Raw genomic sequence first — 72089 nt, forward strand, 5'->3', positions numbered from 1 at the left:
GACAATCAAGATCCCGTCTAGCTAAGTTATGCCAGAGGGCTGGAGAGTTATTCTTGAGGCAAAAGTGTAAAGCTATAGAGTATAGCCAACTAAAAGCAAACTGCTTCTGGTGGTCCTTATGAATAGGTTCTGAGAAAAAGGCATTTGTTTGATTTGAAGACAAAGTGTTTCCCTTGGTGGAGTTGTCTCTGCAGAGCACTGAAAGTGGAGACACTTAACTGTCCAGGGACCTTCGATACAAGTTCTGGCTATGAGGTGCTCAAGAGTAGCTAGCCTTACAGTGGAAGTGGTGGGCTCTCTGGAAATGCAGGATTTCCTCTAGCACAGTTGATGCCACTTCTGCTACTAGCAAGTCCCTGGGTTGGCCACCTCAGCAGTGGTGAAGGGAACGCAGTCCTCCCTCTGCTACGCTTGTCCATCCTGACAGCATGGTGGAGAGGCAGCAGGAACCGTGTATACAGCAGGAGGTAGCATGGTGTTCCTCTCTAAGTGGTGGTGCACATCCAGGGGCAGGACTATGGCCATTCCACTTAGCCCTACTTGGGTGTGCATGCTGGCAGAGCCATAGTTGGAGCTGGTGCTTTCTTCTGCTTTTGACTCCTTCAGTTGCAGTGTGTGCCAAGAAACAGGAGACAATGGGAGCTACAAAACCAGTCAAGGCTCCTCAGCCACCCAAGAGCAGAGAAGCAGTGGAAACCATGTTTCTCCTACCCTGTCAGTTAGACACCTGAGTGAGGCAAAGAGGGAGGGTGACAGCCGCAGTAAGAACTGTGGTGTTCTCTGCTCCTTCTGTGGTAGTGCCCTTCCAGGAGAGGGCTCTGGCTAATGCTGAGGAAAACTGCATTGGAGTAAGCTGTGGTGGCACATGCCTTTAATCCTAGTGATCAGGAGATAGGGGTAGGTAAATCTCCAAGAGTTCAAAGCCAGCCTAGTCTATATTAAGCCAGTCCTTGGACAGTCTGGGCTAAATAGAGAATCAAAACCCAAACCCTAATCCAAAATAAACATTAGAAAGCAAAAAACAACAACAAAGTCCAAAACAAAACCCAAAATAATAGCTTGGGAACACCCTCCCTCTCCATAGCTATGCACACCTATCAGGGCAACAGCTGAAGCTACTGGATTGTTCAACTCTTTCTTAGCAGGCACCTGTGGGCTGCTGGGAGCATAGTGAACCTTCTCTGTGATAGGCAGGCACAGCGAGCAGACACCTGTCTTCAGTCCTAACACAGGCCAGTTGTACACACTGCTAACCATGTCCTTGGTCTCAGATGACAAATGCCCTAATCTCCCAATTTGTACATTCTGCTGTACCAAGCTGGAGTCACAAGAAGCTAACCCAAGCCAGTAATATCTCTAGTTTAGGAGAGGCTCTGGCCTCTTGACCAGTCTAAAATAGTTCATTTCCAAAGATGGCTTCTGTCTGCAGCACCCTAGGTACACATTATAAGATGTGAGCACCCCTTCCAAAGGCAAGTTCCTCAGTTTCCTTCTTACTGATTGCAGAGTTCTCACACCCACCGCAAATGATGCATTGCACACACTTGTTTTGTACAAGTGTTCCTAGGGTTACCATCCACACAGAATTGAACCTGGGTCCTCTGAAGACCAGCCAGTGCTCTTAATCTCTGAGCCTTCTCTCCAGCCCAGACATTAAGTTTTTAAGTGGCTTATTTTACAATATTTAACTGGTATCAGAAAACTCCAAGAAAGAAAACAAGAATCATTCTTTTCAAACATTAAGATGAGAAGCTGTATAATTCTGGATGCTTTATTCTCCAAGAATATAAACCACAAAACTGAATAGCAATGGGAAACAACCATAGAGTCCTGAGAATCATATTCAACATTTAACCCTTTCAAAGTCACTAGCTCTAACAATTAGGTTTAAATGGAAGTGCCTTAATTTTGTATTCACAAAATAAGCTACAACATATCATACGAGTTTTGCTGTGTTCATGTAAATATTTCTAATGCAACTTGATTCTTTTGTCTTTTCAAAGGAGCTATTTTAGATCACTATTAAACTGTAGTGGTTTCCCCATGAAGCCTAATAGGCTGTATCCCTGTGTTGGGTATGGAAGGCACTGACTTCAAGGAAATTATCATCTAACCATGTGCTTTATATAACCTCTGGCAATTAGAAAATATTAAAGTGCTTGAAAAGTAGTCTACAATTATGTTCACAGAGGACTTGCAATCTATACATGTGTCAACAAAGATATTTTAAAATTAGAGTAGAATATGCATTGTTAAAATAGTCAGATTTGCATTGTTGAAGCTTATCTTAAACATTGCATAGTTCTGTATTCACCATGTCTGACTTTGCATTGCATCTGCAACACAGGAAGCTCTAAGATGGTCTACTCGTCTACCTTCTAAAGTAAAGTAAATCTAGAGAGCATGGCTCTGCTAATCACCACACTTAACAAGTCTCCTATAAGTCAACATTCCTTCCATGTCATATTACCATCTACTCTCTGTACCAAGTTGATCTGTGTGGCTCTGAGTCTCTAAAGATGAGCGGTGTTCATCAACTGCAGCATATCATGGAAAGCATGAAAAGTCATCTGAACTAGCTTTTTTGAATCAGTCTCCGGACATGACCTCCAGGCCGAACATGCCACCACAAACCTGTGAAATACAATACATGAAAGGTTATGCCATAGGTTTCTAGTTATGATGCTGGATGTTCCATCTGGCTGCTCACAGATAAAATATGAATTCTTGATTGTGGTGTCTGCACCATGACTAAGTCTGAATATCAGGTGAAAGCCTGGAGATTTAGTTAAAAGCTGAGCCGTCTGGCTACTTGTGCTATGTGCGTCTGTTCAACTTTATTCCAGGGGGAGAGCAGCCTTATATACACTTACAGCACAGTGGAGAAACCCCAAATGTAAGAGCTTGTGGGCAAGGCTGGGGCTGTAAGCTAGGACTAGAAAACAGGATGACCTGTGGTTATTGACTGACAAGCAACTCACAAAGACCCCGTGGGAGCTGGGGCCCAACATTTAATGAGGTTAGGTATATGTAACCTGACATAACTGAAGTCAGAGCAACGGTTATGGACCACAAACAACCTCTTGAGCAGGAGGTTATGTTTAAACACATCCAACCAACTAAACAACAGCCTACCAACCAACCAACCACTGCCAACCAACCATCAACACCTATCACCAACCAACCAACCACCAACACAACCAACCAACCACCCACCCACTCACCCACCCATCCACCCAACAACCAACCAAAGAAACAAACAAAACCCCACAAGAATTTTCTTCCTAAAAGTTGCAACTAAAATGGGCTACAGTATGAGCGCATGTCATTATTTGTAATAAAATATGACCTGTATAGAACTTGACAAGCATTGTAAAAAGAAGAGAAAAATGGGGATAGATAAGAAACAGAGAAAATATATTTCTACAAGAGCAAGAGAGGTCTCTTGACCTTCCAACATCTCCTACTAGATCCCTCTAATAGCACAATTCCAGATACGGACAGTGAGAAAAGGGGGCCCCCTGGAGCTGCGGTCCACGTTGCTACCAAAGACTACATGGAAGCCCAGGGTCTGGACTACAGCCTGTGGCCTTGTTGGAGTTGGAGAGCCATGTTGCAGCTGGGGTCATGTAAATCTGGGTGGCCTGCTGCCACCAGGGGCCATGGTGTTGTCCTGGCCTGTGCTGCTACCAAGAGCCATGTCTGAGTCCATGGCCCTACAGTAGCCATTGTCTGAGTTGACATCCGAGGCTCCTATTGCCACCAAGGACTTTATGTACAGGTTTCAAAGATGATGGCACGGTTACTGAAAACCCTGAAATACCATTCTGCATAAAGGTGCCCAGAGTGACCTTACAAGTATCTCAAAAGCAGAGTAGAGAAATATCAATACATGTTAAACACCCAGGGGCAAAGTGGCTACTCCTGTAGCAAATAACAGATCATATGAGTAAAATCATAGTAAAGACAAATACTAAAATCATAAATGCATTACACTTCCTACTGTACCCTAAGAATAAAGGGGAGTAAGCTCACCTGTCATCTCTGATATGGTAGAAAAATCCATATCCATTGTGTACCATGGGAACCACGACTCCCTGGACTCGTAAGTAACCAACCAGACTTGTTGAGAGGATAAAATTCCCGCCTCCTCCACTGTGGGGCACAAAGAAAAGATGTCCATTAGATGTAGGTGCTGCGTTCCTTCTCACACCAGAGAGAAGCCAGTGGTGCACATGATGGCCCGCTCCCCACATTACCTTCTGGAGAAAAGTGGGTCCTCAAACAGCTCTGGGACAGGCAGACCTTCCTCTTTTGCTATGAGCAAAAGACCTAGAAGGTGACGGTCAAACCCTGCAATGAAATCCCAAACCTGAACTCAGAAAAAGCTTTCTAATCACAGAATTTTCAAACAGAACAATTCAAGCTTGAGTACCTTTTCCATTTGAACATTCTTTCATCATCTTATTATGCTTCTCAAAAGCTTGTAACATCTTTTGGTGCCGTTCCAGAAGCTGTGTCCAGAGTGAGAAGAGTAATTTTCAGTACAAACCAGTAAGTCAAATCAATAACAAACTGTAAAACCCAAATAAATCCCAGCACTCCGGAGGCAGAGGCAGGCAGATCTCTATGAGTTCGAGGCCAGCCTGGTCTCCAGAGCGAGTGCCAAGATAGGCTCCAAAGCTACACAGAGAAATCCTGTCTCGAAAAACCAAAAAAACAAAAACAAAGAGCAGCAAAAGAAGACTGCTGTCATCGTGTTAGAATCTGGGTGAAGAAAAAGATTCAGAAGTGTGATGTGGGCTCCTGCCTTTCCTTAATTCTACTGTTTTTCCTCCCCCGAAAGCCTTGGTTTTCTATTTTCTTCTTTCCTGAAACTGGAAAGAGTAGTGCTGAACACTGCTTTGAGACACTTGTAATATTAACAAACAAGCAAAAAGTGGAATTTTAAAACTAAAGCATAACTAAAAAGGCAAACTAACGTGATTATGACTTCAAATTAAAATGGCAGAATTTCAAACGAACAGGGAAAGAAACACACTGTTGTGTAAATACTTGACAAGATTCAAAATAAAACACACATGACCAGTTCTGGTCCTAGTGACTTCAAACAAAATCTAGACATTCAGCTGCGTGACAAAAAGCCCCCTTGTGAAGGTCTTTGGAGAGCTCTACATCGGGGTGACGTGGTCTAAAGGTAGAGCAGAGTGCTGAACAACTCAGTACTGAAGACGCCTGGCTTAGAAAACGATACAAGGGGCTTCTTTTCAGGTCTGCTGCCTAATGCTCCTGGCATACTTCAGTGGCAAATTAACACTTTGCAAACTTTAGGTAAAAGGCCTTAAAGAGTTTCGATGATCCAGGGGAACAGAAGCAAAGAAGTGTTCACAGGCCCATTCTGTGAGTTTTCTTCCCAATACTCACACTGGTAGAGGGATTCTGCATGGACTGGCACCAGCTGATTGCCTCCACTGTACATGAGCGAACAGTCTCTGTCCGGCCATGGTAAAAGTATCTTGTCATAGCTGTTTCATAGCAGCAACCAGGGCTAAAATAATTTTAAGAGTACCATAAGAAAATGTTCTGATGTCATCAGAAATAGTCACATAGTAAAGCAACTTTCTGGTCAAACTAAGTCTACAAATCAGTCTAGAATCGAGACTTTCAACAGAAGCTGTTTTCAAAACCAAAGAGCAAGAAGACAGTCTGATAACATAGGCTATTTTTAAAAGGCTCGGTATGCTTCATAGACTGTGGCAGGCATTCTCTGAGAAGCCCCTCTTGCTATCCTTGCTTTTGCACATTCTAAATGTGTGGGTTGGAGTTCATGACTTCCATTTAATGCAGAGACAACAGCAAAAGTAAAGGGCTGCTAAGTTACAAAGAGTTCTTTTTACTTCCTTGCTCTGAAAAAAGCCAATTACCATGGTGGGAACTGCCCTATGGAGTGGACTAGGCAGTTAAAAATTGGAGACATTTCTCTAGACAGCACTCAGGGAGTAGCTGAGTTTTGCTGGTAAATTTGTGAATGATCTTGGATGTAGACCCTCCTTCAGGAGAGCGGACAGATGAACATGCGGCCCTGGATAATACTCTGACCACACGCTCATAAGACATGCACCAGCTAAACTGTGTTGTGTTTTAGTCACCTATGGAAATCCTATGATACAACAAACGCTTGTGTTCTAAGTCAGTATGGTTTCAGTAATTTACTACATAGAATACATACAGAGTTGGCTGTTGAAAGATGAGAACTCAGTGTTTCCCCAACTGCTGAATGACATATAGTTTTAGATACAAAGGGCTCTTCCTTTGCTGGAAGTTAGTTATAACCTATGACGATCAAGTTCAGTGAGAATGGGAAATCTGAATGACGACACCACTGGAATTCAACAGCACAAAGATAACTTCTCTTTTTAAAAAGAGAGGGAGGGGATTGAGAGTGGATATTATCAAGATACATTGTTGATATATGTGAAATTGTCAAAGAATAAACAAAAGTGTTTTATTTAAAAAAAATACAAAGTGGTAGGATAGCTCCACCTATAATCTCAGGTACTAGGAAGGCTGAGGCTGGAGGACCACTGAATCTAGGAGTTTGAGATCAGCCTGGATAGCGAGCGAAGCAAGACTTTGTCAAAAGTAAAAGAAAAAAAAGAAAGTGAGGAGAATTTAAAAAAAAGAGTAAAGTAATAAAAAAGGATCTAAGCAATAATTATCAAAGGCTATATTCAGGAAGCTAGGCATGGCATGCCTACAGACATAATACTCAGGAGGCTAAAACAACACTAGACTAACATATTCAACACAGCAAAATCCCATTTTCATATAATCAAAAATAGATTCAGGAAGGAATGCTTATGGTGGGTCTTGGGTGACATGGAACTGAAACAGAAGGCCAAAATCATAAATAAATTAGTTACTTGTCATCAAAACAATTGTGGTTAGCTAGTCCAACAAACAATAAACAAAAGAACTGATTCCCATCGATTCTCTGTCTTTCCCTACTAGTTTACAGATAATGCAGGAGATAGAGGACCACACTAGAGGACACTGGGGATCCAGAAAACTACACAAAATAAACAGAAATGACCCAGTTCCTTTGTTAGATAAAATGCAACAGGAAAGAGACAGGGAAGGAATTCTTAGCCTTAAGGATTTAAAGACAGATGAGTCCAGCGTAGCAAGTAGAGGAGCTCAAGTGGAATGCCTGCCATTTCTAATGCTGGATGTGACGAACTAATTTGCAGCAAGACAGTCTTTCATAAGCTGGAAGCTAAGAAAAGTTGGGTTTTATTTTTTTCAAAAAAGGCTGCTCAAGGCTTTGTAAAATTGTCAAGAAAACCAGGACTTACAGGCCAAGATGTGGAGAGAATATAAAAATAGCTTGTTAGACAAGTTGTTTAATGCCGCTTTCCTCTGCCCAAGGAATCTGATACTAAGATTCATGAACAGAAAGACTGCAGAATAAACAGGAAGTTACTGGGAAGGGAAAGAAACTGTACAGGGCTTTCAGCAGTATTACTGGAAGGTAAAAAAATACTAGCATTCAGGGCTACAAGGAGTCAGGATGGGAGTGGCCAAAACCACAAATAGGCCCATCCACTCATCTTAGTCGATAATGAAAAGCATTTGACAAAAGTATATATTCATTCACAATCAAAACACAATAAACCAGGAACTGAAGGCCAGTTCCTCAACATAAGGGCCTCTATGAAAATCCAGCTAACACAAGGAAGATAGAATGTCTACTTCTCCACCGCATTCCCACCACAGCACCACAAGAAAGAAGAACACCCAAGGAAATGAAAAACACTTGTGGCAGATCAGCTGACTTCCTATTAAAAAAGCACAGTGTCTTCCACAGTGCCAGGGAAACTTGATATCCACTGAGAAAGGCATGAAATTGGACCCTGTGAGTTAACTTTATATACTAATTTCCTTGGAAGAACACATGGCCAGAAGGTGAAGGTGTTTCCAGATGACATTAGCATTTGTATCAGTAGGCAATAAAGATAAGAAAAAGTTTGCCCTCACCCTGTGGGTGGGCATCATCTAATCTACTGAGAATCTGAATAGAAAAAAAAAAAAATCAGAGGACAGGAAAAAAAGCAATCACCGAATGAGCTGGAGTATTCACCTTTTCCTACCCTCTGACACTGAAGGTCCTCAGGCCTTCAGAACTGAACAGGGACTTAGGCCATGTGTCATTTGCTCCACTCCTCAGAGTCTGTACTCACAATGAGTCACAGCACTCCAGTTTGCAGAGCAGATCACAGGGGACTTTGCTGCCTCTGTTACCTTAAAGTTAATTTCCATAACAAACTCCTGCCTTAAACACCCCCAAACACAAAATAGGTTGATTCTATGAAGCATCCTAACATAGACCCTTTCCTTACACAAGACATAAAAATGATAACAGCAAGAACTAACAGTTATAAAGAAGAAAATGGGAAAATCTCTACTGCTTTGGATTTGGTTGATTTCATTGATAAGCAGCAAAAAAAAAAAAGAAAAAAGAAAAAAGAAAATACATCGGATCTCATCAAAATGTACTGTGTGGGTCAAAGGATACTGTGAATAGTGCAAATGACATCCCACAGAACAGGAGCTAATGTTCACAAGCCATTATTGTGTACACAATTTCATAAGGTAAAGCCTTCCTGGAGAGTAGATCCTTCAAAGTGACAAAGAATCAATGGGAAAACCTACACAACTGTCAGAGAATAAACTCTAATACACTGATGGGACTCCTGAAAGACCTCAGAAGAGGTACTTTCGTAGAAGGAGACCCGCACCCAGGAATCAGCGAAACCACGAACTCTGGATGCAAGAGCAAGAGGGTTTATTGATGGCGCCGGGCACCCGGGGACTTAGCTTTTTGTTAGGCTAAGCCCTGAGCCCCGGAAGGGGAGTCCTTTTATAGGGGAAAAAGGCACCGTAATAGTCAGGCGAAATGGCCTTTATCTTTTGCCGGTCCAGATGGCTGACCTTGGGACGGAGCGATCCGGCGGGGGCCGGGGCCTTGCGCGGCGGCGGGGAAGTGCCGGCAGCTGTGGGGATCAAGGGTCGGGGGGTGCAGGGGAGGATGTATTCCCTACGCGCTCCGCCAGCTGCACGCTCCACCAGCTGCACGCGGGGAAACTTAAAAGAGAAAGCTAAGGGCGGGGGTCTTTCACTCCAAAGAAAGAAAAGGTGAGGAAATCCACTGTGGAGTTAGGAAAGCAATGGCCATGTAAAATATATAGCCTGTGAAGTCAAGATATGGAAAAGGAGAACAAATGCTTTACCGTCCATGAAGTCTGTAATATGCGAGCTGAAGTGCAAGCTGAATAAAGGTGTCAGGGTGCAACGCCTCCTTCTTGGTGACCTTTTTGCCAAAAGATGTGAACGTATATGCTGCGATCTGTAGATCAGATGCCTAACAAAGCCAAACAGGAGAAGTGAAAAATCACTGGAAGGCAAGAGTTCAAAGGGGATCAAATCATTACTTGCATTAATCACCAGACATAAAGAATTAAATGTATGAAGGTTATGATTTTAAAATGTTTTATGAAGCCATGCTTGGCTAATAGCCACATTTTCATAAATGGCAGCTAACAGAGAAAACACCACTAATCTAAAAGAAAAACGAAGAACCTACCCCTTTGAGGTGTTGGGCTTTGGCTTGGTAGATGTCATTTAGTACTTTCTCATCCACAGTGAAAACCAGCTCCTCAGGGAGTGGTATATCCCGGACTTTCTCCGAGCCCTGAAAATAGAGGATTTTGAATATATCTGTGAAGTGAGCAGAAAAGGGTGATGGACTGGTTCTGACATACCTTCCACCTTCCTTCAGTCTCCAAGACTCTCTCATCAACATAATGGGCAATGTTCACCATAACCATCGCATCAAAGGGAGCATGCTAAAATGAAAACAGATTTTGAGTAGTTTGTGTCAAACTGAAATCTGACCTAGCATTTCTTATTTTCTTAATTTTTAATGGATACGATATGCCCAACTTCCAGTACCTGACTTCTTAATGTTCAGATGATAGAATTTTCCTACAAAATAAAAACTGCTTATTTTTCAAGACCAGGAAAAAAAATGAACAGGTGTTTAAAACTGAAAGCACATAGTACGGCTCTTAAAGTTTGGGCTATATAACTGTAAACAAAATTCAGAGAGGTTACTGGGAGTCTGAGCAGGTTCATCCTGTGTCATATGAAAATACTCTGAAATTATAAAAACTGTAACAATCAGGAAAGGACACCAGACTAAGGCAATTGAGCATGGACATCTCTAGCTAAGAAAGGAGCACTAAGTAAGAACTAGAAAGCAGTGCCACCATGCAGGGACCTACCAGAATGCCTAGATATTGCAGAAATAACTTGCAATGTTAAGCAATGTAGGAAAGATGGGTTGTATTACCGTTATCACCTATTTATCAATAATCCATCTACTTCTGGGATAACAGCTAATTCACTATTCCTTATGCTACCACCATATCCCTCTGTGTTAAGTTGAAGGAGACTGACTCTACCCAGGAGGGTCCACGGTTAGACAGTGGCCTAGGCCAGGCTGATGAGAGCACACTTGATTCCCAAGAACATGTGTTTCACACCAGCCAATAATAACCAATGAGAACTATTTCAGGACTTTTTCTGGAGCTGTTGAAACAAGTTGCCTATTTCCACTGGAGTCAAACAGCTAAGAGAACTGCAATGACCCAAAAGCTGCAAATATAATAATCACAGTGGGCAGTCTGAACACAGCTCCAACTGCAAAACTGAGGAAATATTTTTATAATGGAAATATCTGGGCAATCTATGTCTCCATTACCCATTTTTAAGACTATAACAATGACAACATCTCTTTAAACTAATGCCAGATAAAACTTCAATAAACGAAACTGAATGAATGATTAATAAAACCATTAACAAGATTAGGGCTGTAGCTCAGTGTAGACTGCTTGCCTAACATGTATACAAAACCACCTGTTCAACCTTCACATCCCTAAAACAAAGCCCACTGCAGGCCCGAGGCTTGCTCAGGGTCTTGTTTGGTTTCATTTCCTTGGTTTACAGATTTCCTGAATGGAAGACAGAGGTGGTCAAGTCCATGGGAAAAGATAAAAGAGAAACAAGGAAACCAGTTTTTACAATGGTAAAATGGTAGCTATTTCTAGACATTTTACTGTTCACAGTCTAGTGTCCCAAAGAGCTGTCATTTTAGGAAAGTAGTTATGAAGTCCTTTCCCTATGCATAGAGCACCTACATAATACCAAATGGTATCTTTCAAATAAGGGTATGAATTTCAGCAAGAAAATGCATTTTTAATAATTGCTTTTTCTTTTCCTTTTGAGATTACATTGCTATTACATCACTTCCTCCTTCCAAGTCCTCCCATATACCCCTCCCTTGCTCTCTTTGAAATTCATGGCCTTGTTTCTCATGATGGTTGTTATATGCATATGTGCATGTGTATATACATATATTTCTAAATATAACCTGCTCAATCTGTGTAATGTTACTTATATGTTTGATGGATAACCATTTGGTACTGGACAATCAACTGGTGTGCTCTTCCCTGGGGACAGCTATTTGATAATAGGTTTTAAGGTATCACATTTCAAAAAAAATTACATTCAAAATCCTTTTTGCATGCTCCCAACTGTTAGCCTACAGCACAAGAAAAACTTGATCTATGTTCTGCTTTCACTGAAAAGTCGGTCCTAAACCTTTTATTATAGTGACATAAAACTAAAAAAAGTATTTATTTACACTACCTACACATAATACAATACATAAGTTAACTTAAGAAATTAAGGGGGAGGGGATAGCACCCTGGTAACAACATACTTACATCACAACAGCAGCCAAATAATCCATTAGCAAAGGAAATCAAATTGTAGGATTTGTCACCCCATCGTACTGCTGGATCTCCAGCAAGAAGCATTTCGAAGATCTAAAATACATTTTATTTTTCCAAATTAAAAGTGTTTTGACATTGATTTGCAAGTAGACTCAAGAATACATATCATTTCATTTCTTATTTTTAAGTCAACCCAATTTAATAAAATGGCAGTTCTATTAAGATTCAACAGATAATAATTATGGGTCTGGTCTCACATATTTTTTAAATCTCAAGTTATGAAAATCTAACCAGAAAATAGAATCTTAATACATTATTCAATAATGTTCCCAGAATATCCAATAGTTAAAAGCAGAAGTGGTTTGAGACTTAGGTAGTATAAGAAGCCTAGTAAGTTCAGAGTAAAATGTCTTAACAATTCACATGCCACTAAGACAACCTTTCTCAAACTGTTGATTTTGCCACACTAATGAGTCATGAAACAATTAACAGCAGAAGTAATACTCCTTATAAACATTAAAACAGAATAGAAATAGTAGAGTACATGAAAGACAGTAAAAGTAATTACTGTATTATGAAATTTCAATTGTGTGTGTGTGTGTGTGTGTGTGTGTGTGTGTGTGTGTGTGTATTTAACTATAGTGGGCTACAATCTGTTACCAAGTATAGATCATGGCTTGAACAACACTGAATTATTCCTTAAAAGGTATTTCAGCAATTTCTTCCCCCTAAAATAAAAATTTTAATCCTGGACTTGTTCCCCTATAATTTAACACTGATGAATGTATTATGAAATAACAAATTCTTCCAGAAGACTTTAGGATTATGGTTGACTATTTTCTTAGGAGCATTAAAAGCATTATCCAGGCTTGGGAAATAAAAAATATAAACAAGCCACATTTATACTTAAACTCGATTAAACAGTCAGTGTGTTCAATAAAACTGAATGAATGATCAATTACTTGCAAGGATGATAGAATTCTTAAGGTGGAACCCACCCCAAATGTCGCATGTACACTGGTGTGGGTTACAGGTAAAGTCTTACATCACCTTTGGAAAGACAAGTTAATTGCCTTAGTATTCCATGCAAATACTTTATGTGATTGATGGAAAAGGTTAGAAAACACTGACATGAATGCAAATAATAGTCACACTTCTTTAAACAAGGCGCAAGATACATCTAAACAAACTAAAACGTCAAGTATTAACAGAGCTCTATTCACTATGTATGAGATTCAATTTAGTGCATAATGTAGTTCATAGCTAAGAAAAATTTCAAGACCCTGATTAAAAATAAAATCTCATGTTCACCAGATAATAAGAGTCCTCCAGAAAATTGTGTAGAAAGATAACAGAGCAAGAAAGTTACCTCAGAATAATCTTCTGAGGTTACATGTGGGCTGGTGTCTTCCATGGAATACACAAATAAACTGGTTTGAATTTTTTCTAGTAAAGTCAAGTTCTCTGGATCAAGACCAATCAGATATTCCCTAGCCTAAAAGGCAGGAAGATGATTAAATATTACAATTTAAATACAACACATCGAGAAAGTATCAAGAGTTCATCAAAGAAAGTCTGTTTAAGAACAGTATAAGACTGCAATTAACACAGAGACAACTGGACCATGTGCAGAGAGTGCTCAGCACTGAATGTGATGTCTCTGTCACACGTCCCGTCAAGGCTCAGGGGCCTATGAATGAGAGCTACAGCTGATGGATGATTTAAGGAAACAGCGTTTTCCAGACACAAACATATGAACTCACGGAGACTGTGATAGCAGGCACAAGACCTGCACAAGCTCAAGCCAGACAAAATCCCAACAGGGTGAAGGAGAAGTGGGCACAAAGTCCCACCCCTAACCAATCAGCTGTTTGCAAAAGATAGCTGCTGGTGGGAGAGGGAAAAACAGTTTTTACACTCCATGTAGGCCTCATGATCAGAAAGAGCTGGCAAACACAAATCTGACTCTGGGTTTTTAGTGCCTTTTTTCATTTGCTTTTGTTTTTAAGAGAGAAAAAACATGACGTTGGGTGGGTAGAACTGGGAGGAACTGTGTGATAAAAATATACTATTTAAAATTCTCAAAGAATAAAAACAAAAAATAATTACCCTTGAACATGGATGTCAATGAGGAGGCCCCTGCACTCTAGGGGGCTCCTGGTGGTGGATTAGTTTTTTTCCCTGGTGTAAGAAGGGACTTTGAGAGCCCATCCCACATGAAGGGATGCACTCTTGCCCTGGACACATGGGGAAGGGCCCAGGCCCAGCCCAGGATGATGTGGTGGACTTTGTGGAGCCCCTGTGAAGGGTCCTACCCTGCCTGGGGAGTGGAGGGTGGATGGGGTGGGGGGTAGGTCGGGGTGGGGTAGGAGGGGTGTGGGTGAGGGGAGGGAGAGGGAGAAGGGATTGACATGTGAAGCAAGCTTGTTCCTAATTTGAACTAATAAAAAAATAAATATTTTTTAAAAAATTAGCATATGAAAAGACGACTAAAATAAATCACCTTTGCCCATCGAGTTCGCTCCTCACTAGTTAATGCTGCTACACCGGCTCCCACAGGTTCACTTGAGCATTTCTTGTAGATATATGTCAGTTGTCTTATGGAAGATTTAAAAAAAGCATACTCAGAAACGGCATGGACAGGACACATAGCAGTTACAGATATCTTTATAAACACACACACACAAATATGTATGTAAAATGACTATATATTCTATTTGCACAAAAAGTATATTGGACAATAATTTATATTTAAAAATAAGCTTAGATGATATCATTTAAACTTTGAAAACATGGGCATTTCCAGGGTACAGATAAATAAATATGTTCTCTATGGGAGAACCTGAAAAAGTATTTGGTAGTTAATCTTACAGCTATTATATATCTAACTAAAAATTGTATACACATATATAAAAACCAGAGAATTTACTGTGTGCTCAATTCTTATTTTTGCTTTACCAAGAAACAGAAGTACTATGTAATCAATTTTAAATGCTTTCATAATTATCATTGTATTAATGCTGATATCTTAAGAAGTTAGCTATGTGTGGAGGCCCATGCCCTGTAATCCAAGCACTTCAGAAGGCAGGGCAGCATAGACCACACCTCAGGGGAGGGGGGGGAAGGGGAGGAGAGAGAGAGAGGAAAGGGGAGGGGGAGAGAGAGAGGAAAGGGGAGGGGGAGAGAGAGAGGGAGAGGGAGGGGGAGAGAGAGAGGGAGAGGGAAGAGGGAGGGAGAGAGAGAAAGGAAGAGGGGGCACTAAAGACTCTACTGGATGAGGATAAAATGTTCCATCTTTCTTTAAACATATAGTAGGTAAATAATAGGGTTTACATATGAAGAAATTTTCATTAGTCCAAATTTTACAGATCTTTCAGTTTTCACCCTCTTCCTCACAGTACATACCAAGAAGCTACAACTGAAAAATATTGAGGGATTTAAAAGATTATTGTATCTTAATAAATGGTCAATAAATACCACGGGTAACATCTTTTATTTGTGATATCATTCAAAAATGGCGGGCAGTTTCCTCTGTTTATTTGTTTCCAACACTGATGGAAAAATACTTTCCTTGCAACGAAAGTTTCTCTGTATTTTCTCCTTCCTTCCTTCCTTTTTTGTTTGTTTTTGAAGACAGGGCTTCTTGCTCTGTAGACTGGGCTGGCCTTGAACTCAGAGATCAACTTGCCTCTGCCTCTCTGCACCACCATCTCCTGGCTTTCAGGCTTTCAGCTTTATTTTCAAACTAATGGTATTCTATGAGCACACGAGGATTTCTTCAGTTTACCTTGCCTCTTTTCCTGCTTACTTTAGAGGGGAAAATGTAAAGAATACAAAAATAGAGCTTATGTGACAAAGTTTAATAAGCTGGATTGCATTCAAATTAAGGACTAGTTATCAAAAAAATTGCTCTCATAGAGCAGAACATATAAATCCAACAAAGAGCTCTTGTGTAGAGAACTATAACATCCATATACCAGTTAGGATGCTTGTTAGTGGAACTGTGCTGAGCACCTGTCCTTATCTACTGAAGTTGAATGAAACACATCCCATGACTCACCAAATCCTCTCGAGTACAACCTAGATATCGACGTCTTGTTAAAGGGGTTTCCCAGTAACCTATTTCATTACTCTATTTTGAATTATGTGGTGATATATATTATATGGGTATTTAATGATACTCTGGGTGTATTTTTCTATTTGTTGGTACTATTTATTAAAAGTAAATCATTTAAGGATCTGGGAGGTAACTCAACGTGTGCTTACTGTGTAAGCATGAGGGTCTGAGCTGAATCCCCAGCATCCATGTGTAAAGCTAGGCATGGTAACACTTGCCTGTAACCCCAGGCCTGGGGTTACAGTGTGTGTGTGGGGGGGAGTAGATCCCTGAAGCTTACTGGCCAGCCAATCTAGTTAAACACAGAGCACCAGGTTCAGTAAGGGACCCTCTCTCAAGAAAGACTATGAAGAATCATGGAAGACACCTGTCTTCAACCTCTGGCCTACCCACACACACACATACACACAAAGGCATGAGTCCATGCTTCTATAGACACACATTTAATATATGCACATATATAAATTTTAAAAAGCCATTTGAATTACACACATATATATATATACAACTCAACATTTATAAAAATCATTTAGGAAATTCAAAGTAATTAGAGAGGACTATTGTTAATTTATGAGACAAGACATTGAATGTGTTATGGTAGTATGTATATATTTTACTTATATTTTAGAGAGCCATACTAAAATATTTACACTCAAAGAATTTAGTGTAAACTACTAAACATTTACACAGAGTGTCTGAGATTTGTTTCAAACTCCCCATGGGGAACTTTTAGAGACACCAAAAACAACTAGATGGAACCAGACAGAGACCATGAGAGGGCGTAGAGAAGGCAGGAGGAGACAAAACATTACCTGTGATGTGAAAAGGAGGCTACTGAGAGTGAGAAGACCAAGGGAGAAAGGAAATGAAGGAAGAAGACTGGGACAGAGAAACAAAAACAAATTTTGCTTGAAAAATGTCATAATGAAACCCTTCTTTATAAGCCAGTGGAAGTTAATGTGTAGTTGAAAACATGATTCTATCCATAATGGAAGTCAGGAGCTGATGTCTTCATCTTGTGATTGAGTGTCTTTATGTCTTGAAGCTTTCTGTAGTACTGTTAATGGCACATATATATATATATATATATATTATATATATATATGCATGTATGTATATATATATGTATTAATATTATATATATATATATAAAATGCAAATTTACTACAATTGATCTGGAAGGATGGAGCACACTAAACCAGTGACAGTAGTTACTGGAGTAGGGAGATGGGATCAGTAACATATGTAATGTTTCCCTTTCTTCCAACTAGAACATATACATATATATCTATAAAATTGAAAAATTAAAAGTGGCTATTTTTAAGAACAGCAAGTATCAAACTCTTACTTTATAACTTACATCATTTTACTGAAAGGCAATTCTGAACACTTTTTTGTTTTTTAACCCAAGCAAGAGCTTGAGACCTAAGGATCTCCAATAAAGAATCTTGTCAGATACTCCCAGTGGGTTAGGAGCTAGCTAAGGCCAGGATGATCTTGAATACCTCAACCTCTGATTCCCCTGCTGGAATGACAGGCCTGTGTGCCAGACTGAGTAAACTGGACATGGTGTCAAACTGTCTCTTAAGAATCTGTGTTTAACCCACAGACAAATGCTACTCTAAGTCTTGATCAGAGAGGCTTCTTTGCTTCGGATGGCAGTGAATACAGACCCAGGGCTTGCTAGTATGTTAAGAATAAATGATGGTTGAGGGCTCAGCCCTAAACAAGACATTTCTACTACTCCCTGTAAGGCTCATGGAAAGTGGAGGAAGGAGTAAATGAACAAATGTAAAAGCTGGAAGGCAAGGAGAAGGGCCACAAGATGCCATCTGCTAACTGCAAAAGAGCCACCATTTCAGCCCTTAACTTACAGCATCTGTGATTGTAGGCCTACCAACAGGCAGCCTCTAATGGGTGAGGGACTCAGGAGCCCTACCCTTTATTACTGAACTACTGCTGCAGTGTTTTAAATAAGAATGCTCCCTGCCACCTGACAATGCACTGACCCTCTGACACTGGAAGCCTCCAATTAAATGTTTTCTCCAACAAGTTACCTTAGACGCAGCGTCTTTTTGCAGCAACAGAATAGTAAGGAACGAAGACAAATGACTTCTGACAGGTTCTCAGAGAAGGAAAGCTGGTGTTGTACCCACTGCTGAGCCCAGACAACCCTGGTCAAACTCAGTGAGTGACAACAACAGAAAATGTCATGAGTATGGACGAGAGTTGTATGGGAAGGAGAGTCGCCAGGGAGGTAAGAATAATAAGAATACATTCTACACATGTAGAGGACACTGTCAGAGGACAAAAGTAATTAATTAGTTAAGAATGCATAATTCCTTTAAAGGGTAGTTTAAAAACCTGAGAAGCTCTGGTGGGGTGATCAAACATCCTTCATGCACTACATCAAAGACGAAAGCTCTGCCTCGACACAGCACGGCAATGTGGGTTGGACAATGCCCTTCACTCTCTGGAGAAGACAAAGAAAACGTTAAGACTCAGTAAAGCTGTACTCAGCCAACAGAATATAATCCCTCTAATAGTTCTTCATTGTGTGTGTGTGTGCCCTCGCGCTCGCAAGTACATAATATAAAGCGTATCTGGACAAAGTTCTCAGGGAGGACAGTAGATGAGGAGAATCTGTAATGAACATGAAGCTATGCTCAGATAAGAGTAAATTCTGGTGTGCTACTCCTCAGCAAGGTCACCAGACATGACCGTGAACTGCATATTTGAAAACACCAGAAGAAAGGACCTGCCATAAAGAAATGACAGATGTTTAAGGAAACAGGAATGTTTAACTTGACTTCACAATGTAGACATGCATGAACATCACATGATAGTTCATAAAATGTACAATATACAACTTTTATGTTTATATTTATTCATTAGAAAACAAAATTGAAGAAAACTTCAAGGCTATAGTTATAGCTTACTATGCTCAAGACCAAGTGTGATCCCTATAACCACAAGGAAGAAATCGCAAGTTGACAGAATTTTAGTTTCCATGACATATAAATACATATTCTTGAAATTTGTCCATGTGAATTTTGAGAACTCCTTAAGTTGCAAGTATTTGTGTACCGTAAGAAATATCATTGTACTATAAGAATTTTTAAGTTTTAGTTAAGAGATAGGAATGGGAAGGTGATCTGAGGAACCCTGGAAGAACCACTTGAGAGAGGAAGTTTTTTTTTTTTTCTGAGATTATTTTAATGTCAATTTTTCATCAGATAATTTAATTGCTCACTACAGCTTACCACCGTGAACCATGCAAATCTCTCCCTTAATTGCAAAGTGAAGGAGGATGGACCACTGGGCTGGGAGTATTTAGTACTTGAGTGGGGGATAGTTTAACTGCAGCACTATCTAACAACAATTCCTCAATGGCCATTTTCATTAGAGAAAATCATTATATGCCTGAGTGTCAGGGGAAGAAGTTTCCCAGTCCCTGTTCCTTGTCTCCAAGACAGGAAGTCAAAGAGATGAAAGACAAGACACACAGTGCCACTGGAACAAAGTTAGTAGTTGGAATTTATTCACTGCTTTACATGATAAATTGCTTTCGCATGATTTTGTGACATCTATTCGTCCACCATGAGGAAAGACCATCTTTTGGTAACCCCATTACTTCCTCTTACACCCTACTTCCTTAGTACCAAGGAGATAAATTTTCTAGCTCCTTGGGATATTTCCAAGTCATTTCTTCTCTCTGACCCCTTCAGATATCTCCAGACCCTTTCGTGTTTACCACAGATAGGCTTTATTACCATCATCTACTGACAGCCTTTCCAAAACTTATGGCTTGAAAAGAAAAAGAAACCCAACACCACCTCAATCGATAAAACGTTGGGAGAATGTATGACACAAGGGTGGGACCTCAAACTGAACTTCTGGGGATATGTGAAAAAAGATCTGAACAGAATGAGAGAATGAGCCATGGAAATTCTGCAGAGAGAGTACCAGGCAGAGGGACCAATAACTGTAAAGGACAAAAGGGAACCAGTTTGCTTACTGCAAAAAACTCAGTGAAGCTTCAGCAGAAGTCCGCCTGAGGCTATACATTTGTGACACGGGAAGGAAGCTCAGTGTTTAGTACAATGGAAAGGAAGTTAACAGATGGTTTTACAGAGTACAAGGGTAATATGATTATGAGCAGTATTTCAAGAAGGCCCTCCAGGGGCTGTGTGAACGGCTCAGTGGAGAAAAAAGATAACATAACCATGTAAGTTATTAGGTAATCAAAGTGGTTTGAATGAGAACAACCTAATGGAGGCATTAGGTCAGTTGGTTTGTTGTTTTTGAGATAGGGTTCCATTACACAACCCAGGCTTGCCTTGAACTCCCAATCCCAGTCTCAGTCTCCAGGGTACTAGATGACAGGCCTGCATCATCATGATTTGCAGGGATGATGGCTTTCCTGACACTTTCAGGGAAAAAAAAACAAAACAAAACATTTTTTTTTCTTTTAGTGTGACAGATAACAGATTGGAACAACCTACTAAAGCAAGAAAATGGGTAACGCAGTGGAGAAAGACAGGGTGATGAACAAACCAAAAGAAGGGGATCTACACACAGCAGCAGCATCCTGCAGACCGGAAAACGCCCCGTCAGAGTTGGTTCTGAAGTCCATTTTGTCTGTGGTACTCTGGGGTTGTGCTTAGGGTCTCACATGTGCTGTCAGGCTGTTTACCACTGAGCTACACTCCAGCTTCTTGTTCATCTACTTTGAAAAAAGGAACATGAATGCACTATAGTGTACTACAAGGAAGCAGGTTAGGCTGAAAAAAATATCACATGACTTGCAACAATATAGCTTGATGATCTTAGGGGCTTGAAGGATGAATCTGAAGTATGATTCTCTATGATAAATGAAGGTGTAGCTGTGTTCTTTCCAAAGGCTCTACAGAGGCTATTTCCTTTCTCAGCTCAGGGATCCCCTTCTTCATCTTCAATGCCATCGAGGGAACATCGCAACCTGTCTGTGCTGCCATCTTTGTTTTTCTAAGAACCTGTGTGATTAGTTCAGCATAACCTCATCTCCAAGGCAACTGACTGATAACCCTAACTCTTCCTTGCAAGGCACAGGGACGTGGCATCTCTAGATTATTCTTCTCCAAGCTGCTGGTCAACTTGAGATTAAAGATCAGATTTTTCTGTATTTGTGAGGCAGAAAGCAAGAAGCAGTCCTGTCTTTGAGCGAAAGAATAAATTGACAATTATAGCAAGATGTTACGGATCCACACGAGAGGGAAGAGCATAGCTGTACAGAACAGTAAGGCCATGGGATTGTACATCACAACGTGAACACGAAAACAGCCAAAACAGCCAAAACTGACGATGTGGGTATTCCAAAAGAGATCCAAGTGAGAATGGAAACCGCAGCATTTGGGGTGGCGAGCTGTGAGTTTTAGGATCTGGGACATGTCTGTAGGAAAAAGGCTTTACTGGGAAGTAGAAATTAAGTTCTACTTTAGGAAATGCGAAGGTAACATACAATTAGGAGCTAAAGTCATCAAGTATATTACTGAGCTAGTAATGGAAGAAAGACACTTTCACATGCAGTTTCTAATAAATTTATGAAAACCCAATTAGAAATCATAGCAAAACTCCCCAAATCCCAATGCTTTAAAAAAAACCAAAAAGTTACCTACATCCTACATTTTTACTTACCAGTCCTAAAATGATTCATAATCGAATCTCTAGCAATTCCTGGAATCTTGCAGGTAGAAAACAACATTCGGAACTGGTTCATGTCCAGAGGAGTATTTCCAGATTTATGTACAGGCAACTTTTCTCTATTAAAAAAGTATTTGATCAAAAAGTCTTTGTTAAAACTCACCATCAAGTCAACACAACTATTATCATTCCTCCCCTGAATAACTGAGTTAGGCTGATAGTATTCCCTTATTTCCTACACAGGCAAGCCCAAGCTCAGCCCCTGCCAGGGCCCTTAGTGCCCTCACTTTCATGACTCAGCCCCTGCCAGGGCCCTTAGTGCCCTCACTTTCATGGCTCAGCCCCTGCCAGGGCCCTTAGTGCCCTCACCTTCATGGCTCATCCCCTGCCAGGGCCCTTAGTACTTTACCTTCTTAGCAGCTGCCAGTAGTTCAAGTTGTGCCAAAGAATTATACTTCCTCTTTCTAACTGAGTGCCTTCCATTGCAGGCCAGCAGTGTTCAAAATGGGGACTTGGGCCCACAAAGTTCACATACAGCTGTGATGGAATACGCACATCCAGGTAGGCGACATTAAGCCACCACTCTTCCAGCTAAAAGAAATCACGAACATTGTTTTTCAAAATATTTGAATATGTAACTGCTAATAGATAAAGAATGAATGCTATATTTGTTCCTTTTTCTTCCATGTTCAAAACCACATTTTAAGTCATCATAGATAATGAAAAACCCTACTATAACAATGTCCTTCCATCTCACTGTTGGAACTATGAACTCCTGAATATTACTTGGTTTAACTACACTATCAACAAGGTATTATGTGACTCCTGGAGTATAACAGACATTCGCTGAAACCTCGCTTAATGCTAAGAGTTATGAAGTCATTTATAATGTTCCTTTGCCAAAGATAAACTAAAATTCTAGTTAGAAATGCAAGACCCTTCGCTGTACTTCAAAATAATTTATACTGTTCTCTAATAGTCCTTTTTTTGTGTCCCTTCTCACAGCAAATAACTGAATTCCTTACCTAAATAAGTAGATACTAGATCTCACCTGAATTTTTTTGTTTTTTAAATGATGGTACAAACTGTAGATGGTAACCCAGAAGAAGACCAGAGTAAAATGAATACAAGCAGAGCAAGAACTTCTTTACCTCTACCCCCATTTTAGTTAAAATCTCCCCATGACTCAAAATTGAGAACAAAGGAATCTGGAAGTGGGAACTGTTACTTTTTCGTAAGGATCAATGTCTCATGGGAAAAACAATAACAACAACAACAACAACAACAACAAAAAAACACTTTTCACTTTAAAATTGTAAGTTACCATCATTAGTTTTCAATTAAGGCCATATTTTTTAATTATGAAAAATCATTCTCTAATTCTTATACTGAAAAGTAATTGAACTAAAGGAGAAGATTGCTGCTGGCAAATGGAGATTTCTCCCCTTCAGTCTATCTACCTGAACTACAGAATATGTCCAGCTAGTTCCCACTTCCCCATGCCCTGTTTAAATACATTTATGAGACCTATAATACAACTACTCTGGTGTCTAGGGCTTTTTGTCAGGCTACAGTGACATGGAAAGCTGTTTCTAACAAACACAGTCTATGGATTACCTGCATGAGAACCACACGGACTGGAGAGGATACGGCTCAGTGGGAGAGAGCCTGCCCAGCATGTCTAATTCTATATCCTATGACCAATATTGGCCAAAACACACACCACAGAGAGGAATTAAAATAAGGGTTTCTTGGCTTCACTGTGGACTTACTGAGTCAACAATTACTGATTCCAGGAAACCTGCATTTTAACACACTCTCAGGTAAGACAAAAACTTACTTATAAAATAAATGCTCTCCAGTGATGTAAATCATTCTTTTGTGACCATAATGACAATGACTCCAAGCATTTTATACAATAATTTAAACATGAAAGCTATCTATATTTTAAATTCTCCTTCAAATATTGTTTCTAATTATAAGTATATAAAATAAATACCCAGTTTCTTTTTCCTTTAGCCCTTTCAAGTAATTTCTGATGCAATTTCTCACCAACTCCATTTTCAAACTTTTGAACTATTTCTTCAGTTTTCTTATATTCTTCTTCATTTGCAAATGGTTTTACTATAAAAAAGTAATTATTTAGACATAAGTGCTCCCATATCACTTCAATCATTTTATACAAATATAAACATCACTAGCACACACTAAGGTTTTAGTTTGCAACATGAAAACTGCAGTGCAAGTACTATTTTTCAAAAATAAATAAAACAATAGATATTATATAGTATGGTCACAATATTCTGAAATTATCCCCCAAATATTCTAGATAGTAAAAGAGTTGAGGTTTCCACTAAGCTATTATGCAGTAAAAAGTAAGTCCTATTTAACCACAGATAAGGGAAATTAAAGACTTTTTGATTGACATTTAAATTAGAATCTTGACCCCTACATAGGCAATGTAATATGTATTTAGGGTGCCTAAAATAAATATTTTTCTACTAAGGGGGGAAAAAGAGAAGGAAGAAAGGAAAGAAAAAGGAAAACAAGAAAACCATCCAATTTTCCCTAGTACATGAAAATCAATTGTTCTGAAATTTTTCTCTCTTTAAAATCTATCGAGCACAATGTAAAATCCTTTTTAAAATAGTTGTACTTGGAAAGAATAAGTGAGAACTCAAAAAAGTCAATAATTTGTGAATTTTTAAAAAAAGTTAGTATTCCCAGATGAAAGTAGACTTAAAAAAGAAGAAAATGAGAAAGGAGAAGGAGGAAGGTGGTATTTGAAAAGCAAAACAAAAGAGGGCTGAGGTGATAGCTAAACTAATGAAGTACTTACCTTTTTAGCAAGAGGACCTGGGTTTGACTTCCAGAACCCACGTTAAAAACAAACAAATAAAAAGGATGGAGCACAGGCACAACATCCAAAACAATAGTTAAAAAATAAAAAGGGGCAGCACACACTCAAGCACACTCACACTCACACACTCACACATGTATACAACACACACACCCCTGCTTCCAGTTCATCCAGTGGAAACAAACATATTTCTCTCCACCCCTTCTAGAAACCCACCCATGTAACAGTAAAGTGACTTTAAAGGAGTGCAGGGGCACCCGGAGGTTGAGAGCTGTTCTTCCGGGGGTCCTGGGTTCAATTCCCATCACCCACATGGCAGCTCACGACCTTCTATTGGGATCTAATGCTCTCTTCTGGTGTGCAGACAGTAACATAATATACATAAAAAATAAATCTAAAAACATAATAAAGGGAATGAGATCTATAGGGGGGAGAGAGAAATAGGCAGGCAGGCAGGCAGATAGACAGACAGATCAGGGGTGGGCAGGCAGACAGACAACTACAGACAAACTAAGCTAACACTTCACAAATCCAGTAAAGCAGGTGAGTCAGATACAGTGGCAAATCTACAGAGCCCCAGCCACTAGAGAAGCCGAGGCAGGAGAAGTTCAAGGCCAGCCTGAACAACATCCTGGGACCCTGTTAAAACAAACTAACAAACAAAAATAAACTGGAGAAAATGATGACTGGTTTTGTAAAATAGAGAAAATAAGTATGTAAAGCCTGAATAATAAAAGGTAAAAGAAAATACAAGAAATGTTAAGTGTAAGTCAAGTAACAAGTCAATTCTGACAGCAGATTCCTAGGTTCAAGAATTCAAGGCACAAGGTACCTTCATCGACAAAGGGAAATTGAAGGATGAAACAAGACTGCTACAAGGTATTTTACCAAAAAGAGAGACAACCACCCCATCCACACAACTTTTTCTTAATGCTAGGAAAAAAACCTGTTGAAACATGAATCAGATAAAAACAAGACACCTGGATTATGGCCCACACTAAAAACATGGTATTATACTGAAAATACGCATCTTGTATATTGAAGTATTATTCATAAAATCCAGGAAATGGAAATAACTTAAGTATCTGCCAACTGATGAATAGAAAAAGAAAGTGCTACACACACACTGAAAAGTTATTCATTCAGCCATTTACAGAGTGTAAAATACTGATATTACAACAGAGACAACCCTGCAATGCTAAGTGAACAAAGCCTAGAGGGAGGCGGAAGGAGGAGGTGGACGGTTGATGGGTCAGTACCAAATGAAAAGAAACAAGGAGTTCTGGAGTGCTCCTACAGACAGTCATCATATACCCGGTGCTCTTACACACAGTCATCATATACCCAGTGCTCCTACACACAGTCATCACATACCCAGTGCTCGTACACACAGTCATCACATACCCAGTGCTCCTACACACAGTCATCATATACCCAGTGCTCCTACACACAGTCATCATATACCCAGTGCTCCTACACACAGTCATCATATACCCAGTGCTCCTACAGAGTCATCATATACCCAGTGCTCCTACAGACATCATATACTGAGTATCTCGGAAAGCAAGATTTTGAATGTTTTCAACATAATGAAACAATGCTTGAAGAGACAGATGTTACACTTACTTTAAACAGCACACAATATACATATATTGAAGTCAGATAGTGCCTAGCTAATATGTATATATGTTTGTTTCTAGGCAACAGGTTGAACTTAGTTTAAATTTTAAAAGTTACATTACAACCTGAACAACTAGTCATACTCAGTTTTCTTTCCATCCCAAACTGACAGTTCAAGAAAAGAGTACCGAATTCAGGTGTGTAGTAATGAAATTACTATGTCTGTGGCCTACACTAAACAGGAAGATCCAGTAGTGACCAATTCCAATCCAGAGTTCCCAGTGATATTTTCAGAATCCCAATCTTAAATGTGGATGGGCAGCTGTTGTGGAGCCCTATCCTTGGGGTATAACATTAACATGGCCATACCACTTCAGTCAGAGCGCTGTGTCTACATTGATGAAACCTTCACAAGATTTGGTCTATGGTCCTCCTTCACAGAGTTTGGCTAAGGTGCACCAGGCTCTCATGTGACATTTTAGCCTCTTCCCTTCATGCCCCACCCACACAATTGTAGAAGGAAATGCTGCAGTTATAGAAAGTGGAAGGTTTACTATAGCAGGTAGGGACTTCAGCTATCTGGCTTTCAGGTGGGGGTAGGATTTTTCAAAGATGTAACCATTTTGAAGTCACTGATACTCCTGTAAGTAAGCCTAATAAACTCCTTGACTTACCAAATTGGACTCAGGTAGAATAATTCCTTTGGTCTGTTGCTGGGGGCCTTATCTGGGGTTAATACACAATTGTTCCTGTCTCCTTGGAAAAGTTAGCACATTTGGCGCTCAAACAGAGACAGACACAACAGAAGTAAAGCTGACTTAGGGCACAGTTGTAACGGGTGAGGGAACGGACTAACGCTGACGGTAGAGGAGCTGCATGGGCAATTCAGACTTAGCAAGCTTCTCCATTGATGGAGTGGTGTGGCGCCTTGCTGTGGTAGCAACTGAATTATCCCTGCTCTGGGTGATGGATATACCTGCAAGTGAGGCTACCTGTCTCCCAGGAAAGAACTGTGTACAGAAGGGAAGTATAACAAAGAGAAGACAACAAAAAACAAAATAGAAAAACATGCAGGTAGCACCCTCCATGACAGTCTCCGAATGGCAAATCAACCAGATGAACACGGGAATGAGATGAAGGCACTGGTTCATGAGTGAAAAGGGGGGGGGGGAGGTAAGAACATGACTGCTCCCTGGTTTTAGCATCAGATGAATTAAAAAGAAATTTTAAAAAGGAAAGGACATGACTGCTCCTAGGAGAAGGTTTATTGTAGATATGAGGGAGAGCACAGTCAGAGGCAGAGACATCTGGGAGAGTCCAGAGTGGACATAACCAGACTGAGGAAGGCCATGTGAGGAGAGGGAGGAAGGGACAGGGGAGAGATAAACCAAGAGGCCAGGAAAGCAAATGGGCAAAGAAAGGAGCCATAAAAGGACCAGTGCAGCAAAATGGCTGGATTACAGAGGTAAGGGCGGGGTCTGCCAGCAAGGAGGGCCCTGTAACAGGTAGAGACTGAGGGATGCAGGGAGAAGCTGGCAACCAGCATCCACTTGGATATGTTAAACAGGAATCTCAGCCATTTGTTCCAGGGTTCAGACCTAACAGCTCCCTATATTTTTGATGGCAGGAGGCACATAAGGAAAAGTACACATTAGATCTGGCTGTTCTAAGTATCCTCTCCTGACATCCAAAATCCTGGAACTCACTGACAAACTGAAGAGTGGTGAAGAAGAAAATGACGTGGAGAAGATAGCAATGGGACTAAACGTGAGAGAGGCAGTGTGTGACACAGAGTTTACTGAGACAGACAGGAAGCAGTTAAGAAGCAGGGCCCTTGGGGTTGGTGTGGGGTTTTGCTGCTTTGTTAAGCCTGATGGTGAATCATGATCTTTATATGGCAAGAATCTAGTTGTTCTGAGTGAATTAGTGTGGAATATAAATTGGAGTTATAAAGTTCGAAAAAGGAAATTTAAAAAAGAAAGAAACAGAAAAGGGGACCTGTCTGGGTCACTCAAATGAAGTGAGGGACACAGGGATAAAGGGCCAGGAAAAGGTGCAATCAAAATGAAGACCGCATGAGGAAAACATGTAGGGACCTATTGTTTTGCTCTATAAGCAATATATATAATATATAGAATACACATGGCAGACAAGAATGTGGAAGCGGTGCTAGAAGCTAAAAGTTTTTAAGTGGGAATGGGTATGGGGTGAGGGAGAAGGAGGGTACATTAGCCAAAACTAAGGATTTGTAAAACCTCACTAATTTGTAACTAATCAAAAATCCATTAAAGCTGAACAAAAGTGCCGTACATTAGTGAACAATGCTGTTCTCTTCATTTGCTCTTTGTTTTTGAAGGTGTCAGGTACCTTGAATTCTTAAGCCTCGGTCATTAAATGAAAATCTCAGTGCTAGGGATGGGTTCGCTTCCTATGAGTTCAGAGAGGTCCCCAAAACAATGTAGGTATTGCCATTGTTCTTTGTTGCTCACAATTACTGATCAGTGGTTCTCAACCTGTGGGTCACAACCCCTTTAGGGTCAAACAACCATTTTATAGGGTTCACAAATCAGATATTCTACATATCAAATATTTACATTATAATTTTTAACAGTAGAAAAATTACAGCTATGATGTAGCAACAAAAATATGGTTGGGGGTCACCACAACATGAGGAACTGTATTAAAAAGTCACAGCACTAGGAAGGTTGAGAACTACTGGAGTAGATGATAAGACCTTATTGCTAACGACATCACACACTTTGGTTGCACGACACAGAGGAATCAAAGAACTGACCATAAATCTCTCTTACTGTTGGCTAGCTTACATACTGCTAGAAGGTACCATGTCCTCTGATAGGACATAAACGACATCAATAGTATATCCAGTGCTGGACTCTGCATGCTACACCACCAACCTGTAAGGCAACAAAGGCAAGACTGTTTATGGGGGTGACAACCACTCTCTTTACAGGATTTGAGGCCTGTTCCTCAGGAAAAAAATCCATGCCTCCTCCTGAAAACAGAATCAAACCCCACCAACAGAGAAATCATAAGCCTCAGCAAACAGACCCTATTGTGTCAAAGTGCCTTCCAAATATATTCATAGATTTGTGCTGCTCCCAACCCTGGTCAGAGAAGCTTCTTACTGCAATGAGCAATAGTTAATGCAGAGACTCCAGACTATTCAAAGACCTCTACAAGACCAAGAGAGTTAATCCAGCATGGGGTGAGGAGGGATTCCCACGGCTTCCCCCCAGTTTTGGAGCTGAAGGGTGCTGATGGAAAGGTACATTACTTTCAGAGGTGGAGCATCTCGTTGGCTTCCCAGGCCCCATTGGATGACTGACACTCATGCAGGCAGCACTAATTGGAATCTGTGGGTTAGTTAATAATTGCAAAGGTAGATGACTTTAGGAGGAAAATGTGATGGGATATGCTATGATCTTTAGTAGGAGGGATCCCCAAATCAGAATGGCACCATGTTTCCCTAAAGAACAAACAAGGCCTTCGGAATTCTTAAAGCACACCCAACTCAGAACTCAACATTCAGCTAAAGAATCAAGTCTAAATATTTAGCCCTTTTTTGCTCTCTCAAATATTCTTTTGTAGGCATTTACAAGAGGGAGCAACATAAGAAAGCAGACAAGAAAGAGAAAACACAATAGAGAAGTAAAGAGAGCTGCCAGGATGCTGGCAAATGAAATGTCCTGCATAACAGATGTGTAGTGAGCTCAAGGAAGTCTATCCTCATTAGGAAAAGGGGGGAGAGAAATAAGGAAGAAGGAGGGGGGAAAAGAGGAGGGAGGGAGAGGGGGAAGGAGAAGGGGAAAGATAGGGGGAAGGAGAAGAGGGAAGGAGAAGGGAAGGAGAGGGGAAAGAGGGGGTAAGGAGAGGGAGAAAGGGGAGAGAGAGAGGAGGAAAGAGACCTCCACAAAGCACATTTTTTAAGAGGAAATAAAACTGACTCAATATTTTGTGTCTCACTGTATACAAGGATGATCATCTATTCAAGGGTTTAGGAATAAATTATGAATATAAAGGAAAAAATAAGCAACGAAAAAGAAGGTGGAAGTGCAACAAATAGGTACCAAAGTCAAAAGAGGTTCTCAACCTGTGGGGCGTCAAACGACCCTGTCACAGGGGTCACCTAAGAACATTGGAAAATACAGATATTTGCATTGCAGTTCATAACAGTAGAAAATTACAGTTATAAAGCAGCAATGAAAACAATTTTATGGCTGGGGTCACCACGACATGAGAAACTGTATTAAGGGATTGCAGCATTAGGAAGTTGAGAACTGCTGCTCTCAACCCTGAGTGGCCAGTTGAATTAAGGTAACTCTTTAGAGTTATTAAAATCAGGTGGCTGCTGATTTCATACAGGTGTGATGAGAATTAGAGGGAAATGGGGACATGAAGGATTGTGCATATGCTCAGACAGGCATTAGGGAGCAAACCACACAACTATTTTAAGGAATTAATTCACAATATCTAAAACTGCAAGATCCAAGATATATAAAATTAGCTCAAATATGGTGATAGCAAAAGAAACGAGAAATATTTCAAAATCTTTGCCCTAAGTGGGGTTGTATAAGCAGGTGGACACAAAGGACTAAAATTTAACCTGCAGGCCTATTAATTCCATTGACTTTTCAAACTATGGAAAAAAAAAAAAAACTTTTAAAAAGCTCTGCATAGCTGGGCGGTAGTGGCACACTCGGGAGGCAGAGGCAGGTGGATCTCAGTGAGTTACAGACCAGCCTGATCTACAAGAGCTACAGTTCCGGGACAACCTCCAAAGCCACAGAGAAAACAAAAAAAAGAAAAAACAAAAACAAAAACAAAAAAAAGCTCTGCATATTTTAAGGATGAACCTAGCGGCATCTACAACCCTCATCAACATCACTTCCATGTTATTAACAATATTAATCTGCACTAGAAGATTATGAACATACCTGATTCAAGGTATTTTTTTAATGATTCCTTAAGTGAAGGAACAGGCAATGACGGAAGAGAACCCTGGTACTGAAATGTTCGTTCTTCAATTGATTTTGCCAATTGATTCTCCATGATATAATCACAGTAGAAAAACTGAATAAAAGAAGAGGAACAGCAGTCACAACTTCAATCTCACAAATCTTTGTAAACTTGTCTGACAAAGAACACCAACTTTGAAATTAAGATTGTAAACATACTAGGAATCAAAGTGTCAGGGAGATCAGTAGCTATCATCATCAAACACCTGGCAGTGCAGTGTGCTCCAGGAAACATTCTTACGACCTAACATTCATGCTACTTTACATATGAAAACAAAAATCTCAGACTTAGTCATCTGTTTGAGAGGTCATCATTGGTACCCGAATGCAGATCTGTTGTTATAATCTCCCCTTCTACAAGGAAACATCACAGGGCATTAGGGAACTTGCAGAGAGTCTTTCTGGGTGGGTAGAATTGGATGTGTAGAAAAAGGTTACGGTTTGAAAAGCAATGCAGAGGTGAGAGAGAATGGGTCATAGAATATTATAGACTGTAAATATTCATGTGACAAGCTGATGTAACTTAAAACCGGGCAGATGGCATGGGACCTAATCAATTGGCTTTGAGTAGCACTAACCAACCTTAAATACTTTCTACATTTGTGATAATTGTCATGAAAATCAAACTAACCCCATATATGAATAGGGTATATTGGTATTAAATAAAAAGATTTCTGAAAGAATCATTTATAAATTCCATATAAAAACAGTAACTAAGATAACAGTACTGAATGAAAACTCCTATTTTAAAACAGAAAGTTAAACAAAATATTCTGCTTTGTGCTATAAAAGCTAGTAATATCAGAAACAAAGGCATGGCAGATTATTTTGGCTAATACCTTAGGACCTTAAAGTTCAGCCTCTTCTTTTTTAATGGTTACACTTACACCCCATTTGAATATTGATAAACAGCTGTGGAGTTACTAGTTCTTGGTTCTAAATATAGATTCAGCCACTTTCTAACCATTTGCTTCTAAACAAGTGACTGGAAAAAATGGGAGCTTTTTATTTAATGGTTGTGGGCTACCACACACACTTGTGAAAGTCAAAGAAAACTTGCAGGTGTTTGTTCTTGTCTACCTCATAGGTCCCAAAGATCACACTTGGGTTAGCTGGGTTGGCTGCAGGTGCCATTATCTAACAATGCATCTCACTGGACCTCAAGATTTGTTTTATTTATTATTTATTTATTTATTTATTTATTTATTTATTTATTTTTCAGACAGAATCTCACTGTGTACCCCTGGCAGGCCTGGAATATGTAAATCAGACTTGCCTGAATTCACACAGATCTGCCTGCCTCCGACTCCCTGGTGCTGGGATTAAGGTGTTTTTCACCAATACCCACCCAACTCTAGGCAAGTAACTAATAGAATTTCTTTATCTTTGAATGTTTAACCATATAGTCATTAGATTTTTTTAATGTCCTAAAAACCATGCCATAAAGACAACTCATCCTGAAACAACTATATTATGGACTAGCGTAGGCAGAGCTGTATGATGACCCCAACTCCTACCTTCCCTTTTCAGTCACCAGAGCTTGTCATTTTGATAGAAGATCGCTACTCCTGTGGTTGCAACTGGGTTTTATCTATTTAAAAAATGAGCTTAAATAGGCAGCACCTGACTGAATCATTTGAATCCTTGGGATAGAGATGCTTGCTGACATATTAAGGACCTCAGAGACAAACAGTGCTGACAGGAATGGGAACCTGAATCCTACTGCAAGTAAGCAGGAATTAAATTCTGCCAATTCGAATGAACCTGGAAAAGGATTCTCCCCCTAAAACCTCAGAAAACAACTCATAGCAGAAACCCTGATCTCTCTCCTTTTGAGATTCTACCCAGGGTAAACAGCTAAACTCACTCAGATCTACAGAATCTGAGTTCAATTAACAACTTGGCTTGTTGTGACAGCAACAGGAAACTAACAAGCAATGGCAAGCCGAACTTTACGCTCCTTGCCACTTAATAGATTCCACAAAGCCGAGAACAAGAGCACTAATTTTATGACCACTGTGGTGCTTAACCCTACCCACGCCCGCAACCGGTGATGATAGGTTAAGTTAAAGGATTCCAATAACATTAAGAACTCGATTACAATGGATTTAACTGCAGGGAAAGCAAGGTGATGTGACCCACAGAAGCAGAAAAGAGAACCAGGAAGAGTAACTAAACAGAGTGTCACCTACCAGTAAACCAAGATGAAAATGTTCAGGACTGCCAGGAGCTTGAACAATTCTGATTTGAAACCACGGGGACCTGGACAAGGCTGGTGATTGTAGGAAAGAAGAAATGCGCTCAAGTTAAGATCAGGAAGCGGGGAAGAGCAGTGAAAGAAGCTGGAGAAACAGAGAGTGGTCATCACTGTAGAACTAGCTCCCTTCCAGGCACCCTGTTAGATGGACCCAAGGGGCGCCGGGCACCTTCTGGTGCCTGCAGCTAGGCTGAAGCAGGAGCAGGAGCAGAAAGCAAAGTTCAGAAACTGCCCCCCACCGACCACTTCCAAAGGCGGATGAAGACAAGTGGGGGGAAATCATGAAACAAGCAAAACCAACCAACCGATCAAGCGCCCGGACACGCTAGCTGGCGCAACTGGGGGACACCCCAAACCCGAAGGGCGAGACGCTAGGGGACGCCACACCCACGCCAGACCCGGGTGCCTCTGCGGCGCAGGCCGGGTGCACTCTGCTCGGCTCTGTGCTGCTCCAGTGCCCCTCGACCCCTCGCCGCCAGGGTAGGGGAAGGGGAAGGAGGAGGAGGAGAGCGCGCCTCCTGCACGCGAGCCCTAACCTTCGTACCTCCTCTGGCCTTCCGCGATCTGCCGCCAGTCGAGCCGGCCTGCCAGCCCCGCCAAGCCCCGCCAAGCCCTGCCAAGCCCTGAAGGCCGACTAGGACGGAAAGCCGCGAGGGTCCCGCCCTGAGCACGTCGCGGGACGGGATTGGACGGAAACCGCGAGGTTCCAACCCGCGCTGGGAGGGGTGGGCTGCGGAGGCTCGCTGCCCCGGAGCTGGCCCCGCCCGCCCCGCCCCGCCCCGTCCCGCCCCGCCCGCTTCCCAGGCTCGGGCTGCGTTCCTGGCTGCAGACCCCGAGACGGGAGCCCAAAGTCTGGGTAGCGCTCTGCGGTCCCTGCGAATGCTGCGGGAGCTTGCCCTCAGTCCAGAGAGATGTAGGAGGCCCCACCCACGCACGGACACCACCCTGTGGATGAGTAAAGAAGCCCACCGCTCAGCCTGGGGTTCACCCTACCTCTTTGCGCCTCGGCGGCTGTGTTCCTTTCTCTTCTCACGCCCAGCCGCCCCTCCTGCTTGCGAGTGCAAGGCTCTTTTGCATGGCCCAAGCAATTTACACTAGAGTTTTAAAGAGGCTTTTTTTTTTCTTTTTCTTTTCTTTTCTTTTTTTTTTTTTTCCTTTTGTCTACACTGTGTGCTGGCAAGAGAGTAACAGTCGTGCAGATCCGGTTTGGTCTCTGCCTTCCAGACTGAGATTTTGCCAACTCCCAGCCAGCCCTCTGCTGCAAACCCTTGGAGTCTCCAGGAATGTGCACTCTTCAGTCTTGGGGCTGGTCTGGAGTTTTTACCCGTCCAAGATGTAGCATTTTTAATCCAGAGTGTAGCGGGGCAAGACTAGAGGAAGACTATGAGGTTAATTTAGTCTCAAGGGCCAATGCATTTTCATTTACCTCCTGAAATAAATTGTTTCAACTTTAATCTTATATACACTGTTCATTTCTTCCACGGTTTGATTTTCATGAAAGGAAAAAATATTTTACACGCTGTGGCCTACTTATCCAATTGAAATGAATTGAAAATTGAAATGAATTGAAAAAAATCATTTCAATTAATACATTAAAGGCTGCAGTCTGTCTTTCCGAATTCCTTTTGATAGTAAAGTCTGCCCTGAACTGAGTTGAGGCCTTGTGTCATTGAAAGATTTGGTGTAAATAGTCTTTAAGTTTTCTACAGAATTACTAATGTGATTTATGCCTGTGCAGCTTGCTGGAAGTGTTATGTAATCAAGCTAAGCCATCTAAGTTTGCAAAAGTGATTGTGTGATTAATCACTTTTTCTCCTTACGGTTGTGTTACATTCTGGGTAATGTTAAATTTTACTTACAAGATAGAATTCTTAAACTGATGGAGCTTCTCAGAAACCTTCATTGCACTTTTTTTAGTAAAATAATTCATCTCTTTAAAAGTTTATGTATATTGAATGTTTGCTGGTGACAAAGAATTTAGGATCACTCACCTTCTCTATAAAAATCATTCATTTGTAGCACTATGTAGCTCTTTCTCATTATACCATACATTTTAAAGATCTTTATAGACAAATCTGAATACAGTTGACTACAGAAATTATAAGAATATTCTAAATTCTCATTTCTATCTCCATAGCTAGCTTACTGATAAGATTTGTGAATTTAATGGAGTGTATGGGATAGATCTCTACCCTAAAGTTATATAAAATGAGCAAGTTGATGGAACACAGACTGAAAGGAAAAGTATCAGCTCAGGAACTCCATGGCCGAAGGATTGATTTATTTGCCCCAGAGGGACAAAGGGCAGGGACTAAGAGACAAACACAAGATATATACAACAAGGCAGAAGGGGAAGGGAACAAGGGAAAGGGGTGTTATTTCTCCTGGAGGGACAAAGGACTGTCTCTGGAAAGAGAGGAAACAGACTTGGCACATGGGAAAATGGTGGTTTATAAAGGGGGGGAGGTGTTTAATTTTAATTAGGCATGTTAATTAGGTGAGCCAAAGGGAGATTTTGATTGCTGGACATTGGTAGTCAACCTCAGGAGGAAGTGATCAAATAAGTGGGCTAGCTTTAGGAATGTAATCTAAGGGTTATAGCAAGGCTGAGGGAATGGGGAGAAGGTCAGGGCCTGTCAGAGCCATGCTCATGATACTTAAGCTGGCCAGAGTCCCTTCACTTATATTTTCTAACTTTTAATGGGGGGAGGTAGCATACACATGGTTGTTTTGAGAAACAGCCACAGCAAACTAAAGTATGCTAGATGAAAATAGATGATGTTAAAAACTAACTGTGCCTCCTCAAGGGGCCCTCCAAAATTACCATCCCTAACAAGAGCATGTGCACACTGTTTCACACAGATGGGCTCACGTTAGCACTAGTGATGGATGTTGATTGCCATTAATGATATTTATGTGAAAGTCTGCCACCCAAATCCTAGGGCAAGTATTAGCTTAACTGTGATCTTTTCATATCTCAGACAAGTTCCTTGCTGCTAAACTGAGCATTTAAATTTTTCCAGATGTATTGAGATGTAATTTACATACCAAAAATCACCCCTTTAAAGTGTATAAATAAATAATTTAACATATTTACAACTATGTAGTTTGTATTAATTTGCCATCTGCTCCTGTGATAAAACACAGAGCAATGCTGTTCGACTAGGATCCATGGAGCAACCACATGGCGATAAAATAGAAGCAAATTGTCCTTTGATGGGAGGTCTCTCCTGTTCTGTCTGCTCAGTCTCAAAGCTGCAAACATGAATAGATGTTGTATTTATCTTATCAGGAGCTTGCAGATCCTAGCCTGAGGATGAGCATGAGTTTCTCAGCTCACCTGAGGTTTTATTAACTCTTAACAATCCAACTTGAGGAAGAAGAGGCTGATTTGCCTCACACTTCCACATCACAATCTGTAAGAAAAGCCAAAGCTGAAACTGAAGGGGAAAGAAACTGTGGAAGAATGCTACTACTCACTGGCTCCCTCAGACTGCTTTCTTAACTCAGGACTACCTCCCAGAAAGCTGTATGACATCAGTCAGGAAAATGCCCCACAGACATGTCCACAGGCTAATCTGATGGAGGCAATTCCTCAGCTGAGGGTCCTTCTTCCCAGATGACTCTGGTTTGTGTCAAGTTGGCAAAACTAGCCAGCACACAGTCATAATGTAATTTTTAGAACATTTTGTCATTCCCCCAAAGAAATACCATTAGCAGTCGCTCAGTATCCAACCCTATCCGCGACTTTCCCAACTATGTAGCCAGCAATGTACTTTCTGTCACTGTAGATTTACCTAATCCAGGCACTTTGAATGAGCTGAATCATACATTATTTGACCTTTTGTAGCTGGAATTCATTTACTTACATTCTTCTGATGCATCTATGGTTTTTGCTTATAACAGCATTTCTTTATTTTACCAGGCCAAATAATACCACATTGTATGGATGGATATACCATATTTTGTTTATCCATTCATCAGGCAAATGTTACCACCTTTTTGATTTTCTGTGTATGTGTTTGTGTGTTTTCATGTGTGTGTGTTGGGAGGGGTGCATGTGTCTTATATGTGTGCGAGAACAACCTTAGAGTGTTCCTTGGGTGCCATCTACCCTTTTCTCTTCTTTTTTAGATAGGTTCACTTTCTGGCCAGGAACTCCACACATAGGCAAGGCTAGAAAGCCCCAGTGATCTTCCTGTCTCCACTTGCTTCTCCAGCCCAGTTACAAGTGTGTACCACTACACCTGTCTTTTTAAAACTGGGTTCTGGGGTTCAAACTCGGATACTCATGATTGCAATCCAAGCTTTTTTTTGATTAAACTATCTTGCTAACATTTTACTTTTTGAGATAAGGTCTCATATAGCCCAGGCTTGCCTTGAACTGACAAAGCAGTTGAAGATGTCTTGGAACCTTTGGGCCCTGCTGTCTCTGCTTCCCAAGTGCTGTACCACCATGCCAACTTTCCTTTTGATTTTTAAAAATAATCCCACCATACACATGCAAGTCTTATGTGAATATATGTTTTCAGTGACCATTGGTATATCTTAAGAGTAGAATTGTGTTATATTAATCCTATATATTTAACACTTTTAGAAAGTGTCAAGCTGCTTGGCGAAGTGTCTGTAACATTTTAGATGTCTGCCAACAATTTTACATCTCCTTAATTACAGTAAAGTAATGATACTATTTGGTGCTGGCACATTCATTGCCACCGGCCTAGTGAGTGCAGTTCATAGGTTTTATTTGTTAGTGTAAACACTAACATTGTTGGTTATATGTTCAAGTGCTTACTAGCCATTCATACATCTTTTCTAAAGAAATGTCTCTTCTGATCCTTCACCTCCTATTGTTGAATACAAATTTTGTGCAGGACTACCCTCTGAGCCATACTGCTATGGTCTTCAGAACTTCTATTGGGTCTTCTTGAAAACCTCATCATAAGCCGGGCATTGGTGGCGCACACCTTTAGTCCCAGCACTCGTGAGGCAGAGGCAGGCAGATCTCTGTGAGTTTGAGGCCAGCCTGGTCTCCAGAGCGAGTGCCAGGATAGGCTCCAAAGCTACACAGAGAAACCCTGTCTCGAAAATCCAAAAAAGAAAAAAAAGAAAAAAAAAAAAAAAGTAAAAAGAAAACCTCATCATAGCTGGGCTTGTTGACTGCTGACATTCCCTCAGGAGGGTAATGTGACCCTTTTCTTAGTGTCCAGTCATATCTGGTAACAAGTTATGTGCAGTTCTGTCCAAACTGTACATGGCCTCGGAGAAGGGATACTGGGTATAGGTGGGGAAGGACAGAGGAAGCAGTTCCATCTCCATGGTGGTGGGGGAATTATTTTCCATACTGATTGCAGACTGTTCAGTGTGACTGCTCTCTGGTCACCTATGCTCCCACCCAGAACCCCACACTCATTGCTCTGTAAATAAGTCTAATAAATTTATTGGTTCCCCCAGATGAACAAAAGTCTATCTATTGGAACCTTAGGAGAAAGGGCAAATGTATATGTCTCCTCCAGTGAAGGAATTTAAACAACACTGCTCTTTCTTTAAATATTCTGGATACAGAATTCCCTTCTAAGGTAAATGATTTGCAAATATTTTTCTTCCACTACTTGAGCCACCTTTTCACTTTTTTTGTAATGTCTGTGGTGGTTTGAATAAGAATAATAATATTTGAATGTTTGGTCCGCAGTTGGTGGAACTGTTTGGGAAGGGTTAGGAGATGTGGTCTGTTGGAGCAGGTATGTCACTGGGGGCAGGCTGAGGTTTCAAAAGACTCAACCCCCTCCCTCCCACACATCACCTTGTATTTGTGGATCAAGAGATGAGCTCTCAGTTACTGCTCCAGTACCGTGTCTGCCTACCTGCTGCCAAGCCTCCCGTCATAATGGTCATGGATTATAACCCTCTGAAACTATGAGCCTCAAATAAACTCTTTCTCATATAAGTTGCCTTGCTCTTGGTGTCTCATCACAGAATAAAAAAAGTAACTAAGACAGTCCATTTTCTTTTATTATCATGATGTCGAGCTAATTCATCCTTTAAAAAAATCTTTCATGATGCTCTAACAAATCATTACCTCCTCCAAAGAGTTTTATATTTTTTTCTTAATTTTTGCCTAAAGGGTACTTTTTGGAGTGTGTGTGTGTGTGTGTGTGTGTGTGTGTGTGTGTGTGTGTACAATAGTGGTACAAATCCATTTTTTTATATGTGGAGATTCCATTTGTCCCAGGACCATCTAATACAAAGACTCTTCTTTGTCCAGTGATTTCTTTGACCCATTTGTCAAAAATCAATATATCACAAATGTTAGAGTCTGTTTGTGGACTCTTGGTTGTATTTGATTTATCTCTGTGCCTGTCCTTATCCAGCATAGTTCATCTGACACCTCCAAATTTGTTTTCTTCTCAAAGCTGTTTTGGTTATTTAGGGTCCCTTACTTTCCCAATTTTACAATATAGTTAGAGGCTCCAGAATATAATAGTTACAGTATTGTATTTCTTGAAATATTGACTTTCTTGTGTGTAATATGCTTTGGAAGCTTTTCTAATCTGCTAGTGAACTGGAAGCATTCTTTTTCTTTTTCTTTTCCTTTCTTTCTTTCTTTCTCTTTTTTTTTTTTTGCTTTCTTACCCAGCTATATCTTCATTTACACAATTGCTATGAGGATAAGAGTATTCACAATGTAAAGCTTGGTAAGAATATTTATTAATATTGTCAATCTTATATTCAATTTGTTGCATAATATTCAAGCTTATGGTATTTAAGGACTATTCCAATACATATAGCTATCCTAAAAAAATAATGAAAATGATGTCTACTTATCCTCAAATGGTATCCGTTTGTTTGTTTTACTTTAAATAATCATGGTTTACTTTTCCCCACATGCTGTGATTATACATGTTTAAACACCAGGGGCTGGTCAACAATTCATATATTCCTAGAAAAAATGATACCATAAATCTAACTTGGAAAATAATCATCTCAGCAAGCATTCACCCAAAGAACTGTGGGTGGCCTGCCTAAATACAGTACATATTCTTTGCCAATATTTGAACCTAACAATTTTTGTTGTTAAGATGGGGTCTCACTATGTTGACTAGGTCGGTCTCAAACTCATGAGCTCAAAAGTAATTCTCCACCCTTGGTCTCCAAGTAACTGGAACTATGGGCATATACTTCCATTCCTGCCCATACTTGCATTTCTTATGTCTCTTAAACTAACAAGAAATGTTGTAGCAATACAAACAATTCCAGTTTATCATTCAGCAGTCAGAAAATGTCAGCTAGTAAGTGTGATTTATAATTTGTCACCTTGCTGGTACTAGAGATCAAACCCAACACTTCAGACTTGCTAATCAAGCTATCTACCTTGAAGCTTTATCTTCCTCTAGTAGACTGTAGTTTGATTAAGAATGACTGCCATAGGCTCACATTTTTAAATGTTTAGTCATGAGGAAATGGCACTCTTTGAGAAGGATTAGGAGGCATGGCCTTGTTGGAGGAAGTGTGTCACTGGAGGTGGGCTTTAAGATTTCAAAAGTCCATACCAAGCCCACTGTCTTCCTCTCCTTCTGTGGATCAGGATGTAGCTCTCAACATTTTCTCTAGCACTATGCTTGCATGCTGTCATGCTTCAAACCATGATGACAATAGATTAAAGCTCTGAGACTGTTAAGCAAGTCCCCAGTTAAATGTTTCTTTTAGATGGGTGTGGTGGTTCAAGGTTTTTAGTCCCATCACTTGAAAGGCAGCGGAAAACGGATCTCTGCATTTGAGGCCAGCCTAGTCTATGTAGTGAGTACTACACAGACAGACCCTGTCTCAATGCCCCCTCCCAAAATGTTTTAATAAGAGTTGCCTTGATGGTCTTGCCTCACAGCAACAGAACACTGACTAATACAGATATTTCTTCTTGTTAGATTTTATAGTATAAATTGTTTCAGGTCTCATAGAGATGCATGCTTTATACTATACTTTGTCTATTAAAATGCATGTACATTTTCTCTTAAGTGTGTGGAGGCTATTGAATTATTAAAAAAAAAACTTTGGATACTTAAGCATTATTTCTCATTTGTGTTCTGTCCTTACCTTATCAGAAAATAATCCTGAACACAAAAGAGACCCTGATAAGGCCTTGTATAGAGGAGAAGATATCATTTTTACCTTGACCTATTTTCTATTACTATAAATGAGAACATCAGGATGAGTAATTTATGGGGAATAATTTATTCCTTACAATTCTGGAGTCTTCTAAATAGAGTCTTTCTGCTGTTGGGAACTTTGCAGAGACTCATGACACTGCCAGACATCACAATGGCAAGGCAGAACAAAATAGCAAGAAAGAGCTTCCTTTCAAACCACTTGCTGGATAATTCATTAGCTCATTCATCCATGGCATACCATGAGTAAAGGAATTAGGTTTGCAACAGGTGAAATTTGAGGAACACATTCAAATCATAGAAATATTATTTCATGCACCTCAAACAATTGATACCTTCTCTAAGTCATTATTTTTATATTTGCCTTTCATTTAAAGTAACTAAAATTGTAGTTTTTCATTACCCAATACTTTTATAAAATTTTGTAATAAGGATACTTATGTCATCCATGAGATGAGATGGAGTCACCTCTAAAGTTAGGTAGCTTTCTTTTTAAAAAAATATTTTAAAATTTTATGTGTACGAGTGTTTTGTATGTGTACGTATATATGTATGTGAACCATGTGTGTCTGGTGTCTACACAGGTCAGAAGAGAGATCATCTGAAACTGGAGTTACAGATTGTTGTGAAACATCGTATAGGTGCTGGAAGCTATGGTTCTCTTCATGAGCAACAAGTACACTTAACTACTGAGTCCTCTCTCCAGCTTCAGATTATGCAACTTAAAAACAATGTAAAGGTCTGGCTAGATGGTTCAGCTGGTAAAGACAGGTTCCTGCTGCCAAGATTGAGATAAGAGAAGGAGAGAATTATTGTGTGACAGACTTCCTTAGGAGATGCAACACACACACACACACACACACATTTATTCACTCCAGATATGTAGTCCACAACAGACCAAAGTACAGACGCCATCAAGGTCCAGCTTGGCAATTATGTGAGTTTTCTGGCACAACAACAGGGAGTGAGCCCTGAGGAGCAAGCAAACCAAGAATCTTGGGGCAGTTCCAAGAGGATTGCAGTATCCTGGGGCTGCAGTTTAAGGGTTCTGTTATAATGTCTCTGGTGCCCAGAGTACTCCATGTGATAAGCAGGACAGTGGAAGCAAGTCCCTTGGTACTCTGTGCCACCAAGGATAGTTTTGATCTTTTTTTTTCAGGGGCAGAGCTGACTATCTTGTGTTATAGACAAATTTCTGATATGTTTCTCAACCCCCATCTTTGCTGTGGAGCCTATCCCAATGTACTAGGGTGTCTGGGGTCAAGATGCAGCCAGCAGTCCTCTGTGAGTTCTGGAGAGGAGGAGTTTAAAAGGTTGTATACATATTCTAGAGAGAGAGGGGCTCCACAGCTCTCTTGGTTGGTCTGGCTAGGGACTGGAGCTTGGGTTGTTTTCCTTCCACATTGTGGAGCCCGAGTAGCGGTAGTTGTGGGTCCTAAAACCTCACCCGCATCCTGAATAGGGTTCAGTATTCAGTTAGGGCCAATGGGTTTTGGGATTCATTCCACCCACGGGGGAAAATTTTGAATGGTGAGAAGTATCCCACAATATTTCCAGTTGTGGAAGTACAACTTAAGTTCCATGTCTTTCCCATTTCCCAGGCCTGGATAAACCATTATAAACAGTCATTTGGGTCTTTTGGGGGGGGTTGTTTTTTGAGACAGGGTTTCTCTGTAAAACAGTCCTGGCTGTCCTGGGACTCACCCTATAGACCAGGCTGGCCTCAAACCCACAGAGATCTGCCTACCTCTGCTTCTGAGTGCTAGGATTAGAGGAGTGCACCACCATCACCCATAATAAGGGATGCTCAGCCATTGGAGTTCTCTACCTTTTGGCCAGATTGGTGTCCTTCCCTCCTAATAAAAAGGTCTTTACCCCATCTTTTTTTGTTTGCTCATGGCTCATGTGTCTCACATCTCCAGGAGGAGAGGTAATAATCCTCAGGTCCCCCACATTTTGTTTTCCCACTGCACAGGCATAGAATGATTATTTAGCCAGATTGGTCTCCAGAGTATGGTGTGCACAGCTATAATTGTAATATCCATACACATATCCATAAGCCCCCAGAGACTTTGGGAGCCTTCCAACCTAGTAGAACACAGAGATTCATGTGGAACGTGGGGTACCTATATGTGGTGACATAGGCTAGCATAGTCCCATCTGTAGTATAGGATAGGACCCATAACATCAGGACTGGCATATGTGGCGTCTCCCATCATGGAGAATGGAAAGTCAGGTGGAAGAGTCTTAGCTTTAGTGGGTCCTGTGGGTGGGGTCATACAGTCCACCTTTTGTCTTAGTTCTCATTGGGTCACCTGTCTGGGACTGGCTTTAGGTGGGAGTGGTGCACCCAGGATTTGATTCTATCTATTTTCACCACCAACAGGATAATTGTGTGGGGTCCTTTCCAGCAAGGCCACAAAGATTCCTTTTGGTGAAAATCGGACCAAAGGAGGTCTCCTGGTTTGTAGCTATGAGGTTGTGGGCGGGGAGTTCATGTATGTGCTGCAGCAGAGGGAACAACCTGTCTTGGGTATGTTCTGGGGCCTGCACAGAGTTAAGCAAAGTAAGATTAGGTATTTCAGCTAGGACCTTGGATCTGGTCCTAGAGCAGAGAGGAGAGGCCTCCCAAACATAATCTCATATGTGGTCAGTCCTTGAGGATGGGGAGTATTCCTAACTCTAAGAAGGGCAAAGGGGAGGAGGGCTGTGCAGTCCTTGCCAGTCCCAAGGTTAATTTAGTCAAGGTCTCCTTTAGAGTTTGATTCATTCTTTCTGTCTGCCCTGAACTCTGGGGATAGAGTAGATAAACACACAATGAAGTTTCCAATTAATCCCCCAAACGTTAGATAGTCCTTGAATCACCTGAGATACAAAAGCTGGTCCACTGTCTGAACTTTGTGCAGCAATGATCCAAATGTAAGGGTGATCTCTAGCAGCTTCTTTGCTACCATGGGTTCTGTCTCTCCTTTTGTTGTAAAGGCCTCTGTCCAACCCCAGAAGATGTCCACCAGTCCTAGTAGATACCTATGTCCTTAGCGCCTGGGCCTTTCCTCAGTGAACTCCTGATGTCATACTCTTTTCCTGTTTTCCGGGCTCCTAAAAATGTTGTGGGCCAGGGTTGGTAGACTGGCAGGCCAGACATGGGAAACAAGGTCTTGAAGCATAAGATTTACAGAAGGGATGAGATAACTTTTAAACAACAAGGTGAATAATTTTGTTTTACCAAGATGGGTATTCTCATGAAGCTGTTTGATTGAAGTCCTTCCTAGAGCCTGGGGTAGAACTATGCATCTGCCTGAAGAGTACTACCACCCCCTGTTTAGTTGACCTGTTGGACAGACCTTGCAAAGATTCATCATCTCCAGGTGAATAAATGGGTGTGTCTGGGAGGGCTGGCTGGTAGTGGGAGCGTTGCCAGTGTCAGAGGACCCTGAGCTGCTTCTGTTGCCATGGATCTCTGAGAGCCTCCGTTGATCTTCCTCCTACCTCCACCCCTGCTCGTGTCCAGGATGATGAATTACTAAGACCTGCCATGGGTCACAAAGAGATTCCAGGAGATCAAGGATCTCTTGTTTGTTTTTGATCAACTTACCTTCACTAGTAAGAAGGCCTCTTTCCCTGTAAATAGCTCCATGCACGTGGAGTTTGGCAAAAACAGCGGCTGTCAGTGAAAATACTATCTTACCCAACCTGAGGACTGTGGTAAGTGCAATCACTTCAGCCTTGGAGGCAGAGGTGCCTGGCAGAAGGGCTTTCACCCCCACAGTGTCTCCTCCAGGGTGACCACTGCAGCCCTTGTCAACCTCTGCACTCCTTTTATAGAACTGCTGCCATTGGTATACATTTCCAGATTCAGGGAGGCCAATGGGACATCAGTCAGATCAGGTAGGCCCGATGTTCTAGAAGCTGGATATTACGTCCATACAGTCATAAGGGACTCTCCCTCACTATCAGGTAGCATGGAGGCCAGATTGAGTGTGGATGGTTGAGCAAATGTTACTTTAGGTTGGTTTAGCAGTAAAGCTTGGTAGCAGCTCAGGCAAGCATTTGTGTGGTAGGGGCTCCTCAAGAGGCTCTCCACTACATGTTGGGCCATGATGGTCAGGTTCTGTCCCAGAGGGAAGTCTTCAGAGTCTTTAACAAGCAGGGCCACTGCCCTGCTATTGGACATTGCTGTGGTGCAAACTTTTGAGTGAGCACCCCTTTGGCAGCTCCTGCTTTTTCATCTGCAAAGAAATGGAAAGGCTTGGACATGTCTGGCAGTGCCAGGGCCTTCACCGAGACTAAGGCCTGTTTGTTGTCCCTGAAAGCTTTAGCCTAGACCTCAGTGCAAGGCAGCTTACTCTCAGGGCCTTTGGTAGCCTCATAGTGAAAACTTGGCCATTTCAGCAAATCTGGGGATCCATAATCAGCAGTACCCCGCACTTACCAGAAATTCCCACACTTGTCTGTTAGTAAGGGGGGTCGGTATCCCCAAGATGACTGGAGGTATACAGGGCCCTTTTACCTTCATGGGGGGCGACTCTCAGGTAAGTGGCTGTTTTGGTGCAAAGCTGACCTTTTCTAGCAACAGTCCTTCAGTCACTATCGGCAAGTCGTCTACATACTGCGGGAGCATGAGCTGGAGAAATCTGAGACATTACTCATTGGTAGAGCGGTCAGCAGCCATCATTCCCTGGAACTAGCTTCCTAGCCTCCTTCAAAATCCTTTCCCTCTCTTCCTATGTAAAGAGGATTAGTGACAGCTGCTAACAGCCATCCTGTGTGGGCAGGCGAGTGTGGAAAATGGTCTCTAACAGGTAACTCTTGCCTGTAGGTTCTTGGAGAATGGGGGAATCTGCCTTTTCCAATTGTAGATACCATTTCTAGTGAAAGGGGTGTATATCCAATAGGGTTCCCAGTTCGGTTCTGGTTTCCCCGCATGGGAGGGGCTTGCTTCAAGGGCAGAATTGAGGATCCCAGGCCCCTAGGGGGTGCTGGTAAGATGCATTGGGGTCAGAGGCAGATACCTGCTTGTCCTCAACTGTAGCAGCTTTTGAGTGTGTGTGTGTGTGTGGGGGGGGTCCTGAGCAACCTCTGCCACTTTACATGGTGGAACATAAGGAGGGGGAGGGGCTCCACAGAGGGAGGCAGGATGGGAGCCATAGGTTTAGCAGGGCAGATTGTAGGGATTCCTTCAGATTGTCTCCACAGGTAGGATGGAAGCCATTGGGGGGGGGGGGGAATCTTCCAAGAGGATCACACAGGCCACTGTTTAAGGCATTTGTACCAAGGTGTCTTGGGCAGCCAAAAATCCTTGCATGGACTGCAATAGAAACAGAATGATTAAAATTGCCCCCTGGAGGTCAACTGACTTCAAAAGCTGACAGAGAGTGCAGAACTTCCTGGGGAAAGCGAGATCCCTGATTACTGGGCTTTCTTCTTGAATTCTTTAAAATGCTGTAAAACTAGGTCTAGGGGATAATTAGGGACTGAATAAGGAGCTTGCTGCATGACCTCAAAGTAAGAGAGAAGACTGATAGTGAGTGAGCAAAGTGAAACCAAGAATCCTACTTGACAAAGACCATGAGAGCAGCCGTGTGCCACAAAGAGAGACCACAACAACCCAGGCATAGGTGAGAGAGATGATGGGGACAGTAAAACACAGTCCTGTGCTGAGGTGGAGCAGCTGCATCTTCAGCTGATTCCCAGAAAACAGATCGATGCCCTAGACACTCCTGAGGGAAAGAGGAAGGGGGGGGCGGCGCAGTGACTCAACAGCCACTTTGACCAGATCCCCAAATGCCCCAGATACTCCCTTGTGGGAGACTGAAGGCTGGACTCAGCTGGCCCTTCAGCTTTGCCCCCCAAAGAAGGATCAGACATATTCTGTCTCCTCTGACCCTAAGAGCAATAATGCATCCAGTTTCTACTCTCTTGGTTCCAAGAAAAAGGCACCATAATCCCCAAAACTCTATTACTTACCACAGGAGATTGTCACAAGGGCCAGGAGCAGACAGTCAAGTCAGAGATTCAAACTGCTGGAATTCTGGATCTTGGACAAGCCCCCAAAATATTAGGGTCTAAGAATCTGGGCACAATTCACCACAAAAGACAGGGTTTGAAAGCAAGCCAAAATTTATTTGGAAAAGCTATTAATACATCAGGGAGGTGGCAGGTTTCAAGCTCCAGACCTCAAGGTGGGGGTAGCAGTCAGTTTTAAAGGGAAAAACAACAAAAAGACAGTCCCCTAGTCCCATCCAATCACAATGTAATAAGGGGAGTAGCGGTTGGTTGGGGACCTTTCCTGATGGACACTTGCAGCCTACCAGGGAGTTGTGTGGTTTGGCAGCCCAGACTAGGTGCTGAGTTGACCAATCAAAAAAGAATTGAATGTGATTTGGCTTCATCCTAGACACTTGTGCAAGGGGTTGGAGATTGCAGCTCACAGTAGAACAAAGTGAGACAAAATTGAATTCCTATTGCCCACAAGACTCTAACAGTAATAATGTAATAAACAATGCAAAACACAAATATTTGAAATTTTCCTCTAGCGAGTATCCAGATACTTGATGCTATTTATGATTTGAATGTTGAATTGACTAAAGTACCCTCTGACCCAGAGACAGAAAACCGTTTCTAGGGAACTTTAGAGCTATGTTGCTTCTTATAGAGTTTTTGTTCTTGATGATGTCTGTGTCACAAGGCAGAGGTGTAATGTTTTCACTCACATTGCTAATATCAAGAGTCTGTTTCAAAGACCACATTTGTGGGATCCACTCTTATTTTCCCTTGTTCTACCATGTCAAGTTCATCTACAATATACTGTTCTATCATGTGAGGGGCTTGAAATACACAATGTACACAAATGAAATATAATTTTACTGAAGTTAATTAAACACCAAATCCTCATTTAAAAAGATTTCCTGTCAGGTCATTGGTTACACTTTTTTCCAACATAGTTTTTTATTGATTACTCACAAAATACGCCCAATCACACTTGCTTTCTGTTCCTCCCGGGTCTCTCTCCCCACCTATAACTTCCCCCCTAAAAAGTCCAATTTGTGTTGCCCATGTACTCACTGGAGTATGATCACACTCCCGGTGACCAGCCCCTTAAAGAGGACTGAGTTGTTCAATCTTACACCCCAGAAGCCACCAGTTGTGAACCTCAGCATCCTTATCATAATTTTTAAGTGTTCTCTGCGATGGTTTCCTGTAGAGGCTGTTACTTCCTTTTGAGGTTGTCACAGAGGTCTTCTATGCCTGTCACTCTCACTGTGGGTCTGCAGTCATCAATACCACTGCAGAAGAAGCTCCCTTGTCCTTTACAATCAGTGGGAACACAGGTCATGGACTTCACATGGTTTCTGGCGCCAGCACAGACCACAGACAGCCACATGGCCTCTGGAGTCAGCATATGCTATAGACTTCATCATGGTCTCCAGTGGTTGTACAGACCACAGACACCAACCCATCCCTCTGCTGCAGCTTAGGTCTCAGACACCATCATTACTCCGGGCAGCAGTACATGTTATGGATACCAACATGGCCTCAGGGGCAACATAAACCATGGACATCCATATGGCCTCTGGTAAAAGCATGGACCATGGGCATCTACATGACCTCTGGTGGCAGAACAGACCGAAAACACCAATATGGCCCTCAGCCACAGCATGGACCACAGACACCCTCACGCACCTCTCTAGCAGCATGGACCATGGACCCCAACATGGCCTCAGGTGGCAGCACAGGCCATTCACATCAACATGGACCCCCCTTGGACATCAACACAGCTTTAGGCACAGCAAAGACCACAGACATCCAATGGCCTGTCATGGCAACATAGGTTATGGATATCAACACAGCTCCCAGATACAGCAGGCCATCCTCCTAGCAGCCTCTGGTGGTGGTAGGGGCCTCAGCATCGACATGGCCTCCAAAGGAAGCACAGTCCATGGGTGTTCACGTGAATCTCAGGCTACATCACAGCCTGGAGCAGAAGCAAGGACTGCAGACACCAGCATGTCCTCTGGCTGTAGCACAGACCACAGATACCAATCAGGCCTCCAGGGGCAGCATGGATGCTGGAGGTCTTCTGAGGAGGTCCATTCCAGAAAACAAACCATTCTTCATCTCAGCTATCCTGTCATTGCTCAGAGGCAGGGTGATCGTGCAGCTGGGCAGCCCATTCAGGGGCTGAGTCTGTGAAAGCTGCAGTCTACTACACAGAACCCTGTCAACCCTACTCAGCATCAATATATCCCCCATCTCTTCAGCCTTCTCCCTCACCTGTCACCGACATCGCCTCTCTCCACTTAGAACGTCCTACTCTATCCCTCCATCTTTCCCACTTCTCCACTGAATGTAGTGGCATTGCAAACGGCAGTGTGTCACCCAGTATATTTTGTTGCCCAGTTGGCTTTACAAAAAAATACTCATTGCAATGAGTCATTGCTCTGGTTCAAGGTTTCTGGTTTCTGAAGCACCATAAATACTGGAACATTGCTAATACTCGCCTTGGATATTCTGCTGTTGCCCAGAGTCAGGGTGATCTTGTGGCTAGACAGTGTCCAGAGGCAGTGAGGGCAGGATCTGTGAGATCTCCAACCCCCCACACACCTCCCTGCCCTCCTTGCAGGCTGCCCCAGAGTGCTTCCTGCCTGTGGCTGTGCCTCAGCCCAGGACTCCCCTTCTTCCAGCTCCACACTGTGGGCAGGATGTCGGATTCAAGACAAACCTGTTCAGTAAATGCCGTATTCTTTGCTCTGTCACGTTACCATGTGGTTCCTATGCCCTTCATCGCTAGAGTTTTGCCATTCTCTGATGTCAGTGAGTGGGATGACCCCACACCCCAAGGTTCCCAGAGGAAGCAGGAAACCTGACGCCAAAAGCCACCAGGTGCCTAGAGCCGCCTTCCAGAGACTAGTCAAGCAGCTGCAGAACCAGGGCAGCTGGCAGTAATGTTACAAACTTCCATGCAAACTTCACAAAAGCTTAAAAAGGGATTTAGCAGCAAAAGAACTGAGACAAGCATGACTTCTTGGTAGCAGCATTTCCTCAGGTGGTCTCAGTTTTGCCAGAGACAAGCAGAGACTCAAGCAGCTCCTTTAAGAGAGATTTCCTGACTCAGCAAAAGTGGGAAAAAAAAATTCAGGGCTCCTTTTAAGAGGCATGAGACTCTTGATCTCAGAGTCATGGGTTTGTGCCTCATGAAGCTGGCAGTGGCAGTGACCACATCTCTAATCTGGCAGCTTGTTGCTTGAAGGTAGCATAGACCGAGAGCACAGCTCTCAGAGCGATGGTAAATGTACCTCCACCATCTGGGAAAGGCAGCAGCTAAGAAAGCGACTGCTTTAAGTTTGGCAGTGTTGTTTAACAGTTAAAAGATTGTGTGGTCAGAAAAAGGTAAAGATTTATAGTAAAGACAGATTCAGATGAAGAAAAACCTCTAAAGGTTACAGTGTGTTTAAAAATATATGTAGGCTTGTGAGAGAAAAAGAAACAGGAGGCAAAAAGTAGAGCAGCTGGGTGTGGTGGCACACGCCTCTAATCCCAACACTTGGGAGGCAGAGGCAAGCAGATCTCTGTGACTTCAAGGCCAGCCTCGTGTACAGAGTGAATTCAAGGGCAGCCAAAGCCCTATGAATTCAACTGTTAAAGAAACCTTGAGAATTGGCCCCAATTAGACTACTTTTTAAACATTAACACAGTGATCAACCCCTGGAGAACTTGGCCACTTGTCAGCCATCCAGACGTGGCTGTGTACACTCCAAGGCAGCTATTGACAGACTCAAGCCCACCAGGAGCTGTGGCTTTTCCTTCTTTTCATTCATACCAGTTGTATAGCATGAAGCCTGAATGCTAATGAAATGTCCTGAGAACTTCATAGAAACACTAGTGTAGACAAAGGATTATGAACATTATACATGCCAAGTACTCTATCTATCTATCTATCCATCCATCCATCCATCTATGAACTCAAGATTGTGTGCGGAAGGCTGATTGGATCCCCAAACTAATGTAAAAATTCTCTGTAATGACTTACTTTTCCTCAAATGTCTCAGGTCTTAGACCAAGCTTCTGATGATAGTATCCCACTGTCAATTAGTCCTCCCTTGTTTATGTACAGCAATTTGACATAAACTGAAAGTCAGAGAGACATATACATATCCCAAAATTGACCTTAAAGTTGTATCAATAAATGAAAATCCATATCAATGTAAAGTATTTATTCCTATATCATATTCCCCTTTTTTTCTTTTAAAAAGAGATTGACTGTGATCATTATCATTTATAACCAACCCCATTGAAATGAAAACAAACATTTATAAACAATATTTGGGAATTTGGGTGTCGTTCATCCCAAACTGCTTCCTGCTGGTTGGGGGCAATGTTCATCCTATGGGGAATCATGATAAAACACAGAAATCTGGCCATAGTCATCTATGGCTGCATCATCTCAGCTGTTTTGGAAGTAGGATCAGTTGGGCCACTGCTTCAGGGGGTCTTGCTTGATCAAACCATATTAGTCTGGAAGGAAGCCATAGCTTTCTATTTTCTGTGGAAACACAAGCAAGAAATCTTTTCCCAAGTAGCCTGTCCTTAGACTTAAATTTTGAAGTCAAAGCATTTTTAAAATGTATAAGTTGGATTGATTTAGCAGCATTGATAATCAAATGTATTGTAGCAGCTTTTGCTCTTTCCTTGGCAATCAAACAATTTAAAGGCAACAATATAGCATATAGTATCCACATTCTCTGTGTATTTTCCATGTTTATGTGGCTTTTTCATTACTATATTTCTTTTTTATTTTTTCCTTTTATGAGACAGGTTTCTCTGTGTAACCCTGACAAAGGCAACTTCAGAGAAGAAAGATTTGTTTTAGAGTTTCAGGGGAATTCAGTCCATGTAGAAGTAGTGTTGGTAAGAGTATACCAGTCTACATTGGTGGGTGTCTGAAGCAGCTGACCACATCATGGCTGACCAGTAGTGCTCAGGCCAGTACCGAAATGAACCCTCAATGGCCTGACTCTAGTGATACATCTCTGCCAACTTGCCTACTAGGACATATGTCTCAAAGAGTTTGTAACCCTTAAAGCAGTATCACCAAGTAGGGACCAAGTATTCAAATACATGAGACAGGAGTGAGGTAAGCCATTTCACAGTCAAGCCATAACAAATACACTTCCTTTAATTTCTTGTGTATCTTTTGACTTGTGGTTGTGGCCCACAATAGTCTTCAGGGTGATGATCCAGCCATTTTATAATCATAACAGAATTATTAAGTATACTCACAGCAACAGGTATTATAGGCATACAGGTGACTCAAGAACAGCTACATTACCAAAACGTCCTACCATGGCATAGGAAATGGGCTCCAAAAAGCCAGTTCATTCATTAGAGATAGTGCCTGGTCCCATGGCCAGTAGCTCCACAATCAGTTTGTTTTTATTTTTCTAAGACCCAGAAATGTATAGCTCAGGCGTTTATATGAGGTCTCTCTGGCTTGTAAAGCTACATATTTAGATCTATAAACATTCCTCTAAGAACTGTCTCAGCTGTATCCTAAGGACTAACTCTAATATGCTTAGTGAATGGTTTTATTGCATAGTAATCTTCCTAGTGTATAGAACAGCTAATTTTATGTCATTGTCACATTTCAGGAAAATGATAAACATTGAAAGATGACTTTTCCATATTTTAGGAAAGAGATTATGGTTATTTTTCAGTTCTCTCTGTGTCTCTCACTCTCTCTCTCTCTCTCTCTCTCTGTATGTGAGAGAGAGAGAGACAGAGACAGAGAGAGAGAGAGAGAGAGAGAGAGAGAGAGAGAGAGAGAGAGAGAGATGCATGTGAATATGCAGGCTTTTTCACACGTGTGAGCACACTTGTGTGTGTGCACATGCACATGGTTGTTTGGGCATGGGGAATCCTGAGGTTGGGAATCATCTTCAATCATTCTTCCACCTTATTCACTGAAGCAGGGTCTTTCATTCAAACCCAAAGATCACTGATGTGGCTAGTCTTGCTATTGAGGTTGCCCTGGAGTATCCCTGTCTCTGCCTCCTGAGACAAGAATTATAGGAAGGTTGCTGTGCTCATCCAGCATGTAAGTGGGTTTCTAGACTGATCCTCATGCTTGTACATGTGTGTTGCAGGATATTGTTTAAATATGCAAACATGTGTTGGGCTTGTTTAATATGTAAAGATGTTTTGCATTTATTTAATTATGTAAAGATGTTTTCTCTTGCCTGCCTAATGCATCTGGTTGCTCTAATATAAAGCTGAATGGCCAATAGTGAGGGAGGAGGTATGGCAAGACTCCCAGGCAAGGAGAGTAATTAGGAGGGGGAATTTAGGCTCAGGGAAGAAAAAAAGAAGAGAGAGACACCAGAGAGACCGCAAGGGCCAGCAAGACACTGAGGAAGCAGGAAAGTAGGACATACAGAGTGGAATGTAAAAAGCCTCGAGGTAAAATATAGATGAATAGAAACAGGTTAAATTAAATGAAAAGAGCTAGTGGGACAAGCCTAAGCTAAGACTGAGCATTCATAATTAATAATAAGTCTCCATGTCTTTATTTGGGAGCTGGTTGATGGCCCCAAGAAAATTCTAACTACACAGGTGCTTATACAAAACACTGAACCATATTTCCAGACCCTCTGTTAGATAGTTAATGTTATATTCATTATTTGGGACAAAATGTTTTGAGGAAGCATTGATTTAATCACACATTAAAGGGGAAAAACAAGGAATCTTTTTAAATAAATTTCCCAAGAAACAGATATTAACAACTTCATAAATTCTTATGACAAAACTTCAGATGACTTGCTCTTAACTCAATAAAACTAAAATAGTCTTGAAACACTAACAACATCAAAGAAGCTTAAGGAATTACACATGGTGGTATAGGTCTGTAATCTGAAAGCTCTAGAGGCAGAGGATCATGAATTTGGGGACAAGATGGACTGTGTAGGAAGCTAGAAGTTAGCCTGAGATATACAGTGAGACCTTGAAGTGTGGAGGTGCATTCCATAATCCCAAGGAGTCCAAGGCCCACCTAGGGCTACATAGCGAGACCCTGTCTTAGACAAAAGCAAAGCATAAAGACACTTTTCTAGTTTTGAATTTGCACAACTATGTATCAACTGTTACTTGTATTACTGAATTGTTAAAATGAATATATTTCATATAAGGTATCTCAATACTTTATCTCTGAGCTATTTCCTGGGTTTTGAGACTCATGTACACAAAATCATTTAGGTTTTAGGTCTATCATTTAGTTTTGATGTTTTTTGTGAGACACAGTCTCATTATATAGCCTAGGGTACCTTCAAACTCATAATTCTCCTGCCTCAGCCTCTCAAGTGCTGAAATTATAAGCATGGACCACATGCCTGACTGAATCAATATTAGTAAATTCCAGAGATGCTTTGGAGAGTCTCTAGAGTCCATGGCAAGAATGTTCTAATTAATAATAATAATAATAATAATAATAATAATAATAATAACAATAACAATAATAATAACAATAATAATGAGAAATGAGGCAGGGTACTTGTAGAGAGGCATAGTTGGGAGTACTTGTAAAGAGGTCTAGAACTCTAGTTCTTCCACAAGCATATATGAGCTCTTGTACTAAATCATTCAGTCATTTACCTGGGTAATCTCCAGGGTCCTTGTGCCTATCTGTTATACGGTATAGCTGAGAAACTCCTAGTGTATGTTTACCTAAAGCAGAGTTCATTGGGACATGTTTCCAGAAGGAAGATCACAAGGGAAAATGGAGTCATTATGGGGAGCTGGGTTAGGATTCTGTGACTGTGACAGAATGCCTAAGAAAATGCATAAAGAAGGGTTTATTCTGGTTCATGGTTTCAGATGATGGTCACTTGGCTCCACATATGGTACACAGCTCATGGAGTAAAGCTGCTCGTCTCACAGTGGTCAGGCCTAGGGAGGAAGGAAGGGGCCCATACAGTATATGCCCTTCCTAGATATGACCAGATTCATACTGCCAAGTGGGCAGTACCTCTTCAAACTTCCATCATCTCAAATATTTACTCAACCATGAACTCATCAATGGACTAATGCAATAGTGATTAATGAACTCATGACCCAGTCACTTCTCAAAGGCCCCACCTCTGAATGCTGCTATACTAGGGACCAAGACTTCAATACATGTGCTTTTAAGGTACATTTCACATCTAAACCATAACAGTGAGAATACGACTGACAATCCTCCACAGAGAACTCAGAAAAGTCCCTTAGAAATGAAAGCAACTCCACCATCTCCTGGATTGCCAGCCTCTTTCTTACAAACAAACACAAACAAAACCCGGCTTACTGCTTCCCACTTCCTCTTGTTCTTTTTCATTTCTCTCTATCAGATACAAGTCAACTGCACAACCTGCTCTTTCATGGTTCTTCCGTTTTGGCAATCATTATGACATATCTTGGCTGCAATTTCTCCACCAGTCCCATGCTACTAAAGTTGGTTAACTGGGACAGCTTCAGTTGTAACTTGGTAAACTGAGACACTTATTAACATTGGCTGACACAAATCAGTCTCCTGTTAGAATTCCAAATACTTTGGAGTCGGGTTTGGTGTGTACAAAGCTCACTTATTTTTTCTTTTCTTTCTTTTACTACTTTTTTCCTTCCTTACTTTCCCCTTTTTCTCTTTTCTTTCTCCCTTTCTTTCTTTTTCTCCAGAAGCTATTGTGTGATTAGCTAACAGGGTAAAAGGCCATACAAACAAGTGGTTATTAAACATTGGTCTTTGACCTGCATGATAGTGATAAAAAGGACACAATGAGTCAGTTCTGAGTTGTCCAGTTTCATGTTTCCATGAATATGATAGCTCAAAGAATCGGGCAGCCCAAAGATACTTGTTGTGTTTTATGGTGAACCTTCATATTAAAAAAAATAATCAGATTGTTCAAATATATAACTTCTGTAAAGGGTATGTTTAACATTTTGCTTATATAAATGTATATGCTATACTTATCTATATTGTCTTTACTTACATACTTCTAGTTAATGCTATCTTTTGCAGTAATGTTCACCTTTAAAGAAAATTCAGTGTAAAGCATGCATCATTTTTTTTAAAGATTCAGCATCATGCTATGTTGCCAGGCAGAATCTGAATTCTTGGGCCAAAGCAGTTCTCCTGATTCAGCTTTCCCAGCTGCTGGGAATACAGACACATGATGTGCTCAACACATGTGTCGTTTTATTAGAAACACACTACTTGCTTCTAAGACAATGCCTTTACCTCTCTGGGATTTAAAGGTATGGAATACTTTATTCTTTGCACTCTTCTGCATTTTCCAACTGCATAAAGTAAAGAATTTATATGCACATATGCACAGCCACACAAATACACATTATATGCACACATGTACCCTTATATCAGGGGCCTCAAGATATCATATTGTCCTTATCTTGCTTTCTGAAATGTCATGTACCATTATCCCTATAAAAAGTCGTTCACAGGGACCCAGATATATTAAAAGACTTGCCTAGAATACAACCTAGAAGTGATGGAGAAAGGACTATAACTGAGTTATACCTGTCTACTGATCTTAAATTTCTGTGTACAAATGAAAATGGCAGGTGGGATTTGCAGCCATTGTTTCCCTCAAAAGAATATATATATTGCCTATTTTATTTTAAAATTCTAGCATTGCAGACTTAAAGTATACAGTCTAGGAAGGGTGCATTGTGTATGCACACGAGTATGTGTGTGTTTGTGTGTGTGTGCCTGTCTGTCTGTCTGTCTACTATCCTTAACCAAATTGAAAGTGTTTTTCTTTGGGGAATGTATCCCATAGTGTCTTACATAGCAGAATGCATGTGTTAGACACTCACAGGTTAATTTTATGCTTTATTTCTCAGATAAGGAAGAAAAGACTTTTTATATAACAAGTCCAAGTATAAGTTAATGGTAAATATTTAGCATTGTGTGTTGCTGTTTGAAAATTATACCAAAATCCCTTAAAATATGTTGGAGTTATGAAACTTCCACTAAGAAAAATATAAATAAATGTACATACACACACAGAGAGAGAGAGAGAGAGTGAGAGAGAGAGAGAGAGAGAGAGAGAGAGAGAGAGAGAGAGAGAGAGAGAGAGATACACAAAGTGTAAGACATTTTGATGGTTCTGAAGCTTGATTGTTTGAATTCTTGGTAATGTACAAATACCAGCTACAGCTTTCATTAGAATATTTGAGGTGCTTGTATTAAATATAAACTCCTAACATTGCTCCATTTCGTAAATTGCAGAGTCCAATATAGATGGGCAATATCTCAGTGTTAGTGCTTTGTAATTTGTATCTTTAAGCAGATTTTGCCCATACTCATTCTGTATCTGACAAACAGTGAGAAGGCATGTGGTGTGGCATTCTTTTTTTTTTCTTTTTCTTTTTTTTTTTTTTTTTTTTTTTTTTTTTTTTTTTGGTTTTTTGAGACAGGGTTTCTCTGTGTAGCTTTGGAGCCTATCCTGGCATTCGCTCTGGAGACCAGGCTGGCCTCGAACTCACAGAGATCCGCCTGCCTCTGCCTCTTGAGTGCTGGGATTAAAGGCATGCACCACCAATGCCTGGCTTGTGCCACCAACGTCCGGCTGGATGCATTCTTAAATAAAAAAATTATTAGTAAAAGATAACACTGGGTTGATGTGGGAAGTCCTTTTGTGTATATGTTTGTATTATTGGTTGATAAATAAAACACTGTTAGACAATAGGGAAGCAAGATAGATGGGACTAGGAGTTGAGGAGGATTCTGGAAAATGTAGTAAAGAGAGAGAGTCGCCATGTGATCCCAGGAAGAGAGGACATAAAAGGCTCGTGTCCTGGGTAAGATAAGTCCTTATAAAAATATATAGATTAGAAGTTATTGTTGATAATTAAGACTGAGATAGCAAATAAAAAATCCTAAGTCATTGGCCAGCAGCATTGTAACTAATATAAGACTCTGTGTGTTATTTGGGGACCCTAAAGTGGCAGCAGAACCCAGGCAACTGGAGAAAGAGTTACATTACACTGGGTAGGGGTGGCACTCAATTCTGTGTGCATGGGCCTCATGCAATTTGTTCTTATGCAGCTGACAATAGCAGTCAGGGAACATGCAAAATTTACTGGTTATTGACAGCAATATGCATAAACATTCAAATTCTGCTTCCTCTCTCCAAATACTAGCACATCTGTGGGCAACCCTCCATCTTTCTTCATCATTATGTCTAATGGAGTAAAACATAATCTCTGTTTAACAGCACATGAAAATAATTTGACCTGACAGGTACTTGAGGTACTAAAGTTAAGGTTATACTTAAATGTTGACATTGTTATTAAAAATCAATAAAACAACTTTTGTGAGTTTTACATTTATACATCTCTGAATCACTTTGAAACCTTTAAGATATTATAAATTCTTATATTACACCCAATTCTCCTACTCAATTATCAGGCTGAGGGAGATGTCTATAATGTCATATTGCCATATTATTAGCTCTTTTCCATTTTAACTGAAACACAAAATGCATAAGGACAGTTAAAAGATGACACTCATTATGAAATGTGTAGTCATTATTTTAATTACACATACAATTTAAGTTTGGCTTAAATATAAATATAAGTAGTGTTTATCTTCTTCACTATAAAAATACAGAATATCTCATGCCCAATTCCCTGTTAGCATCAAACTTTCCATTAACTTTTCTTGGGCATTAGGGAAACTTCTAGGGGCTTAATGGGTTTTAGTTGAATCATTTCAAAGATACCAAGTTCACACAGGTTTCCTCTGAAGAATTCAAAGGATGGTGGTACTAAAATATGCTGTCTCTACATGGATTCAGGCCCACAAACTTCTTCAGTTTTTCAAAGTCTAAAAGGAATATTTTCATTTCATGTACCTAGAACTACTTCTCTCTCGTCACTTTGGTGAGTTACATTTTTGATCAGTTCACATTCAAATCAGTTTGTACACAGGTTCCCAGGATAGTTTATGGACCCACAATATTTAGGGGATTTAAATTTGGTGAATATTCACTCCCTAACAGGAGACACCAGCTTTAACTCTAGTATGCTAGTTCTCTTTTTCTGCTCTTGAACAAAATACAATTTTTAGTTACTGAGCTCATACAGTGAATTGTCTTACACTCAAGTTGACTGGCATTAGGGAGTAGGTATGTGCTGTCTGATGCTGAGCTATCCTAACAGCCAAATTAAAACAAAACAAAAAATTCCTATGCATTCAGATAAGTGTAGTATTTATTCCTCACTGAAGAAACTCCTTTGCAACAGACAAAGACCACTCCAGAAAACCACAAACAATCAAAACACATTCCTCCACCTAAGAATTAGGGAACAATGTAGAATATGGGGTGGAAAGATTGTAAGAGGTGAGAGTTTGTTGTGAGATTTTTGTCTTGAAATAATGTCAGAAGCTACACCCATAAACTCCCACCTACATGATTGCCCAAACATGAGCTAGACAAGTACAACCTCAATGGAAATGCCAAAGGAAATAGGGAAAACTTTATGATGCTTCAGTTCCATACAAAGTAATATATGTAGTCAGTTGAAGAAAACTGTAAGCTGGACAGGTGGTCTCCCCCATGGAATAATATAACAATTTGTTTTTCAGAGCCAAAACAATCAGCTCTGAAAATGAACACACAAGTATTATACAGACTGAGCAGGTCATATTTAGAAATATATATATGAGTAAAGAGGTTGTGAGATTGAAGGAGATCAGAGAGGGATGTATGTGAGCATTTGGAGGAAGGAAAGGGAAGAGAGAAATATGATTATATTGAAATCTCACAAATAAAAACATTTAAATGTGAAATATTTGTTCCTAAAGATACAAAGCATGCAATTGGCATAACAGGCTATGTGAAAACTAAATAGTAGATGGTTCTCAGCTGGGTAACATTGTCAATAGCCCATTTAAGTAAAGAAGCACAAACACACACACACACACACACACACACACACACACACACACACGTTTTATGTGATAAGATTTAAACAACAATGGAATGTGTGTAGCTGTCTTTGGGGAAGTATAATCAGAATTCTGATATTGAAACTCATAGCATCAAATCATTTCTTGAAAACAATTTCACTGTATAATCATCAGAACATTCTCCAAGGAGATTCAAATGGTCCAAGATAAGACAAAGTCTTATATACTAAAGGGTTATTGGTCAAAAGTGGATAAATAACTGTGATTTACAGGATTGGTAACACAGTAAAATACTCTCAAAAACTGAGAAGTCACTGTGAAAAAATACAGAGGCCACTGCAGCATTATTTGGATTTTTTGTCTCAGTTAACACAATGAAAATGTTTTAAATATGTTTTCTACCATATCCAGGTAATCTTCTCAACTCATCCATTTATCTGATGGGCAGATGTTTCCCACAAAAGGCTGTTTGGATGGCCCTACTTATAGGAAGAGCTAAGTATGATCCTTTTAAACAATGGGTGATGAAACAATTGTGACAATTAGACTCTGCATACTCTCATAGTGCATGCCACACCCTTCTACATTTTGAAAGTTGTCATGTTGGTCAATGGTCTCAGTGTATAGTGAATGGGTTTAAATTCAAGACAAAAATATTGAGAATTAGTGCTCCCCAGACAAAGGAAAACCAATTTTTGTCCATCCCAGATGTAAATTGCTCTCTCTTTCTCTCTCTCTCTCTCTCTCTCTCTCTCTCTCTCTCTCTCTATATATATATATATATATATATATATATAATTAAAATTAGAAACTTATTTTACATATCAATCCCAGTTCCCTCTCCCTCCCATCCTCCCATACCCCTCAATGATCCCCAACCCATCCCCCATCCTCTCCCCAGGGAGGGTGAGGCCTTCCATGAGGGATCATTAAAAATCTGTTAAGTCATTTGGGGCAGGGCCTAGGCCCTCCCTTGTTTATCTAGGCTGAGAGTGTATCCCTCCATGGGAAATGGGCTCCTGATCCTTCATGTTCTCCTCTCCCCTTCTCTTCTCCCCTCCTCTTTCTCCTCCCTCTCTCCCCTCCCCCATACTGCACATTTGTTCAGGGGCTCTTGTCCCTTTCATCTTCACAGGGGGACCATGTGTGTTTCTCTTATGGTCTTCCTTGTTTCCTAGCTTCTCTGGAGTTGTGGATTGTAGGGTGGTAATCCTTTTCACTATGTCTAGAATCCATATATGAGTGAGTATGCACCATGTTTGTCTAAGGAATCTAAAATGGCTGAAAGACGGTTAAGAAAGTGCTAAAGTTCCTTGGCCATCAGGGAAATGCAAATCAAAACAAATCTGAGATATCATCTTATACCTGTCAGAAGGGCTAAAATCAAAAACACCAAGGACAGTTTATGCTGGAGAGGATGTGGAGAAAGAGAAACACTTCTCCATTGCTGGTGGGAGTAAAAACTTATACAGCTACTTTGGAAATTAGTATGGCAGTTTCTCCAGAAAATGGGAACAAGTCAATCTCAAGATCCAGCAATTCCACTCTTAGGCATATACCCAAAGGATGCTCATTCATACAACAAGGACATCTGTTCAACCTTGTTCAAAGCAGCATTATTTGTAATAGCCAGAACCTGGAAGCAACCTAGATGCCCCTCAACCGAAGAATGCAAACAGAAAATGTGGTACATTTATACAATAGAGTACTACTCAGAGGAAAAAAATGGAATCTTGAAATTTGCAGGCAAATGAATGGAACTAGAAGAAAATTGCTGTATTTTTAACAAGCAACTTTTAAATTTTGGAAGAACTACCTGTAATTTACAAATTACCTAATTCAAGGGAGTTACACCAGCGGCTTCCTCCTGTGTAAAAGAAATATGTGCCTGTTTTCACTTTATGACAGCTCATGACATACTTCTAGAAACAAATGAGAAGAGACTGCATTAAATGGATTAGGAGAAAGTCAGCCTAATGTACATTATCTCAATTATACATACTTATTCTACAAACCCGGAAAATCTGGAGGACTTTGTTGTTAGCATGAGAAAGTTATGTCTCATAGACAGGTATATGCTCTTAAGCTCTAATGACCAGTAGCTTTACTCTATTGTTCTAAGTTCTAAGTGAATAAGTTCACTCTATTGTGAACTTATTCAATAGTAAATGTGAAGGCTATTTTGAGTGCAAACCAGAAGAACTATGCATGCCTTCATACACTCAAAAATTGGTATTTCAACTTGGCATTTTAAATTTTCCTTTTATTTACATCTTGATATAATAGATTTTTTCAATTTACCCTTAAAATACATCTCTAAATCTTTCCATAAATGCTTTCCCCAAAGGAAAGAATCTCTCTGGTTTAGCAAAAACAGGTCTGGTCAAGCTCTCACTCTCAGAGTTCACATAAAGAAGCCTCCTGTGCTTGGCTCATCTTGTTTCTAAATATTTGTCAGTGGGCATTTAGGGAAATAAACCAGACCCAGACAGTAAATATAGTATAGAAATGAACTTACTCAACAACCAAAGTTCTAAACCTCTTATTCACATATCCTTACCCAGTACATTAAGTATGATAATCTATAGAATATTGGTCTCCAAAAACTAGTAGCAATAAAACAATGAAATATTACAGAATTAATGAATGCCTAAGGAATTTATATGATAAAGTATGCAAATTATTGATAAAAGAAATAGAGAAAGCCCTTTCTATGTTCATAGTTAGTGGGGATATATATAGCATGGGCCTTTTTGGAAAGCAATCCTGAAGTTCTTCAAGGTTAAATGTAGGTTTAACATATGATCCAGGAAATCTACTCTTAGTTATATACAGAAGAGTTATAAATGAGCCTTATAATCCTGAAAAGTTTTAATTTTGCTATTATTAAAATTTTATGACAGGGTTGGAGAGATGGCTCAGAGGTTAAGAGCACCGACTGCTCTTCCAGCGGTCCTGAGTTCAATTCCCAGCAACCACATGGTGGCTCACAACCATCTGTAGTGAGATCTGGTACCCTCTTCTGGTGTGCAGATATACATGGAAGCAGAATGTTGTATACATAATAAATAAATAAATAAAATCTTAAAAAAATGTTGATGACAGAAAATTACCTGAGTCTCTTAATAGTCTATGTTCTGGATTTACTCGTTGACATAAAGCCAAGGTCTCCACTTTCAGGAGAAAATGAGCCCTATCTATTGTCATTTCATGTACTTTTCTTTAAAAAGCATGCTTATGTGAGGCTATAATGTGGCTTTGAACATTTTTTCAAATGTACTACCCCTATTATCTGTGACAATACTTTGTTCTTCAATTCACATGGAAAACCATGTAGCTATTCCAACTTTCTTGTGATCTTGTTAGTGCAGTATATTTTCTACCTTATCCTATCCTTAAAAACCTAAAATCACCACATTAAAGTGGTTTTCATATAAAAATTTATGTTAGTTCCATATTTTCATTTTAATAGACTACTGTAAACTTTAAAATCTGAGGTACTGCGTTCTCATATAAGATCAGTGGGTTACATGGAGGGGTGAGAGGGAGTAAAGGGAAGGGGCAAATTATATAATTAAATTTTAATCTCACAAATTAGCATACAACTTAGGTTTAGATATTGGATTTGATGTGACTATTGACATGGCAGCATCAGAGCCTGAAAAGATGGCACAGAGGCTAAGAACACTGAGAGTTCTTCCCAAGGCCTTAGGTTCAAGTCTCAGAACTCACATAGTGGCTCACAACTGTGTGTAACTCTGGTTCCAGAAAATCAGACTCTGTCTTCTGGTCCACATTGGTTACTGCCAAAAAAATATACATCCATGTAGGCAAAATACCCATAAGCACATGAAAAAGAACAGAAATGATTAAGTCAATATGTGTCATTTTATGGTTGCTACTGTTTCTGTAAGAGTTCTTCACAATTAATATTAGTTTTAAAATATCTTACCTGATAATTAAAACATATGGGTCATCATTCAGAAAAGTAATTATGATGTTTTGGTTTTGATGACTGCATTATTTTTACTTATGATATACCTTAAAATGTTCTATTGTGTGCCAGACTTGTAGTAACAGTTAACAGAGCTGAGGTACATAGGCTTTATGCAAAGACTTGCTCTAACCTGGTTAGGAGTTGGCTTCATCTAGTATTTAATGTTTTAGGTGTACCAAACTATGTAGTATTCTTCAGAGAAATGCTTCGCTTTAAAGCAATATCAACTGCAGCAAACTGCTAAGTGTTCTGTTAGCTCAATGGTCAGGGATGAAATGTGGAAAGCAGTTCATGATTTCATAGTCAAATCTCATTCATTTGTGAAGCTTGTGTCTCTACCTTGTAGCCTTCAAAAACATTTCTCAAGTGATGCAACTCTCCCTCTTTTGGGCCACTTATTTAAGACAGGAATGTTGAGGAAGTTAAGACAACTCTTTGGTATATTCTATCAAGATTGATATTCTTCATCTCCTGACTGCCAGAGTTAGGATTTCTTCTTTAGTGTAACAAAAACATGGGTTTTTAGAGATGAGCTTTACCAAGACAAAACCCTCACACTCTTGACTTTTCCATATTCAGGATCCATAAATTCTTAGAATTACCCAACCCATGTTCATCCCCATATGTGTTTCCAGAGGCACCAGTTCTAGATAAATGGTTGCCTTTGAGGATTTGTGCTCATGTCATTCTACACCAGGAAGTTGCAGTTAACGATACTAGAGTCCTGATGTGTGTAGAAGTCACTGATGACATTTTTCTCATACAGATAGAAAGACAAGTGGAAAAAGAAGTCACTGAAGCTATTCGTCTCACAGAGATAGAAAGACAAATGGAAAATCCCTGACATCTTTTGGCTAAATGTGGAGGGAGAGTCTCCATTCAGGTTTTGTTTTGGGGGCTGTTGTTTGCTGTTTTGTTTTGTTTTTTCTTTCACAGTTGAAAATATTACTTGTCTTCTATAATGAAGATAAAAGCAACCATCATAATGTGTCAATCATTTTTAGATATTTTGTGCACACAGAGGCAGATATTTATTTCCCTTTCCTGTTTTCTCTTGGTACCAGCAGGGCCAAGGGGGTATCATACAATAAGATGTCAGGGGACTTAAAATTTGCTGTCATTGCCAGACTGCTGTAGTACACTTTTCTTCCTTTTTAGACACAGAACCAATGCTTACAAATAACTAAAGCTCAGAAGTCAACATCTCCTAAATGAATTTACATATAAAAAAGAAAAGGTAAAGGAAAATATCACATTTTTAAAATGAACCAGGTGAGCTACGGCACCGTCATCCTTGTCTTCCTCTTTCTTCTCTCAGCCTCTTTTTCATCTAAGACTCTGCATAATCCATGATGACTATGAAGAAAAATACTAGTAATGAATGTTATCAAGAGCAAGATTGTTTCTATTTTAAATTATAAATCTGGTCAAACAAAATTGGTAATATGAATCTCATTTAAGTCAGTTACTTTAATCCAAACAGATGGGGACAGGATTCAACATCCATCATTGTAGTATGTTTCACACACCTGCTCCAACCATAAGAGAGTCTCACAAGTGAAACCTTTTCTCATTCCTCCAAAAACGTGGAGTTCATTTTCTATAATGCTTTGGTGTCCTCATTTCTCTCCATCTGAATTATACAGCTCATTGACATTCAAGTGTAATAAAGAAAGGCGAAAATTTGATGGTGAATTTTAAAGTGTAAGGACTCCTGTGAATAGAGAGAGATTTCTCACACTGCTATTCACTGATACTAATGTCAATATATTAGAAGAATGAAAATAGAATCACCAGATTCCACAACTCCCGTTATTTATTGTTCTAATCTCTGTTATTTCAGTAGCCTGAAGTACACTGTCTGTCATGACTTTCAAGAGAGAAACCACATTCAGATAATTTTCATTGTATTATTATAATCATTCCACTTTACCATCAGTTATTATTATTAATCTCTACTGTACCTGAACTATAAATGAAATTTGGTTTTGGTTAAGTATCTACAGATAATTTATAGTAATATATGGTTTAGTATGATCTGTAGATTGCAGGCCTTAAAATACATTCTCCATGGATAAAGGGGTGCTACTGTAAAAAAGGGCTTTCTTCTGTACATAAATAGAAGTAGCAAAAAATTGAAGCAGTAAAAGTATGGCTTTAGAAAAAAAGTAACTCCTTTGGGAACCCACTCCACATAGAGAGATGCTCTCTCAGCCGAGACACATGAGGAGGGTCTAGGCCCTGCTCCAAATGATATGGCAGACTTTAAAGATTCCCCATGGAAGGCCCCACCCTCTCTGAGGATCAGAAAGGGGGTGGCATAAGGGGTCAGTGGGGAGCAGGAGAGGAGGGGTCAGAGAGGGAACTGGGATTGACATGTAAAACAAGCTTGTTTCCAATTTAAATTTTAAAAAATTACTTAAAAATAGAAGAAAAAAGTAACTCAAATTGACTCTATACCACCTATGTAGACTTCATGCATTATGCACTCTCTCTAAGTTTCAGTTTGCTTAACTGTAAAATATATACACTGCCTTTACTTGCCATATTATTGATATATTCAGTTTTATTGATCAATACAAGGAATGTGAATGGTAGTTATTGAATATGCAATGTCTATAGATGGCAATTTTTAAAAATAGTCATTGATTGTATTTAAGTGCTACTTATAACTTCAATTAAAATAAAGGTATACAGCTCTCTTTTTGCCTTGACATATCTAAAGAACATGTCCTGTCTGCTTGAAATGAATATAAAGAAAGAAGGAGTGGGAGAAAAAAGAAAGTGGATCCCTCTGGCTACATTTTGTGTAATGTGCTCCAAGAAACATTTAAAAGACCTGTACAATCCTTGCTGCAGAGTAACATGAGCAAAAGGGGTACATTTCTGAAGCTGCTGGCCTTTCAAGGCTCCGTTGAGCCTGTGCTGACCTAATCTATGTGTAGCTACTGAAATTGGTTTCTAATAGCACTTCAAACTGTGTTAGCTAATTGGTGCCTATAACTTTAGCTTAGTTTCTAAAATGAGTCAAAATTTTTTGAAGACAAGAAGTCCTAGGAAATGAAGTTGATACTTCAAACCATGTGTTGTGTACTAATAAATCACCCTTACTCTGACAGCCAGAGAAACCAGTTTCTTCATTGTTGATACATCGTGACCTCTGACAAACACACTTCTAATTCTTCCAGTGAAGATTTAACTCAAGAAATAATGGCGTTTTATTTGATGGAATTTATTTTGAATGTCATCTCTGGCAAGAGGCAAGAGTGACCTTTATAAGTAGGTGGAAACAGCACTTTGTTAAAACCTATAGAGAAAAAATATATTTCAGTATGTCCTGGTTTTCATTGTCTTTTCTATTCTATTCTATAGTTAATCAAAAGTAACATGATTCCATTAAAATTTATGCTATGTCATATATACATATACATATATATATATATAATTTTTAAAATAACTACAATTTTTGATTTACATTTGAGCATTTCCAAGTACTATAAAAGAGGAAATTTTAAATGTAAGACTTTCTTCCTTTCTTGGAACAGCAGGTCTCCAAAATAATTTGTAGTCTTGTCTATTAATCAAAGATAAAATGAGATAACAAACAGTATGAAGGAGAGATAACAAATTAATCCTAGTTAGCAGAAATACCTTGTAATAAAACAAGAATGTGTACTTGTTGACTCATTTTACTGGACTTTAAACTGATGACTTATTTAGGATGTCTATTGTTGTGAAGAGACAGCATGACCATTGCCACTCTTATAAAGAAAAATATTTAATTGGAGCAATAAGAGAATAAGTCCATTATCATCATGGTGGGAAGGATGGCGGCATGAAGGCACAAATGGTACTGGAGAGGCAGCAGAAAGTATGTTTGGAGCAGCAGGCAGAAGAAAGAGTGATACACTGTAGCTGTCTGAAGCATCTCAGACCTTAAAGCCCACCCAGTGACACACTTACTCCCAAAACCTCATGTACTCTAACAAGGTCACATATCCTCATAGTGCATATGGGGGACATTTTCATTCGAACTGCAACTGGTTTGTTCATGTAATTCTAAGAAAATTAAAAGATTTTCAGAAATAATGTCTATAAAGCACCCAGTGGAAAGCTGTAGTAGCTATAATTTTCACCAGTGGATGCACTATGATAACCAGAGAAAGTTTCAGTAAAAACAGATCACAACCAAGGAATTAGTCAAGAGCAGTGGGATTCCAAGGAGCACACTGGGAGATGATCACGATCTGGATAGAGAGGAGTAAGGAGAGGCAGAGAGAGTGACAGAAAGTCAAATTCTGGTCTATACATAAAGCACTCTTTCCAAGGAAATGATGAGAATTGGAAACAAAGAAACAGAGGCCAGAGTCTATCTCCATGAGCTTGGAAAAGTTAATTAACCTCTCTAAATTTCAGTTTAATTGTTTAAACATTGAAGGCAAAAATCTGTGTGTTGTTTTTTAATAGTATATACAGAATAAATATACATATATAATATGCATGTACTAATATTAGATGTATGTACTAATATAAGTATATCTGATATGTATATGAGGTATGTAAACAATAATATATCTTATTCCAAATATAATTATACAGTGTGATTTTGTAAAACTAATAAAAAATTATGATATTTTATGTGCTCAGAACTTGAAGAACATTAATTAATGGCATATAGAATCACAAAACTAGATTCATGCATTAAGTTATTAAAATTTAGTCAATAAATTTTTATAGAAATTAAGCATATATCAACCTTCAAAATCAATTTTACAAGAAGCTACCCAAATATTTTATTATTTTGATTTTTTCCAGACAGGGTTTCTCTGTGTATCTCTGGCTGTCCTGGAACTCACTCTGTAGACCAGGCTGGCCTCAAATTCACAGAGTTCTGCCTGCCTCTGCCTCACTGAGTGCTGGGATTAATGGTGTACACCACCACCGCCAGGACCCATAATATTTTTTAAAACAACTTTCCTCTTTTTTTTGGATTTCTTTTTAATTTATTTAATCTTTATTTTATGTGCATTGGGGTGAAGGTATCAGATGTCCTAAACTAGAGTTACAGATAGTTGTGAGCTGCCATATGGGTGCTGGGAATGTTTCAACCCCGGTCCTCTAGAAGAACAATCAGTATTCTTAACTGCTGAGCCATCTCTCCAGCCTGACCCATAATATTTTTAGGTAGCTATAGAATTGAAACCCAAATGCAAAGCATGAACATATTAGCAAATGAGTCAAATTCTGGAAACTAATGCTGAGCAGTGAATATTCAAGCTTCACTGAATATTAATGTTTAATCTCATCAATTTCATGCCGCACATCTCTACATACATATATTTAATTTATTAAATTATAATTAAACATAATTTGTCTGTACTGAGTCTAGGTCACTGGCAACCTTGGTCATCCTGAAGGACCCTGTTTATTTAGATCTTTACCTTGGTTTTAATTTTTCTAGTAACACTAATATGCTTAATGGTTTTACTATTATTTTTCATATCTTGCATTGCCTACTGATTTAAATTGGTCTTGAAAGGAGACACACTAGATACTAAATTACACAAATGACTGGACCATACCACTTGAAATCCAAAAGGGAAGTGAACACGAAATGTACATTTTAGGTCACTTTGGAAACCATCTCCTTCATGTTCACTATTCTCTTTCTCAACCTCTATCCCTTTTGGTCTTCCTTGAGGACTGATTAATTCTTCATCTTCTGTACAATAGTCCTGGCATCCATGAAGAATTATTCAGGATTGCTTTATGCAATTCAGGCTACATTTTTCTGTTGAGTACCTGCCTGTGCCAGACATTACTAATGGCAGATGGGAATGCTATTACAAAGGTTAAAATAAAATAAAACCATCCATTGATCTAGTTCGTTGTGCTCTGCATCTCCACCTCTGTCTTCCCCAGGATTCATCCTCAGCCCTCTGTTTTTCACTGCCTGTTGTCTAACTGGTTTGCTGAGTGCCCTCCTGATGCCTAAGGTTTCTACACACAAGACAGTAAACAGGACTAAAGTAAATAGAGGTCAGGACGGGCTGCCACGTGGAGAGTGCCAGCACATTTATCAAAGTCTTAAGAGGAAGAGAGGAGGAGTTGCTGAAAATGAGAAGCTCATCAATTTCTAATTCTGGCCCTTGGGTCATGATGTAATTATATTGCACATTGCTGCAGTTAGTTTGCTAGTTTTGTTTTGGAATTTTCCTTTATGTTCATAATTACATTGTCTTAAATTCTTAATTTTAGTATCCTAATAAGAGTTTGGTCTCCAGGTTATGTTAGCCTTTTAAAATGAGGTGGACATTACTTTCTCTTTGTCTATGCTTTAAAGCTTGAGGAAAACAAGGCATGTGTTTTCCCTTGAATATTTGCTAGATTTCACCAGAGGAGTCCCCTGGTTCTGTAGCTTTCAGTCTGTGTTCTACCACTTTATAGACTGTTACTGGCTTGTGCAATTTTTAAATTGGTTAAACTTTAATTGATAAGGTAAGATTAAAGATGTTTAATTTGCAGTAAGTACGAATTCACTAGAGTCACACAAGAAGGGCCTTTCCCCTAGATTCCAGTAGTTATATTTCACATAGCCACAGTGTGTATCAATACCAGGAAACTGACACTGAAACAATGTGGGCATATAATTCTGTGTGTTCTCATTATGTTATGTCTTGTGTAACCAGAACTGCAGCTAAGGTACAGGACCATTGTGCCACCAGGGAGAATGTCCTGTGCTACCCTCTGGTACAGTGACTTCCTCCTGCTTTTCTTTTTGCCTACCACATGCAACTGCTGTTGGCCACTGGTCTGTTTATTATTTATATAGTTCTGTTCTTTTAAAATTGTTGTATGAATTTAGGACGCTAGACTCAGATGAGTCCATCTGAATCTAACCCCAAACCTTCCTCCCGGCAGACAAGATTCTCTAACAGTAGAAAATACTCTACAAGCTGCCAAAGGAGGGAAGGAATCAATTGTTTTATATAGCTGGCATGCATGTGAGCGTCAGCAATGACCAGCATGGCAAGACATCCCTAAAGGTACAAAAGTGATACTCATATGTTGGCTGTCACCAAAGCTGTCTAGTGAGACTTAAGGCCATTCAACAGGAGGGGAATCATGGATGAATCTAGAAGCCTTACCTGTTACCCAGGGCTACTGAGGCTGTGGATTTTAGAAGGGAACCTACTACTAATCCTTGCTGATCAACATAATTCTTCACTACATTCTAAATTGTATCCTCATACCCGCAGGTAAGTACGTGTAGCTCTTACCCCTCATCAGAAAAGTCTCTCCTTGACGTTGGACCACTCAGTTCTAAGTGGAAATGTCTTCATTAAACCCCTCCCATCAGGGCTCAGGGAAGGCTGTAGGAGTCAGAGGGATGGAGGACATCAAAGAAACTGTGTCCTGTAGACTGTGATATCCATGAACTCACAGACGCTATGGCAGCATGCACAAGGCCTGCACCAGTCTAAGCAGTAAGCAGGGGAAGGGGACACAATCTCCTATTCCTAACCAAGAATCTGTCTTCCACTC

General features: G+C 40.3%; 1 protein-coding gene across 4 annotated transcripts; it reads right to left on the minus strand.

Annotated features, from left to right (window-relative positions):
- Nucleotides 1–1739: 1739 nt before the first annotated feature.
- On the minus strand, nt 1740–34112 carry Crot (carnitine O-octanoyltransferase). 4 transcript variants are annotated; one of them, XM_027391540.2, is made up of 19 exons: nt 33972–34112; nt 33363–33442; nt 31090–31225; nt 28945–29049; nt 23654–23778; nt 22064–22245; nt 21649–21773; nt 18337–18445; nt 14359–14452; nt 13225–13350; nt 11847–11948; nt 9822–9905; nt 9644–9751; nt 9291–9421; nt 5425–5548; nt 4436–4514; nt 4260–4353; nt 4036–4155; nt 1740–2634 (listed from the first exon to the last, which is right to left on the minus strand). In XM_027391540.2, exons 3-19 carry the CDS (start codon nt 31202–31204, stop codon nt 2514–2516), a joined length of 1944 nt encoding a protein of 647 aa, XP_027247341.1. In that variant the 5' UTR covers nt 31205–31225; nt 33363–33442; nt 33972–34112; the 3' UTR covers nt 1740–2513. The 4 variants fall into 4 exon arrangements, with proteins under 4 accessions (XP_027247341.1, XP_027247343.1, XP_027247345.1 ...); XM_027391542.2 differs by lacking the exon at nt 33363–33442 and having other exon boundaries at nt 33972–34104; XM_027391544.2 differs by lacking the exon at nt 28945–29049 and having other exon boundaries at nt 33972–34094.
- Nucleotides 34113–72089: the final 37977 nt, after the last annotated feature.

This window comes from Cricetulus griseus (assembly GCF_003668045.3).
Source record: "Cricetulus griseus strain 17A/GY chromosome 1 unlocalized genomic scaffold, alternate assembly CriGri-PICRH-1.0 chr1_0, whole genome shotgun sequence".
In the NCBI taxonomy this organism is placed as follows: domain Eukaryota; kingdom Metazoa; phylum Chordata; class Mammalia; order Rodentia; family Cricetidae; genus Cricetulus; species Cricetulus griseus.

Excerpts from the sequence above, each read along its gene's own strand:
- Crot (XM_027391540.2), bottom strand. The coding sequence starts at position 31,204 with ATGGAGAATCAATTGGCAAAATCAATTGAAGAACGAACATTTCAGTAC. Across the intron at positions 29,050-31,089 it reads AAAAAAATACCTTGAATCAG|GTTGGTGGTGTAGCATGCAG; the intron begins GTATGTTCATAA and ends GTTGCCTTACAG. Across the intron at positions 5,549-9,290 it reads TATTACAGACTTCATGGACG|CCCTGGTTGCTGCTATGAAA; the intron begins GTAAAGCATTTG and ends AAATTATTTTAG.